Source organism: Beta vulgaris, chromosome 2 (assembly GCF_026745355.1).
Source record: "Beta vulgaris subsp. vulgaris cultivar EL10 chromosome 2, EL10.2, whole genome shotgun sequence".
Classification (NCBI taxonomy): domain Eukaryota; kingdom Viridiplantae; phylum Streptophyta; class Magnoliopsida; order Caryophyllales; family Amaranthaceae; genus Beta; species Beta vulgaris.
The window spans coordinates 46,329,215-46,401,303 of record NC_079203.1 but is presented as its reverse complement, the minus strand read 5'-3'; the positions used below and the strand labels follow the sequence as shown (position 1 = coordinate 46,401,303).

Here is a 72,089-nt window from a genome sequence, read left to right as displayed (position 1 = left end):
TATTAAAAGGTATTCTTAACCAAGGAACGGCGCCACGTGGTGCTCTCCTTAGGTGTTTTTTTTTTACTATACTTGATTCGTATACAAGACAAAAAATAGTATGCATTGTATAGGATTTTATCCCACGACTTAAAGTTTATATACTAAAGTCTTAACCATTAAACCAAATGATATTTGGTGATATCATTTTAAAGTAAATTAAATATGAATAATGAAAATTATAAATACCTGGGGCGTAGCCCGGGCCTACAAACTAGTTTAGATATTGAAATTTAAAAATAAAAAACACTTACCTTTATATTGTGCTATATTCAAATGTGTACTTAGTGGTTCATAACCTAAGTTAACTTAGGTTAAAGTAAATTCTAATCCATTTATTAAGTAGTTAATCCTTAAAAAAAAACAGTAGTTGAACTCATATTGCCCTAAGTTTCTTTCTGACAACTAATAGTCCAATAACAATTTCAATATTGATCTTTTCATGGTCTCCTTTTATTTAATATTAAAAGATTCAATTTATGTCATAGATCTTTTTTTAATGTACTTACGCTTATACTTCCTTTCATTCGAAATAAAAGAAACACTTCTCTCTTGGATGTGAGAGTTTTTTGATAAAAGATTTCATAAAATAAAAAAAATTGGCTGAGCCGGTAGACGATCTCCCCTTGCTAGTTGCTAGTAACAAACTAACACACTAACACCACGTAACCAAAAGCTTGTCACGCCACATACCGGTGGACCAGCTGCCACTGAACCACGCCAACCAAGTTGTCCTAGTCCAAGCCTCATAGTCGTAGGTGGGCACAGTGCACAACTGCACAAGAAAACACCGATGTAGCCCCCCTTTGTTTTTAAGAGTTGGGACTCTCTGCATTGACCTTCACTTTCAATAATCCAAATGAATGGATGCTCATGCACGTAGAGTACAACCCTGCGTTGTCAATACTATCACCTATCACATTCAAATACACATTGTACATCATTGCCTTGTCGATACTATCACCTATCACATTCAAATATTCAATACTCAATAGCATGCCAAGTATTGCCAACTTCAAAATATATACAGTTCTTTCACATTCTTTGGAGTTCGAACATTATGCTAAAGTGGAAACTGTTTATTTGTAAATTGTGGCATGATGGGCTGCCACAAAATCAAGCCTTTTTCGATTGAGGGATTGCTAGCTCCGACATTTGCCTCATTGGCTCGAACGATGCAGAAGATCTACAACAACTTTTTCGCTTTTGTGGTTTGGTCTCAGGAGCTTGGATTTCTAGTATTTTAGCCTTTTAGGTATCAACTCCGTCATAAACACACAAATCACATTCCGAGATTGGTTAATCACCTGGTTATTATAATTCTAGAAAAAGGATGGTCACACGGGAATAACATTCCAAATTTATAGCCACTCTATAGCATATATGGTGTACGGTGTACCCGCAATGCACATATATCTTTAGAGACCATATACAGATATACTATCAACCTTAGCTCTAGGAAGTGAGGCAACAAGTTATTAAAGTGGTGGACCATCATACTATACACCAACCACGCACCGCGATGAACGTGGTCCTAACAACTCATCCCCCATTCCCACCTAGATTTCTGGTGGCCAACCTAAGGCGCCGTCTACATGTACCCCCCCCCCCCTCCCCAACTCCCGATACAAATTGACGGCTCATGGGATCGGGATTACAAATATGAGGAGTTCAATATGGGTCGCTCACTATCCCCACCAACACGCCAGCAGACATGCAACCTACTTCCCCACTCATTCTACCTTCCTCACCAAAGCTAAAACTTACCTCCACGCCATTTGATGGGTGTATCAACACCACTACACTTGTGTCTCCATACACACTAATTTCGGGATCCTTCTCCACTCCCTACAGACATAACAGACATATGACATTGGTACACAATAGACTGTCTAGGACATCCACACAATCTCATGTAAGATGCATTGGTACATAATATTCCCTACTTCCTAGAAAGATCTGAACACTTGTTGGGAAACGTATTTTAAGGTAATAAGTTGTAGTATAGTTATTAAATGTAATTTTATTTAGAAAGTAGATGGGATAGGAGTTGGTGGGATATTCTTTATTAAAGGTGAGAGAGAAAGTTGGGTAACTTTTTATTGATAAAAGATAGAGTGTGGGTCAAAGGAGCGTAAAAGAAATAATATATTAATAGTGAGACCATGTAAAAAATGAAAGTGTTCAAACTAATTTGGATAAACATAAAAGGAAAGAATTCAGACTATTCTGGGATGGAGGGAGTTACCAAGGTTGATTGTGCACAAGTCAAGGCAGCCCACGAGCTAGTAGTGTGCACGGCTGTCTTGATCGAAGATTTCGGAGACCACATTCTAACATGAAAATTGGGCCCCTAAATTTATAGAAAACAAAGAGGGAAGGTTAGAGTTCTAAAGACGAAAAGTTGAAAATCTAAAGATAGGTCATTGACAATTTTTTTTAGGGGAAAGAGAAGTGCTCATTGACAAATTTATATGGGTGTGAAACAAGTGTGATTTCTTCAAATATATATTAAGATTTTCAAAATAAAATATTTTAAGGTCTTGTGTGGTTGGGCTCCTTACACACTCTCATCTACCCCTGTGTGTGCTGTCGTAGCCCGTAGGCATAAATATCCCTATCTCTAGGTTTTCTTTTGTACTTCCAGTCTTCCACTCGATGTAGAAAAATTCAATGTTTGCCTTTTACAATCAATAAAAATTATACTTTTCATGATCAATTATCTATTCATATCACTAATCAACTAAAAGTGGATCATCAAATAACAGTTAAGTATTAATAATTGAGGATGTATGATTTTGTCATATATTCCTAAATTAATTAAGGAGTATCATTTTACTTTTTTAGTAAATGTAGTGATCGTCAATTCTTAGGTTGTACACATCAAAAACAAATTTAAGAAACTATGCTATATTGAAATACGATATAATTATATACCCTAATTTATGAAATTCTTACACAATATTATCAAAAATGACAAATTTTTTTTTGAGCAAATATGAATTTTATTATTATATGTTAAATATTAATGGGATTGTTAAATGCTTACCTAAGTGGTTGGTCGTAACTCTAAAAAAAATGTTGATCGATATGTATATTTGTGTATTTTTTTAAAGGTAAGGAGAAGACGTCCTAATTGGACCGAAACCTTGCTCAGGTGAACCTGGTCCGAGTTTGCAGGCAAGGCTCTTTGAGAGTAGGGGGGAAATTCCCAATCCCAAAATAGTGAGATTTGATCCTATAATTTCAAAGTTATGAGATACAAACCAAATCACTAGACTAAGTATAATACTTGGTATGTCTACTTGTGTATATTCCTGAAAATTCTATTGTGCTCCCGGGAGCACGGTGCACACCATGCATCTAGTGAATTTGTTCCATTTTCGATAAGTAAATGTTCTATATATTTCAACAAATGTTCATTTTAAGCATATTTTTCAGCAAAAAAATATGTTCTAGTTTTTGTAAAAAATGTTCTATTTTCAATAAACAAATGTTCTATTTCAACAAATGTTCGTTTTAAGCTTATTTTTCAGCAAAAAATTATGTTCTAGTTTTCGTAAAAGATCTATTTTCAATAAACAAATGTTCTATTTCAACAAATGTTCGTTTTAAGCTTATTTTTCAGCAAAAAATTATGTTCTAGTTTTCGTAAAAGATGTTCTATATTCAATAAACAAATGTTCTATTCTAACAAATGTTCGTTTTAAGCTTATTTTTCAGCAAAAAATTATGTTCTAGTTTTCGTAAAAGATGTTCTATTTTCAATAAACAAATGTTCTATTTTCAATGAACAAATGTTCTATTTTCAATAAACAAATGTTCTATTTCAACAAATGTTCGTTTTAAGCTTATTTTTCAGCAAAAAATTATGTTCTATATTTTGTGAATCTGTTTTATTTTCGATAAGCAAATGTTCAATTTTAAAAAAAGTTCTTTTAAAACTTATTTTCCACCAAAAATTATGTTCTATTTTCACTAAAAATAAGTTCTATATTTGATAAGCATATGTTCTATTTAAGTAATTGAATTCTAGTAATGTTCCACTTCAACCAAAAATGTTCATTTTCGTATTTGGATTATGGTAATGTTCCACTTCAATAGTAAAATGTTCTTTTTTATAAATGAATTCTTGTAATGTTCCATTTCATCAATAAAATGTTCGAATTCGTTAATGAATTTTGTAATGTTCCACTTCCATAGTAAAATGTTCGTTTTCGTATTCATAAATGTTCGTTTTCGTATTCGTAAATGTTCTATTTTGTATTGTGGGAGCACAGTTCTCATTGTGCTCCAGGAGCACAATGCACGCATTAGTATATTCCCATCTATAAAATTGTCATTTTTCTCTTTATAAAAATACGGATACTTGTCCAATATTGCTATTGACAGCTTGATAAATACTTAGGAACATGAACATCTGAGATAGAAAATTTTAGAAAAGATATTTTTTTCTTAATAAGTGGGTGACAGTATTGATAATTAATTGATTGGTTTCCCTTAAATGACAATATACCTCAATCCCACGTGATCTTCATTTTAGAATTTCAATAAGAATTCTATTGGACTAGATATTTTGCAAAGGAAAAATTCAATGGCGAATCCAGGAATTCAATCATATGGGTTTAAAGCCACTCAAAAAAATTTAAACATCAATCATTTACTTTCCCATATTCAAAACGTTAACTCAAACATCAAATTACAATACCTCAATAAAAATAATTACAAAGCATTTTGTAAGTTTTTATAATTTGAAAACATTGTAATATATCATCATCACTAACTGGACAAAAAATCCCCTCAAAAAAAAAAAACTTGACAAAAAATCTCTCAACAAATGTGACTAAGATATCATTAAAAAATTGATCATCTATACTATTGTGCAACTTTCTTGCATGATCTTTCCAACAAAATTCTATAACCTTTATAATCACAAAACAACTCCACAAGCAAGAACAACAAATTGTTCACCCAAATAGACGAAAAACTAATACTAACTATTTATAATATAAACTCTGAAACAAATTTTAACAACTTAATACATATTGTAATATTTCAAATCCGAAATTTATATATTTAAATTGTAGAAATGCAAATTCTCGTTGCGGTTGGGTCTTAGGGTATAAAATTGGAGAAATGGGTAAAACCCATAAAAGTAAAACAAATGCAAAGAAATTGGAAAAAAAAAGAGATAACAAACTTCCTTCTGCATATTCGATGGGCTTTGCTAAATGACGTCCTAGATTTTCCCATTAACGTCCTAAATACAGTATTTTATACTATATTTTTATACTTTGTATTTTTTTTTCTCTCTCCTCCCCTTAACCCCTCCTCCACCTTGTCACTCTTTTTTAGATACAGGGAAGTGATGATTTTTTTTACTCTGCCTCACCACTCCCTCCACCTTGCCACACCACCACCACCACCACCTCATCCCGGCAGACCACCTTTTTCTCTCTACCTTCTCTCTGTTTTTTCTCCCTATTTTCTGAATTCTTTTTTTAAAAAAAGAAGGGGAGGCGTCCTTGGCAGACGCTCCACCACATGGTGAGGCGCCTGCCAAGGACGCCGCCACCAGTGGTGGGGCGTCCTTGGTGGACGCCTCCCCTTCATTTCTAAAAATAAATTCAGAAAATAAGGGGGCGCCCACCAAGGACGCCCCACCACCGGTGGAGGCGTCCTTTGCAGGCGCCTCACCATGTGGTGGAGCGCCTGCCAAGGACGCCTCCACCAGTGGTGGGGCGTCCTTGGTGGGCGCCCCCTTTATTTTTTGAATTTTTTTTTTAAACGAAAAAACCAGAGAAGTTTAAACGACGATTCACTGAGTGGAGTTGTGCTGGAGAAATATTGGACTTCTGAAATTCATAGTTAAATCATCATATAGACTGTTTCTCTATAGAACATTATATTGTGAATGGAAAGGGGGATGCAAATGATATCATGGACGAGAAATATTGACCACTTTCTTCCATTTGTGACTCAAATTATGATTGTTGAGCTGATAGCTCGGCAATATGCTAATGCCACAAATTTCTCAGCATTATAGCCATCGAGGTAGTGGTGTCAGAAACAGATCTGACCGTTGGGTCAACCTGATTCTGACCTGACTTGAACCTGGTTCGACCTGTGAGGGTCAATCCCCAGACCTGACCGAAACCTGACCTGGGATTACCCAGACATGGCCGGCACCTGACAAGATTATATCCTGACCTGTTCAGACAGACCTGCTTTCAAACCCGAACCCGACCGTAATCAACAAGATATTATTAAAATTCAATTATTTTTTTATATCTACAAAATCATTTAAATATGTTAATTTATAAATTTGCCTATATTTAATAATTAATTAAATAAAAAATTAAATTACATTTAATTTGACTATTTGAGGGTTACACTTTCAATATCATATATTGGTTTATATTTTTATTTTCATTTATTTATGAATTATTTATGTACATTACTCTCTTGTTTTAATTTGACATTTAAAATAAATGACAATAGCTAATCAAACCGACAACATTACTTAATATCTGGAGAATGGTGGGAGCAATATGGGCATTCTAACACCAGTATTGCAAAAAGTAGCCATAAGAATCTTAAGCTAAGTTTGCAATTCTTCAGCATTCGAGAAACAATGGAATACATTACATTAAATACATTCTGAGAAGAGGAATGAAGTTGACAAAGAATCAGGAACATCTCCCATGCTTCAAATTCAACAGCAACCATTAACAAAAAGTTACTCACAAAAAAAAAAAATTGATGTCTCTATTATACCAAATTGATTCATCATAAATACAACAATCTGAATCAAGTGAATGTAGTTAAAAGTAAGGAACAAAAAAATGTTCATAAATTGAAATAAATTAAGAATATATAAACTAATTCATCAAAGAGAAACATGACTGAAATGAGTAATTACAAAAATAATTCAAGGAAAAATTCACAGCATTATACATTTGATAGAGCTAACAAAAACAACTACAAAAATAAAAATCGAAAATCATTCAAGAATTATAATGAAATTAGAGAACTTGACAGGAGCTTCGACTTCGGAAAATCGTAGCTTAACGACGGCGAAGACGAGAGGGTGTTGGTGCTACTGACGACAACGAACTACGAACGAAGATCGAGGACCGACGACAACGAACGACGACGACGAGCGAAGAGCGTCGATTCAGCGAGGATCATGAGAGAGATGAGAGAGAAAGAGCATCGAAAAAGGGAGGAAGGGTGGTGCCGTGGTGGTGGCGTCCGAATTCCGGCAAGGACAGAGAAAGGAAGGAAGAAGCAGCGACTTTTTTTTTTTTTTTTTGAGGAGATGAAAGAGCAGCGGCTGAACATAGAGAAATAGGATTTTTAGGTTTGGAGGAGAGATGGGAGAAGGTAATTGGGTAGGAGACGATCTAACGGTTCATTTTGTTTCATGACATGTATCCAACGGTTAATATTCATGATCCGTGTGCTTTGTGTTATTTTCTTGAGTGCCCTTGATTATGATGATCTAACGGTTTAGATTTTGCCCATTAGATAATTTTGGATTTTGCCTTAAGAAAACAAATAATCCTACTAAATTATTATTTATAACAACTAATCTAACGGTTGTGATTTTATTATTATTATTATTATTATTATTATTATTATTATTATTATTATTATCATGTGATTTTATTATTATTATTTCAAATCGTAATGCGTACCATAATCGAGTCATTTATATTTTATATAAATCTAGTAATTGATCGTATATTTGTTGTTAATATATAATTCTCATTATGTTATCGGTAGTTAAGTTATTAGAGCATATTAAGAGTCGATGCTCCTCATACTCGTTAATAATCAAATAATCAATCATGTTCGCTATAATGGTTCCAATATTATAATCGTCCTAATACATTTAAGCCTACTGATAAAATAGTTTCTTTATAGTCACATATATATACAAAGTTAAGAGAATACCATAAATACTATATTTAGTAACTAGTAAGTACTTTTTAGCAATTAACTTATTGATGTTACTTTTAATAAGTTATAGTTAGCTTTTATATGGGGTAATGATATAGGGATATAATTTACTATTATTAGTATTGTGCAACATATGAACCCGCGTTATAATCACGTAGGCGGTAGACCTCATATAGTCATATGAACCGTCGTTGTAAATCTATGAATGTATGATTATCATTTGTTATTGTTATTGTTATTGTTATTATTCCTCTTCGTATTTGTATTACTATAATAATAAATCCTTTATATGAAATTTGGAACTGATCTTGTACTCGTTATTATTGTCGTTGGTTATGAATTATGATATATAATATTAAAACATATGAAGAGTCGTCTCTAGTCCTTTACTCATTAGGGTGGTTTTACGCAGTTGATTAGTCGAAATAAGAGTTGACTAAGATAGAGGATACACTAACATCACGATAATCAATATAGTGTTTTTATTGGTTTTTCGTTATTATCCACATATTAATCGCACACACACATATGTATATATATGTTGATCTTAATACTTTTATTAATACGATTCATTTACATATATACAAAGTTAAGAGAAGACCACAAATATTATACTAGTATTAAACTATAGTATAACATAAAAACAATTAACTTAAATAATATTATAGCTTATAAAGACAAGGGAGTGTTATTGTTGTTAATCTTATACTAGTATTAAATTATATTTTACTTGTTTAATAAGTTATGATTAACTATTTTACTTAACTTATGGTTGTTACTTGTTACATGTTCTTATGATTAACTATTATCATTTTCATTTGATGTTTATTTGTAGTATTGTTCTCATTACCATCATAGCTATTTACAAACTTATATATCAATCATAATGCTTATAATAATAAATCATTTATATAAAGTTTGGAATTGATCGTATACTCGTTATTATTGTCGTTGGTTATAATATATAATATTAAAACATATGAATAGTCGTTCTACTCCTTCACTCATTAGAGTCGTTTTACGCAGTTGATAAATAAGAGTTGACTAAAAGACTACATTAAACATCACAGAAATCAATATAGTGTTTTTATTGATTTTTCGTTGTCATCCTTATATTTATCGCGCACACACATATGTATATATATATTATATATAAATATATATATATCGATCTTAATACTTTTATTAATATGATTCATTAACAAAATCAAGATGACCCGATCAGGAATTACCCGAAGTTGAATTAGCGTTCAACAGCGAATGGACCCGATGTTTCACAATGATCGAACTAAGATGAGTAAGATCATTACTAATTCAACCCGAGTACATTTCACTTAACTCAACCGCACATGGAACCTAAATACGATCTTCGCAAACCCGACTAAAAAAATGTCAAAGGGCAATTATACCCGAGAATGGATCGACTTGTAAACGGAACGTTCAGACCTGTTCGGCACCCGGGAATCCAATGATTCAAATGTGTTCGACCCAGTTGAACAAAACCTGACCAGTCATGACCTGGGGCACTGACAATCAGAATCCTGACCTGTCCGGATATGACCTGGTTTGCCGTGGGTATACCCAGAACCTGTTTACTAACCTGTTTTGACACCACTACATCGAGGGATCGGAATAATTTTCCATTAAGTTACACTTATTCTGTACTTTTTCACTTACAACATTGAGATACAAGTTACAACACATGAATTTAGGAGAGGAGAGATAAGAAAAGGGGGGTGGGTCGGGTATGATGTTGTTTGGTGCTGTGGAGAAAAGGTGGTGGTGGTAGTGTAGCGGGGAGCGAACTTTTGAAATTGGAGGAGGTTTAGGAAAGTATATAAATACAGTATAAAAATACTGTATTTAGGGCGTTAGTAGGAAATTATAGGGCGTCGTTTAGCAAATGAGTATTCGATACCCCGACTACGGGCGAAAGCAGGAAGTCTCAGTTGGGACACACAACACCAACGCGCTACGCAAATTTTGATGCTTAATATGCGCGCAAATCCTATATAACCATTTCTTAGTTTTACTTTATTTTAAAAAAACAAAAAATTACAGTTTTTTTCGAATATTCACCGGGTTCATCTGAACCCAGTGAACCCATAGTAAATCCGTCCCTGGAAAAATTGATTTTAATTAGTCCCAACTATGGACGTCCTGATAAAAACCGTCCCAATTATGATTTTTTATTGTTCAGTCCTAATTTTGGAGGGTATTTTACAATAGCAGTCCTAGCAGGTTGAAAACCTGCTGTACCACGTAAACTTTGAAAAAATATTTTTTTTCTATCTTCTTTCATCCTTCCTCCCTCCTCCATTCACTGCTCCCTCCTCTTATCCCCTGCCACCCAATTCCCTCCCCTTCCACCCCACTGTCACCACTTGACCCTCTTTCTCGTCCCCAAATCCCATTTCCCTTCCCCTCAGCATAAACAGGGTTACTAAATCCTGTGAGCTAAATAATATGGTTGAGTTTATTCACGTCATTATTGTCCTTGTTAAATACCCCAGTTGCACGTTTAAGATCATCTTGAACCTCATCCTCCAATTCCAATTGGCTTATTCCTTGAAAAGTAACAAACATTATTAGATGCAAAGCAATTTTCAATATGGAATTTGAACCTCCTCCAATCTGAATACGAGCTTTGTCAAAGTGCAGGCAACAACAGTCGCAAGGAAAAAGTCACCAGATTGCAGTAGTGATCTCAGGTTTCCTTGAGTAGCCAACGAGTCAGGAACCAAGGTGGGGGGAGACATAGCAGTTTCCAGAGCTGTAGACGCTTAGGAACACTGAGTGTCAACAACCTCAACTCGGTCCAGAAACCTCCAACAAGAATCAAGGCCTTCATCTTCACTCTTTAAAGTTGTTTTCTCACTTACTGATACGAAATTGAAACCTAATCCACCATAAATCCAAAAGAACATCAAACTCCACAATCCACAAATAAACATTTGAAGCAATTCAGTTGTACATCCAAAAGAGATTCAGTAGGTTCACTTCAACAACCAAAATTTGAAAATTCACTTCCAGATTTTGACTAACTTTGACCCACTCCACCCCCCAAAAAAAATTCCAAAAACCTATATTACAGCTCCTAAAAATCTAGAATCCAACATCCAATCAAAGCTAAATTAGCATTTAAAAGAATTAAATCCCAAACCCACACCCATTACGATCCAACAATTTCTATATCCATTATTAGTCAATCACGTTGAAAGATTAAATTCTTTATTAAAACCCATAAGATCAAAGCAAGGAGATGTGTGGCAGGGAGGGGAGGTGGGCGAGGAGGGGGTTGTGGAGTGGCAGCCTCAAGAGAGGTGGGCGAGGAGGGGTGGCAGGAGAGGGGATGGATGGTAGGGGAGGTAGGAAGGAGGAGAGATAAAGAGGATGAAAAAAAAAGAAAAGAAATTAAAATAGCTAAAAAAAGGAAGAAAAAAAATGTTTTACCTCTTATACAGGTGACTGGTTAACCTAGACCACTATTGTAAAATACCTTTTAAAGTTGGTATTGAACAATAAAAAACCATAGTTGGGACTGTTTTCGTCAGGACGCCCATAGTTGGAACTGATTAAATCAATTTTTCCTTTTGCAAATCAATTCAACTTAACTTCAAGGTTAGGGTCAAGATTTTTGAAAGCGGAAAAAGAGACTAAGAAAGAGTAACGCTAATGATGAAATGACAAATTTGCCCTTATTTGCAATACTATGGCTCACAAAAAAGATAATATGTTTTTTTATTATTGCAATATTTTTCTTATTTAAAAGTTTATATTAAAGATTATCGAATTTGACTATGTTTTCTCTAATGCGCAACTCCTATATACATGTTGAACTTATTTAGAGCACCATTACTCATGAGTGAAAATAAATATCAAGTTGATGATTGAGAAAAAAGTGCTCTTAATCACAATTGAAAAAAAGATCATGAGGTGAATGAGAGTGATTGGGGAAAAAAAATGGGTTGGGGTGAGTGAAATGACGCTTAGCCACAACGCGTGTGTCAGATTTTCTGACAGGTGATAGAAATAATGTAATTATAAATATTAAAAATGCAATATCTTAAAAAATACAAAGCGAAAAAAATTAAAAAAAAAATACTAATGGCTCTATTTTTCAGAGATCTACAATAAGAGACCCATTTTGTAATATTTTGGATAAAAATTTTTTCTAGCTATTTACTAATTTTCTATAATTTTGCTTATTTTATATGAAATATGTTCCACTTTTACACTTTAAAAAAAAATAAACAATATTTTTGTACAATTAATTTAGTTAATGCTAAAAACGCTAATTATGTATTTATAAATTAATTTTTTTATCAATTAGTAATGAATATTTAATATTATTCAAAAGTAAATAATAAAAATATTATATGGTGATGGGGTGATGAGAGAGAAAAAGTAGTTGGGTGGGGTAAAAAAGTAGTTGGGTAGGTAAAAGTAGTTGGGATGATTGAAAAATGGTTCATGGTTAAGGAGATGAGTGAGAAAAGACTGTGGGATGTTATTTTTTTAGAGAGAGAAAGTTAGAAAGAGAGTAGGATGATTGAGTTTTTCACTCATGAGTAATGGCGCTCTTAATTAACGATGGAAATATATATCTATTGGTACTTGGTAGCACATGTGACTTCATGTGGATATAATAATATGTTAAATATATATATATATATATATATATATATATATAAATTATATTATATATATATATTATATATATATATATATATATATTATATATATAATATATATGGTTTAAGTTCATATGAGAACCACCCTTATGGTGAGAACCGTGAGAACCACTCATTTTTCCTCATTTTACGAAGATTTTGATCATTTCATAACATTTTTGCTCATTTTTTGTTTCACTTATTTTATGGTTTTGCTCATTTAACAATTTTGTACTCATTTATCAAGGTTTTTGCTCATTTTACGTTTTGCTCATTTTACGTTTTTTTCTCATTGAACTTTTTTATGCTCATTTTACGTTTTTCTTCTTTTACATTTTGGTACATTTTACGTTTTTGATAACTTAATGTTTTCTACTCATTTTATATTTCTTCTCATTTGTTATTTTTTTGCTCATTTTAGGAAGTTTTTGCTTATTTTAAGTGATTCTCACGGTTCTCACCATAAGAGGGTTCTCACTAGAACCCAACCCTATATATATATATATATATATATATATATAGGTTTAAGTTCATATGAGAACCACCCTTATGGTGAGAACCGTGAGAACCACTCATTTTTCCTCATTTTACGAAGATTTTGATCATTCCATAATCTTTTTTCTCATTTTTTGTTTCACTTATAATATGGTTTTGCTCATTTAACAATTTTGTGCTCATTTATCAACGTTTTTTCTCATTTTACATTTTGCTCATTTTATTTTTTTTCTCATTGAACTTTTTTATGCTCATTTTACGTTTTCCTTCTTTTACATTATTGTACATTTTACGTTTTGATAACTTAATGTTTTTTACTTATTTTATGTTTATGCTCATTTGTTACTTTTTTTTTGCTCATTTTAGGAAGTTCTTGCTCATTTTAAGTGGTTCTCACGGTTCTCACCATAAGACGGTTCTCACTAGAACCCAACCCTATATATATATATATAAAAGAGATGAACAATTGTATATTATAAATCTTACATCTGCACCAAATGTTTATTAATCCTTCTAAACCATTTTTAATACTTTGTTATTGGCTTTTTGCATTCATTTTGACACCAACGATACCAAATATTTTTGTAGACAATCAATAGTCAAACGCTTCATACAAATAATTGGTCTAATTTGAGCATTAGGTGGTAACTTAATGGTGTTGGCGTCTCATAATCTCATAGGTTTTGTGATTGAGTCTCACTTCTTACAAGAGAGATCTACATATTTACATAGCATTTATTATATACCCTAATGTACTATGAAATATGAATATGATACACCTAGGACTTTTTTTTTTTTTGCAATACTTATTTGCTCATTTGGAGTTCTCCCTATTATGTAAACTTTACTCATATGGAGATTTTAAATGAGCATTAAGCAAAGAACAAGTTTTGATGTACCATGTTCACGAAACACTCGATTGTATAATAAAAGTTGTATCAAATTCGTTTCTTTTACTCAGCTACGGACTTCAATTTACCAAAAAAATAAGTCAAACTGGCGAAAAATAAAGTCAATAATTAACTGCCAGTTACCAAACACCTCATCAATAAGTTTTTCGATTGATTGAAATCATCGAATACGGTCATCTTACCCTAACTACTTCAAATACCTCCACTTCAGTCTCACATGCCAGAGTCAACAGAGAGTGAGAGACACAAATAAAAATTAAAAAGACAGCCTTTTGGCCATTTTTAGGACAAAAAATGATGATAATCATGAAGATGAGTAAATTATCTGGAGGTTTGCTAAAATGGAAGATTTTGATATCCATTTCAATGGTTGCTTTGAGTTTCTTGTTGTTGGCTTCAGCTGAAAAAAGAACCCTAAATTCAGACAACAGCTCCATCACAACTTCAACTGCAGATGATCTTCTTGCTCAATTTGCCAACTTTTTTTGGAATTCTGATCAATCAGGCTACCACCATGTTTGGCCGGTAAAACCCATTAACAAAAATTGTTTCTTTTTTATGCTTAAATGAAGTATGCACTTTTTCAGATTTTTTTTGAGTACCCAGAATTTTGAACCATATGTTGATGCAATTTTTTACGACTTTTGGCAAATTAAATTGTACCCAGGAAAAAAAGGTGTTGTTTTTATTGGGTTGTTTGTTCTATCTGTATAAATAAATGATGTATGAATTATGAGGTACACTATGAATAGTATCTCTGTCTGTAAAGTGCAATTGTGCTAAGCTTTTCTTTAATAATTAATTTTGGGATTAAATGCTATGGAAGTTTGACTATGGTAGTTTAAAGTGCCATTGTGTTAAGCTATTTTAGTTATTTGTGGATGAAATGCTATTGAATTTTGACTTATATAAGTATAATGTTGTTACTTGTTAGTTACTACCATTATAATTTTTCTGGGTTTCATACTTCACAGGATATGAAATTTGGGTGGCAAATTGTTGTGGGATCATTAATTGGATTTTGTGGAGCTGCATTTGGAAGTGTTGGTGGTGTTGGAGGTGGTGGAATATTTGTGCCAATGCTTTGTCTCATAATTGGGTTTGATCCAAAATCCGCAACTGCTATATCGAAATGTAAGGGTTCAACCTTATTATATTGCTTTGGCAGTTGCTTGGCTGGTATTAGGATAATGCCAAAATGGATTGGATATTCACATCCTTTCCTAAGCAATAGTAAAGAACTGTGGACATGTTATATAGAATCTTGTCAAATTATTATAAACTTTGGTTCTTTGTGTAGGATGAAATATAACTAATTGACTATATAAGACCAGATTCTTATTACTGAAATCCCCTTTTTCTGTATTTCCAGTGTTTTCTGTTCGATGAAATATTCTTGTTCGATAATAAGGTACGCAGTATTGTGGCAGTCGAATATGATGTTAGAGTAATTTTGTTTCATCTTCAGGTATGATAATGGGTGCTGCAGCCTCAACCGTGTTCTATAATATGAAACTAAAGCACCCAACACTAGATATGCCGATCATCGATTATGATTTGGCGCTGCTTTTCCAGCCAATGCTCATGCTTGGAATTAGTATTGGTGTTACTTTTAATGTGATTTTTGCTGATTGGATGGTCACTGTTCTGCTGATCATTCTTTTCATAGGTAATATTTTGGTGTTGCTACCCGAGTTTATTATACATTTTTGCTCTGATAGCATGGCAGCCTGATATAAGCTGACTATTTGTAGGCACATCTATAAAGGCATTATTCAAGGGTATTGAGACTTGGAGAAAAGAAACATTGATCAAGCTGGTAAGTGGTAATTAGACCATCTAATATCTGCTAATTTCTCATGTGGCCAAGATAAATGTGAAGTTTTCATAAGTTCCGAGTCATTATCTTCTTTTGCTTAAATTCCTGTGACTTCCTTGCTAGAAATTGTGTTGAGGAAACATTTAGTCAAGCATATTAGATAACTAAAGATGAATTGTTATTTCTCGCTCCTTATATTTAGTTGCGTTTGGTTTCAGGAGGAGACTAGGCGTTTGGCATCAAATGGTAAGTTTTTCAACTTGTAAACTGAAGTCATTAAAGAACTTCTAGTATTCAATATTCTTAATCATCAACCGTTGTTATAAAGTTGAAAAATATCGTTATTCAGGTGCTGGTGGTGAAGGAATTGACTATAAGCCCCTTCCTGGTGGCCCAAACATGGAGACTAAAGAAACAGAAGTGAGTAACTTGTAAATATGACTGACCCTTATCGAGTTATGTCCTGACTCTTACCTTGTTGACCAAAGATGTGATTGATATAGGTTTCCTCCGGCGAGTATTATTACACAAAGGAACTTGGTCTCCTTATCTTTGTATGGGTGACATTTCTTGTCCTGCAGATTGTTAAGGTCCTTCCCTGCTCTCCCCCTCTGTCTGTAGAACGGTTTTTGTTTTTACTTGTTCTTTGTGGTCCTTTAGGGGATTGAAGGAAATACTTTTTTTGCTTGCTGGTCTTGAAGTCCTCCTGTGGGATCATAGATTCATTACTAACTTCCAGAATATAAATTGAGCAGGAGCAAACATCTTCTTGTTCAATAGCCTATTGGGTGCTAAACTTGTTGCAGGTATTTTCTACGCGTTTGATTAACGATTCTATTATTGTTACTAATTTAGTCTTTTGATATGTAAGGAAACAAGAAGTAAGCCTCCCTATCTCAGGGTCATTCTTGCTTACGACTAATGAGTTATAACAGTATCTCTTTTATTTTTCATGTCTTCCAGGTACCTGTTGCTGTTGGCGTGTCTTTGTATGAAGCAGTCGGCCTATACAAAGGACGGAGAATAATCTCATCCAAAGGAGATGTTTCCACTACTTGGGAAGTCCACCAGCTCGTCTTGTATTGTTGTTGTGGGATATTGGCTGGTATTGTTGGTGGTCTGCTTGGCCTTGGTGGTGGATTTATCTTGATCCCCTTGTTCTTGGAGCTTGGAGTTCCTCCTCAGGTGAGATCGATGCTTGTCCGAATTGATGAAGCATTGATGTGAATATTCACACTACGCTATTTAACTGAAGTGGAAAACCTAACCTTTGATAAGCTCTGCAGGTTTCAAGTGCTACAGCCACCTTTGCAATGGCCTTCTCTGCTTCTATGTCTGTTGTAGAGTACTACCTTCTGAAACGTTTTCCCATCACTTATGGTAACCAACCACCTTTAATTTATCTTCCTTGCATAGGTTTCAGACAAGTTAAATTTGTTTGGATTTACTTGCAGCTCTTTACTTCATGGCTGTGGCGATTGTTGCTGCCTTTGTCGGACAACATCTTGTCAGAAAGCTGATAATCTTATTGGGGAGGGCATCCTTGATTATCTTTATTTTGGCTTTCTCAATTTTTGTCAGTGCTGTCTCACTAGGTGAGTTCTCATTTCAGCTCAAGGTTCCATGTTAGATCCTCGACACGCCAACATGTATGTGTATGGCCTATGGGAACTTAGCACTACATTTTGGGCCCGAATCTTAAATATTTTCATAAGACTGCTGAATCTGAACTTGGATATGTGCTCATGTTGGACATGAGTACTTGAATCCTAGTATGCATGTTATGATCAGCAAACTCGAAGTGAGTTCATCATTGACATATGCTGCGTATATTTTTTAGGTGGAGTTGGCATATCGAACATGATCAAAATGTTTCATCGACATCATTACATGGGATTTGAGAACCTTTGCAAGTACAGGGCATAAGATTTGGTAATCTTGTTATAACTGTCATCTTCCCAGGGGTGTCAAGACCTTGTGCTGCTTATTACTAGTTACTCGAATTCTACAAGAGAAATGTGTTTTCTTCTATGGAGCATTGAGCAATGTTGCTGGTTCATCTAGGTATTTGCAGTTACATCCATTCTTTCTGTATAAAATTTATTATTTTTACTTTTTGGGTATAAAGAAAAAGATATGATAGTTGAGTTTATTCTGTTATGCCACAATCTTATTGTAATAACACCAGATCCACATTGGCAGATGAGTAGTTTTAGTCTTCAAGTTCAGCTAAATCATGTTTTCAGTTTCTTATAAAACTCCCGACGAGGCAAAATATAGTTCGTGTTTCTTTTTGCAGGGTTTCCAATATGTATCTTTGACCATCAATATCTTTTGTTACGTATTAATAAGAATTATAAAGCGTTGATATTATAAAACTACACATTAAGACGAATCTAACAAAATTCCACGTGAATATGTTTTTTTGTACATATCAATGAAAATTTATGGTCAAAGGTTTTAATTTGACCATGAAAAGTGAAATGGGAACTATATTTAACACTGCAATCTGTAGCTTTTCAGCAAACAAGATGGTGATTTCAAATGTTGACTTTGAGTTGTTTAAGGGTGTTGTTTGAAGTTTTTTTCTTAAAATATAATTTATTTAATAGGGGTAAAAATGTGATTTCAAATGGGGACATCATTATTCGCTCTTCCCTTTTAGCATAGATTATTAGTGTTTTGCTATGATAAGGAAATTCTTATGCTTCTAAACGGTAAGATTATTATACTAACTCTATTCGGACTAGAAATCACAAATATGTTTCGATTAGGATTTGGATTTTTTTATGTACAGGTTGTAATCAAGCCCGACCATGAGCATGTGCATCATGGGCTTTGGCACAGAGCCTCAGGAAAATGAAAGGCCTCCAAATTAAGTTTATACGTATTAATTGTTATAGTAAGTATGTGTAAAGTTATATTTATTTGAGTGGTTAAGGAATTAGTTTGCATTATTGCCATCTTTTTTGCTTTATCATTCATTATTAAAAGGTTAAAAATAGAACTCAAAATCATGATATTATGGATTATAACTTTAACAACATATCTATATCTATACTAATATATTTAAAAGGTGTTCCTAAGCAAGGATCTACGCCACGTGGCGCTATCTCTTAGTGTGTTTACTTTATATAAGCACGCATATAATAAATAATAGAAAATGCATCTTATAAAATTTGATCCCATAACCTCTAGCTTATACACTAATGCTTAACCACCAAATCAAGTAATACTCCTAAAAACTAGTTGTTATTAAATAGTAGTTCATGTTTACCGATTAAGGCCCCGTTAATGGTAGTCGCATAGGCTCTGTAACGCTTGGGATGACCTGGTTGGAATGTTTGTAAATGAGCACACATACATTTATTGTTTATTTAATTAACAAAACAAATGTTTGTAAATTTTTTTGAATCACAAAATAAAAAAAGAACAACGCCACCACCCAAGCACACCGGAAAACCACCGAAAACACCAACCCACCACAGAAACTCAACCCAAGCACACCGGAAAACCACTAAAAACACCAACCCACCACATAAACTCAACCCAAGCACACCGGAAAATCACCGAAAACACCAACCCACCACAGAAACTCAACCCAAACACACCGGAAAACCACCCAAAACAACAACCCACCACAGAAACTCCACCCTAGCACACCGAAAAACCACCCAAAACACCAACACATCACAAAAACTCCACCCTAGCACAGCGGAATTAATTCCTACCCTAACAGTGAATAATTCACGCGATATTTAGAAATAAAAAGGAAAAATCTTGCCATCTGCGACAATCACCGTCAAATTTAAAGTGATCCTAGTAGTAAAAAAAAAAAAAAGACGAGACAAAGAAATAAGTGAGACAACAGACAAAAGGCAAAGGTCAAATGAGCACATAATCATTTATCCTTTATTTTTTATTTCATTACTTGACTTTCCTCTCAAATGTCTTTCATTAGCTGGACCCTTTCGCCTCTCAGGTATTTTAAATTAATATTGATGCTAGCATTAGAAGTAATGGTAAAGTTGAGTTTGGGGTAGTAGTAAGGAATGACAAAGGTAAGTGTATAGTTGGACATTGTGGTAATTATATGGGAGAACCATTTGACAAGCATGTCGGTCCCACTCAAAAACAAATTGTCCAAGTTGAACTTAAGGCTATCCATATTGCATTGGTAGTAGCACAAGTTATTCATCATGATTACGTAATAATAGAATCAGACTCAAAACATGCATCGATTTGATTAATGATGATTGTAGAACAAACAGATGTCCTTGGTTATATATTGATATTGTCCTTATGGCTCTCAAATGTCAAAAATTAGCAAGCAAACTGAAGTATTGTATTTTTCAACCTTAGAAAAGAGAAGGTAATTTCTGTGTTGATAAATTAGCTGCAATTGGGGCTGATAGCAACTAGCCGTTGCAATGTTTTCAGATTGTTCCATACATCATTGCAGATGTGAGGGGACTTTCCTTCCAACGAGGTGCAAAGTTGGCAGAATTTGACATGTTAGAAATTTGTGATACCATTCCATGTTTTTAGGAGATTATATTATTAAGAAACATCAAGTTCCACCGAGATTACAACACCGGGAAAGTATGAAGTTCCGCCAAGGCGAATACACCTTGCGGGAAAGCACCAACAGATATTGATATGTTAGAGATTTGTAGAATTCCATTTATTCAAGCAATATATAGCTCATTTAGACTCATTAGTGTTATCATTTAATGTACTGGACTTCTGTATTTGGGTTCTAAATGTAGCTTATGAATCAAGCACTAATATTTTCTAATTAATATTTACTTTCATTGCCGGTATTCTTTAAAAGAAAATTAGACATATAAATATTTATGGTTTGCATTCAACAACTTCAACATAGTTACTAAAACGTTGCAATGGTCAATTACTCATTATCGCCTCCTACTTAGCTTCATTTAACAGTTGTTTGATCACTCAACCAGGTTAAGTGACAAACAAAGTTTGCGATTAACAACACAACAAAATATTTATACTGAATTCAAGAACTTCAAAGCCCTCTATTCTTTGAAAATAATCTCCAATTTTTTTATACAAATATTTAATATCGTTCTTTTTTAAAACCAATTATGACATGAATATTATGTCTAGCCCCAATCTTTCAACCATATTATGGTTTTGTCACATGAATAGTCTTTTGTGACATAGAGGAAACTTCTTCTTTGTCCATGAAAATCGAGGCAATGCTAGGGAGGGGTGTTCATGTGTGGTTAATCATCTTTTTTTGCGAACCGTAACCGTTTAGACCGGTTACCTCTTAAGTGGTTAACCGTTTTTTCAGTACGGTTTTTCGGTTAATAATTGTTATTTAATTTATACTATTATGTTTTACTCAATGTACAATATATTTTTCAATTTTTTTATGCATATATTGTAATATTATATATACTATAATATAAAATATATTATAAGGTAGATAATAAATCCATTGAAAAATATAACTAACACTAATAATTAACTTCATTTCCTAATAATAGTGTTTATATTAGTATTAGAACTTCCAACTAATTACATACTTTCCCTAATTGTTATAACTTTGGAACAAATATTAGAATTAATGTAATTGTTTGAAAATGTTTCACAACAATTAAATAGAGAAAAATAATATTTCGGTTAACCGTTTACTCAAAAATCATAACCGCAACGTTTAACCGTTAATTTTATTGGTTCGGTAACCGTACCTTTGAAACTTTTTTTTATCGTTAAGGTAACCACCCATTTAGACCGATTTTTCGGTAATGGTTTTTCGGTTTCGGTTTTTTATGAACACCCCTATTACTAACCACTATCATAGCTGGTTATGTGAAATTAAATTACTAGGAGAAGAATAATATATTATTGTTTTTAAACAATATGGAATTTAATTAGTATTGACTAAACAATCTTTAAATATATAAATAAAAAACCACTAGGTGAACAACCACATATTTTAATTTGTTCATGAATTATTTTTAGCCCTTGTATTTAAGTAAAAAGAAATAAAGAAATTATTATAGGAGGATTAAAGTATCAAAATAAAACTAGTGGATTTGCCGGAAGATGCGTCGAATTGTTCTTGTCCTACTTTTAGATAATGAGTCATTGTTTTGATATCATTGACTCATATTATACATTTAAATTGAACTGTTGCAATTTAAATCCTTTTATTTACGAGAACAAGTTCCAATGTAATTGATGGTGAATAAGTATCAGAATATTCTACCACTATAACGAAAAACTTGGTTAATTGTACTCTAACAAGACATTGTGGTAATTATATCGAGTAAACAAATTGTCCAGAAAAGGTGAACTTAAGGCTATGGCTATCCATATTACATTGTTAGTAGCCACGTCAGTGGTCATTGTTTCGTAATAATTGAGTCAGACTCTAAAACATCCGTCGATTTGATTAATTAGGATTATAGAACAAAATAGGTGCCCTTGATTAGATAATAATATTGTTAATTATGATCAAGTTACGCCAAGGCTAGGGCACCATGCGGAAAAGTATCAACAAATACTTGTTCCCCAAGTATCAAGAAATACTTGTTCCCCAAGTATCATTACAGTTATATACATAGCCTACGAATCCAGCACTATACTTTCATTTTCTTTTCTTTTTTTTACATTAGATCATTTAAGTGCACAAATTTTCAGTAAGTGTGTTCAACCTTTTCCTCTAGAGTCTGGAAAGGATTACCTATCTAATTCATCATCTCCATGGGAATCGCTTGTATAGAAACAACAAAAGTATATATGGAGAGCCAAAAAAATGTATGCCATATATATTATTCTCAATGAGATAATTACATCATTTTCAAAATATAAATTACAGCTAAAAACAACATATTTAACGAACAATTATGTACTATCTTTCATCTTCTATCCGAATGCAACACTGCTATCTGTAACTTTTCAGCAAACAAGATGGACTTGAAAAGCTTGGAGCAGCCACGCCTTGTCCCTTCTCCATTGGCTTAATTGGCGTCTCGCATTCACTGAAATCAAGAACACGCCGCTCCGGCTGCAAGTCCAAATGTCACAAACAAAAAAATTGATTAGCTTTCGTTTTCACGGATCTAAAAAGCCTCAAACTACTTAGCCAACAACTGACAAGAACTTAAGATGTTTTGAAGCACCAGTTTAATATGCCACCTACTTTTAGAACCTATGAAGCACAAAAACTGCTCGAATATGAGGTTTCTCCGTTCCAGAACCGTTTATATTCCCAAATCCTAAATCCTTTTCTGTGCTAGAACATATGAAGCACGGAAACAGCTAGGACCTGAGATTTCTCTGTTCCCAAACTGTTTCCATATCCAAAACACAAATCTATTTCAATGCTAATGAAGCCCGGAAATAACTGTAACCTAAGGTTTCCGCATTTCAAAGACAATTCTGTTCCTGAAACCTCAGCAATTTATGTGCTAAATAGCTTAGATTCAATAAGTTCACATCCTTTTTGTCTTCACATTATCAAATGTTCAGACATTTTAAATACTGAATGTCATTTCCTAAACTCATCATGCTTAATTATGCACACATCTTAATCAAACCAGTAAGTCATTTTTCTTTCCTCCTCACTTTTCTTTCTAGTGTATTCTTTCTAGTGTATTTGCAGACCATGCATAGAATTGTAATCTCAACGAGAGCCAAAAAATAACCGAGATATTTTAACAGTAGAAAAAGTAGACAAACCGAGACATTGGACGCCGAATGGAAGCGGCTGTCAAGTGGACTGTTGAAATATTTATTGCTGTCGCTCTCCAGATTTTGAAATCTAGAGCATCTCTGCCTCAGAATGCTTTCAGGAGTTTCACTTCCCAGAACTTCCCGTGCATCTGCATATGCATCTGCACTTTGCTCATTAATCTGCTTCATCAACCCTATTGCATCAAAGCTACGATCTCCTGGGCTCATGAAAATCCCTATATCCTGTGAAGTGTGAACATGATAACAAATAAGTTGGAGAAAATAAAACTTCGTAACGTGACTTTCCCATTTTATTCGTTTGCTTTGTAATGAGTGTAGAATAATTTTCCAATAATATAGCAAGAACTAAGCAAATAGCAGTACCTCAATTGTTATGTCTGCATCAAATTTCGGGCAATTTACTAGAGAGCTGAAGTACCAAGGTGACTTCCATGCTGAAGGCGATTCAATACTTCGTCTAAAAGGTGTTCCTCCAAAACTAAATTATTGAAAGCATCAGTGTAGGAAAATATAACTGCAGGACTAACAGTTAATCTCATACATCCAGCAAAAAAGAATCACAAATCTTCAATGACGACACCAGATTTAAGATAAATAAGAAGAGTCCAATAGACCAAAGCACAAGAATCTCACATGTTCAGATTCTCAGAACCAACTTCATTAACAAGGCTGTCAACCATCACCGAGTTAACAGCAGAGACTGATTGGCCACACAATAATGCAGAATCATTGTTTCGCTTCTTCAAACCAAGCAAGGGGGGGCTTACAACAGATTTAGCTTTAGCGACCATTGACTCTGACATGGCTGCTTGGTTGGAAGTATTCGGCAAGCTGTGAGCTTCTAAAGATCTGTCACCTGTCTCCGGCCTTGCTGGTTCAGCTCGATCCAGAGAAGAATGTTGTGTATCACGTAAGTGGCATTCAACGAGGACTCTACTAGGCTGTTGGAACCAATAACAGAAAGCATCAGCCAACTATCTCCTTGAACAAAAAAATTTCTGCCAAGTTGTAGTAAGGTACTAGGGTTAAATGACTCAATAACAATAGCCAATAGGTGTATGACGAGGATGATAAGCAATATGACTAGACAAGCCCTTAAAAATGTAGAGTTGGGAAAGCTTTGTTAAAAGAAAAGGACACAGATACTACAGAATACTCACTGTTTCTGAAGCACAATCGTCATGGACTGATTTCTCTACATCCTGTTCAAGATTTCCATCCCTATTAATATCCTTGTTTTCCTCTGAGGTTCTGTTTCCGGATTCTACACGGTTAAGTTTTGCCTCTTCATTTTGCCCTTCAAAAGCAGGACATATATTTTCTTTATCTTCTATTGAAGCACAACTATTCTGATCATTAGATGGAAGTGACAGAATCTTGCACTCATCAGTGTCATCGAACATTACATCCAAACGTGAAAACTCATTGGTCAACCTAGATGTCCATAGAAAACCTTGTTTAACATTGCTCCCAGTCCTTTTGTCACAACGCCTTTCGGAGAAAGGTGATAAAGGTGACAATAGGTCACGATGTCTCTTCTTCAAGATAGATGGCGTACAAGAAAACGTTTTTGCAGCACTTTTCAGCACTCTGTCTGGACTATCATCAGAAGATGGTGAATCCCACAATTTAAACGGAGTCAGACTATTCATAGAAGACATCATCAACTGCCGGATGCCTAGAGGACTAAATTCTTGGTGAGCATCATTAGCAGACTGAGCAAGATCACAACTAAAAAATGGTATGTCCAAAGATGGGAATCGAGGAGGTTCATAACACAGAGTTCCAGCTTCTCGTTCACTTGTAGCCTTCACTGGTCGTTCAACTATGTTAGAATGAGTTGGCTGGCTATCTGATCTTTCAGCACCAAATGTACCTACAGGGACTAATCTCGATGGTTTCTCCAATTCTGAATGCTCTGTCAAGCCTGCAATTATATGATCACTACATGGAGAACCAGAATTATGGTGTGCCCCGAACTCCTCATCCACCTTGGCAATATCCTGCGGTACAGCCAAATTGTCATTTACCTGATTATATTCCTGGGAGCTTAACATCAAACCATTTTCATCTGAAACATCAGTAGGTATGGAAGAAATATGTTCACAGTTTGAAGCTTCCACCAATGTATCCAAAGAATGATTTGGCTGCAAACCCACATTTCCACTTGTTTCAGAGAGCTGATAAAAGGTCTGGAAACTTATATAATCTCTGTATCTGTCCATATCAATAATCTCAGAGCAGTTGTTAAGATTTACAGGGAATCCATCACCCCCTTCCTGATGCAATACGAGCTGGGAACAGCCTTCTTCAGTTTTCTGTTTCTGTCCCGTTGCATCTGGCCTTGCAGCCACATTATTGACTGAAGCAAGTGCATCGTACTCAATAGAATGCTGAGAAGGACCAGGAACTGTTTCATTATTTGGATCAGCAAGAAAACAATTTCTAGATGATGAGTCTGCGCTTAAGTCCACTGAGGTAACATTGGGTAAGCTAAATGCTCCGAAGCTGCTACTCCCAGATGCACAAGCCCCAGGTTCTCTGGAATAATTGTCCTCAAGGTATCTTGATGAGCAGCTGAATTCATAAGGTATATCAGGGATGGTAAAGGTCATATCCTCAACAGATGTATAAAATTGCTCGGAACATGACGCTGTTGGACTAGCATTGTGCAACTTTCCAAGGTCTGATTCTTCAGACACCAGAAAATCCTCCTGTGTTTTAGAAATGTCACTGGCAGTTTGAGAACAGCCAACTTGACTACATTCAGAATTTTGCTCCACCTCCACTCCATCTTTAAAAACACTACCATCTCCACTACTCTGTTGTACTAGCAAGGAAGCTGCAGGCATGGATTGACTTTGATGGCTAACCACTGGTAGGCCTTGGAACTGAGCAAGGAGTCCTGAAGCAATATAAGAGTCTAGTTTCTTCTTTACAGAGCTGTTCCAATGATTTTTAATAGCATTGTCTGTCCTGATTCACCAAAAGGTTGTACACTTTAAAATGAAACGTATTCAAATCTAAAGTACAACAGCAATCATAGTGCAGGAAGTAAAATATCTAGAAAATAAGGCAGGGCAATAGGGAAGAGTTCATTAATTTTTAAATCTCAAAAATCGAGAGGAGAATGTTGATAAGACAATGTTAAAACACACCTTCCTGGCAGATATTTAGTTAACTCTGCCCATCTGTTTCCATGAATCTGATGAGCGCGAATAAGAATAAGTTCTTCTTCTTGAGTCCACGCCTCCTTGTTTATAGAGGGATTAAGATGGTTATGCCACCTATAGATTGGATTCAGCAGCAATGCAGCAAAAGTGTCAGAAACATTAGTTATTCCTCTGTCCCTTTCTTTTGTCGAACTGAGACTTTGAGAAAACAGCAGTTCATTTGTAGCATATCTTTCAAAATTAAAAATCCTCCGCACTGACAGAAAGCAGTAAATAGCCTCAAAAATGATATTAGAAAACTTAAAAGAAACCAGAAAAACATTAAGTTTCGACAATATTATAGAACAAAAGGAGTACTACTACAACTAAACAGTAAATATTTTTAGAAGTATAATATCAGCAGGAGAACATATTACAAACTATCAAATTGCTAGGATCACCTTCATATCTGTCAACTGATAATTTGTCAACTGCAATCCTATATTTACTATCAAATGTCACACTGAGAAGGTTATCAAATTTAAAATCATAGAAACTTATCCCAAGGAAATCCTTCTCATGTACATACAGTGTAAACTGCTAAAAGGCTGTAAAATATTTGGGCAGTGCAAGGCTCCTAGAGTATGTGAAGGCAAAATATGCAGTTTAAGCTTTATTGGAGAGAATCCATAACAGCAACAAGAAGAGGGAAAATATTGTGAAGAACTCCCAAACATTTTGCAATCCGGGATGGGTTCATATAAATGGTGACTCATTATTTCGATGAATCATACATGAAGACAAAGAAAATAACCGTTTGCTACTTAAGCAGTTTGAAATGCGACCATTAGCACCTAACTGGAGAGACTTCATAAGTAATTTTTCAAGATGTCAATCAACTACAGTAAGATACTAAGATCCTGCAACTGCAGTAAAATGAGGAATGATACATATGAAACCCCACGAGCATGCAGCCTGTGTGATGTTCCAGTCACCAGGAATAAAATACATAAAAAGTTGGAAGAGGGAAAGGAAAGATATTTGGTGAATACCTTTCTCGACATTGTTTTCCTATACGTCCTGGTAGATGTTGGGCAATTGTAGACCATTTCTTTGGTCCATATTTATTCACCAATTGAACAATAATTTCGTCCTCCTATATAAATTAGAAGGTTTACAAAATATGAATATAATTTAAGAAGAGAAGGATCTGACAAAAAAGTCATTGTAGTACTTGATTCTAGAGCACAAAACAAAAAATGCAGCAGTTCATATACCTCCTTAGACCAAGGGCCCTTGATAAGCTCTGGATTGAGGACCTTTTGCCACCTGTGCAGGCACTGAACATCAGTTCTGTCCTTGAAACATTCAGCTGCAAATTACTTATCGTGATTAATAACTTCAATATTAAAGTTTAACCAACAAAAGATCAAAAGGGCCCATCAGGAATAGAGTGCACAGGAAAATCAACAGAGCATAGAGATTTGTCAATTCTGAAAGAAACAACAAAGACAATAACCAAATGGATTTCAAATAAACAAACTCTGGGGTGGTTCATAAATCCTATCTATAGTGGCTGAACCCTAAACCATATAATTGAACTCATATATCTCTATTAATGATAATTGAAAATCCAATGCGACATTGAAAATAAAAATCGAGGCAACTGATAGATTTCGTGTTTCCCTTTCTTTTACCTGCTTCACCTTCAAGGAATGGTAATAAGAGAACACATACAGAAGCAATTCTAAATTTACCAGCAAGAAGACAGTCTACATTCCACTGTGAAGTCACGTAAAGCATTAAAGACATAGTATATGTATACCAAGTTCACTTTTTATCTAGTCATGAGTCCACATCTTTCTCATTGCTATCATATATGTAAACACAAACATAAATACATCATTAAGTGTAAAAAGAATAGAGAATCAGAATATGCCAACATAAAAAATGGTAATATAAACCATTGGAAGAAACTTACCTATCTTCTTCCAGTTTTTCCCTTTGAAGCGCTGAACAGCCTTGCACAAAATCTCATCCTAAAAGAAGAAAAATAAGACACACTATCATTACGGAAACACTTTCCAAAGAAAATGATGGTGAAGTAATGAAGGGGAGACGTTTATGCCATAGATATCAAAACAAATATCAATTTGCCATTTCACCATTTCACCAGATCTACTCATTGATAACCTCAAACCCACCCTACTTATTCTCAAATTATGCATAGCCTCTCCCAATCTTAGGGCTCTAAATAAAAGATGAGAATTGTAGTAGGTACTGCGTAGCAAACCTATCACACAATTTATTGGATCTTTGTTCAAGGTATACCACATTCAAACTCCAAATAGAAGTGAGATATGTGAAATGAATTTACCAATCCATCACATAATATTAATAAATCATCAAAAGTGTAGTACATAAACCATTAAAAGTGGCATGCTGCAAAATCACCACAAAATCACAGTTCAAAACAATTGTGTGAGGATTTAGATCATGATAATCATTTCTCTATTAAAAGGGGACACAAATTGCTTGAAGAAACAATATCATGCAAGAAGCAAACACCCACAAATCTAAGAAGCATAAAAGAGAAACTCAATCAAGCAATATACAGCAGATGAAGATATATGACTGATTTGAACTAACCTCTTCAGGAGTCCATTGTCCCCTTGTCGACCGCCTCGTAGGCCCACTAGTCCTCCTAGAACAAAACAAGTCGATTCAATTTAGCTTTTGCCATAAAGGATGAAAAGAGAACAGCAACATAAACTAAAGCCTTAGTACATCATCAAATCTCTAGCAAGAGATCAAAACTCTATCTAAAATAATAAGATGCAATAGTAGTCATCTGAAGAAATTCAAAGAGGAATCATGGCATTGTTCTTATTCAATGTTTCGGCTGGGCTTTCTTAACAACAAATGATGAATATCAACCATAAATGAAGAACTTAAAACGACAAGGTTACTGTGATTAGCAATAATTCCTAAACTCGGCGGATAGATGTCTCCTTAGAGATGTAACATGACATAGAAAGAAGAAAGAGGAACCATGGCATTGTTCTTATTCAAAGTTTCATCTGGGCTTTCTTAACAACAAATGATGAATATCAACTACAAATGAAGAACATAAAACCACAAGGTTACTGTGATTAGCAATAATTCCTAAACTCGGTGGATGGATGTCTCCTTAGAGATGTAACATGACATAGAAAGAAGATAAGCTCAGTAGCTATGAATTGTGATGTACTAAAAGGAGCACAAATGTAGACTGTCAAATCAGTAAAAGTCAGGGTCATTTTAAGGAGCAAATGATTGGTGAGACGACATGTCAAAGCAACTAAGTGGTTAAGAAAGTAAAGGACGTAAATAAGCAAACAAAGAATCTATATGCCCTGTGTTTAATATCTATGATATCAGGTCGGTAATATATTGCTACTGTAATTAAAATGCCCAGGTGTTCTTCACTGCTAATGCAGAATCCTGTGGCTGTGTTTGCATTGTCATGCTGGTGCACCTGCCAAGGCCGATGTTGATGTTGGTTTCTAATGTGGTGGACGGTAGAACATGACTTCCTTTGGTCTATGGTCTATCGCGGTATAAGGATATGTTGTTCTGGCTTCTTGTGTTAAGTGGAGTTAATTCCAGCAGATGTATAGGACAGGTTGTTACAATTACAGTGTTCTATGTTACTTCATAAAACACAAAAGTAGATAAAGAGTTCGCTCAACCCTTCCTAGAACGTGGGGCATGAAAAAACTGAAGCTTATTTGCATGGGGTTTGAGTTTAAAGATCCAATAGATATATTCAACTAATTTGATTAAAAAGATCCTTGAATAATTAATATACAGTTTCGTTTTCATTGCCAATAAATTGCAAGCAGATCGCGACACATGAAAACTAAGTATGCATATTCTTACTTGCAGACACCTCTCACTCTACATAGATTTCATAGAGCTGTACGATGATAGCACAAATGAATAAGAGTATACACACTGAATAAAGTATATACCCATGCATAGGTCTGACTCGAGGAAACGCATTGTTGGCCCCGTTCAGAGAAGTGGGAGGAGCAGACGAGGGCTGAGGCGGAAGTGATACAGCTAATTTCCTGTCACTTTCCATGGTTCTTTAACAAACAGGCACAATTGGACACCCCAATTCCCACTCGATGACGATGCTCTCCACAGAGTGTTCCCCAAGGCATTATCAGTCTTCCTAGCCAATGGCAAGAGCTTCCTTTATGCAAAACAAACAGAAGGGCTAAAAGGGAAAAACAAACAAACAATATCAGTATTTAATACGCAATCACAACTATTACAAATTGCTAGACATAAGCAACTAAAACCATGTAATTGGCACCAACACCTTTGTATAATAAAAAAAAAAAAAAGCTTGTTCTCTCACCATATTCAGTTGCAAGTTTTTTGTATCACTTCAAATACTAAAAGCTCAGTCGCCAGAGAGCCGCAATTCGATCAAGCAAGCCGAGACAAATGAACAACAACAAAAACTCAAATTTTGATACCAACTTATCCAGATTATGCTCCCAGCAACGCCAAAACCTCTAATCAAGTACTCCCTCCTTTCCCTAAAACTTGTCAAACATTTAAAACCATAAAAATCAAGAACAAAATCATTGAATATAATAATTAATATCACTACACCAAATCATTAAATGGAATTATCACTTAAACAAGACCTACTACATTACATACAAAAATATTAAAACTCATCAGAATTTGCAAGTACATTCAAATATTAACAAATTCGATGCAATTTGAGGGTCTTCCCCTAAAATCAAAATCTGGGTGAGATTAAGTGTTTCTTAACCTCTCAAATTATCCAACCAAAAATCAGGGTTTTCTTCCGAAAAACTAAAAGATACATTCATCGCAATATAACTTCACAACCCAGATAAAGCTTCATTCAAAATTTATTCGATCACAAAAACCCTAATTCCTAAACCCCAGAAAAAAAATTCAAAACACTAAGATCTCAAATACCCAATCCAAATTCAAACTTTCACACCACCAAACATTCAAAAATCACATAAAATCAATCCCTAAACAACAATACAAAGAACAAACAAGTTCACATTCCCCAAAAAAAAGGGTCAAAAAATCGCAAAAACTCAAAAAGATGGAAATACCGGAGTGAGCTTGAGCTTGCGATTGTGAAACAAATTAAATGATCGAAAAGAGGATGAAGAAATCAATGGAAGAAGCATTTGCCCAGAAATCCTAATGAAGAAAAAACGAGAGATCTGCAAATTTTCACATGTGATTTAGTGATTCAGTAGGAGTAGTACTTTTATTTTTGAATGAGATATAAACGTTGTTTTTGGTGTTGAATGATGTTGTTTTTTCAGAGGAGAGAGAAAGAGAGAGGAGATATCAAACGGTCTGAAATTGTAAATTGCAAAATTCAAATTGGAAGGGGCGGACTAACGTCAATTTGACTAAAGTTTCAAATCTAAACCCTATTTCTATGGTTGGATCTATATTCAATGCTTGTATTTCTATTTGTATCCAACGGTTCATATTCATGTTGTAATGTTTGCTTTATTTGGGGGGGTTTCTTTACTTTAATGATTTTTGGGGTAGAAATTTTTGAAATGTGGAGTTATTGATCATGATTTGGGTTGGTTGGACTTTGGTGTGTATTTTGTTTTTTTGGAATTTTTCAGGATTTTGGAGGCTTTTTTTAAAAGTATTCACACTGGATACTGCTATGTAATAAATTTTTCGTAAATTTGGAGGCTTTTTGGATATATGCAGCTTTTAGGATTGCAAATTAGTTATTAAGTTTGGGTTATGCCCCGAGTAAGAAAATATTTCATTTATCAATATAATACTTTATGATAATAACACTAAATACAATTTAGCCTAGTGGTTAGAGTTTTAGTATATGTACTTGAGATCTCGGGATCAAACCCTATACTATGCAATTTCTTAATTTTTTATTGTGTATGGATTACATGAACTAAAACTCCCTAGGGAGAGCGCCACGTGGCACAATTTCTTGTTTTCGCACGTCTTTTAATATATTTGTATAGATAAACATTAAATAAATTTTTAGATATATTATTATTTGAGAAATTAATGATACCATAATGTGTCAACTGTTATGCTTAATATTTTTATTTTTAGCTTTTTATATGCAGTCTTAAGAATTACGTATATTATTTTCCTATTCTTATTTCAAAAACTATTCCATTAAAAAGTAAAGAAGATACAAATTAAAAAGATAGATAATTTTTTTAAGGTTTATGATATATTTGATAAAAATGGAAAATTAAAGAACATGAAGAAAAAAATATCAATCTTGATACATAAATTTTGTAAGGTCTATGGTAGAATTTTACCATCAAAGTTATAAATTCTACTTCGAGCTTTGAGAGTCTTGAAATTCCGAGAAGGTCTGAAGGGCCGAGAAGAGGTCTCCGACGATCCTGCGAAATACAATAAAAAACTGGCCCGGGGTTGTTCCCGGGAAAGCCCCTCCGATCCGACGCTCAGGTCAGTTGTTATTGAGGTAGAGAGATAAAGTGTTTAAATGTAGAGAGAGATGCTCTGGTTTTGTTAGGTGATAATTTCATACCTTTGTTTGATCTTACAACCCCTATTTATAGAGGATGATACCTGTAATAAATGAGGGCATTTTAAGCAGCTCCAGTTGGTGGAGGCTTATGTTCCCTAGAGGTATGAGTGTTTTACTAACTTCGTCATAGGTGGGCCAGTCTAGAAAATGGGCCCAAACAATATATACATTTTCAAAATTGTTATTTAATTAAATTAAGGCCATCATTTGTGTAACTCCGCCAAAATTTTTAATCATGCTCTAATATGAAATAATAGCATTAAACTAAATACTCCATATTTCTAATTTAAGGTATTACTATGTCAATTGGTTCCACATTTTAATTTGTGGGATGGAATCAAAGATGTTCAAGGTCATTTATTTTCATAGATAATCAAATAAGAAAACTCCTTATACATATTACATTGAATATAAAAGAAAATTGGGGAACATAACAAAATTACTTGCATGGAATATTATATTAATTAATAATTAGATATTGTGAAATAATTTATATATATAAGTTTAGTACGCAAAATATTACATATAACGCTTCATCACACAGGCTTAAATCTAGTTCATCATAATTTGTCATTTCAATACGTTCATCCTTTCCTTTTTTGTGTAATTTTAAAAAAAAAAAAAAATTGAAATCATCTTTTATCCAAGAAATGTAGCGGAGTAATAGAGGCTTATCCTATTAAGGCTATTATAAATAGAACTAAATTAAGGATCTATATTAAGTACTTTCTTCTAAGCACTATGGTTGTGGTGGCTTCAAATGAGCTGAGGGATTTGCCACGGATCTTTCCAAGCTCGCTAATGGACGCCTTTGTGCAATGGTCTCATCCCTTTCCAGGATTCTTTTTTAAGAAAGTATAGAAAGCCTCATTTTTCATAATTACATGGTCAATCTGGAAGGAGAAGAATGCAAGATGTTTCGCTCAATCACCCAGTAAAATCGAAAGCATTCAAGAATTGATAATCCTCAGGCTGTGTTGGTGGTTAAAAGGATGGGGAGATGATTTCCCTTATAGCCCGGATGAAGTTTCAAGGAATCCTCACTGCCTCAAATGGTCGAACAAACCACCCAGCTCCACTTCATCTCCTCTGGGCGAGGCGGTTATCTAATACGGAAGTTCTCGCTATTCACCGAGCTTTAACAACCCTGCTTGCTTCTAGTCATTTGAATCATGATCATATCATCATTGAATCGGACTCCGCAAATGCAGTCCGTTGGTGCTCAGGTGAAAACAATGGCCCCTGGAATATGTCATTTCATATCAACTTCATCTGAAACCTCCTAAAAGCAAAATCAGGAATCTCATTGGTTCACAAGGGTAGAGAATTGAATGTTGTTGTTGATGCTCTTGCCAAACAAGGGTTGAGAAGAATTGATAATTTTGTAGCTTGGTTATAAGCCATGTCATGAGAATGATGTACTGATATGTAGTGTTGGATTATTTAGCGCCAATCTATTGTAATCATATCAATTCCAGCAATAAAATCAAAACCCAACTTATAAAAAAAAAAGTACTTTCTTCTTAGCGATCGTGATAAATTAAATGACACAAGACACAACATATGCAAGATAAGATGTTGTGGTTTGTGTTGTTTATGTATGACTTTGTATTGAGCTAACGTAATTGTAGTGATTTCGCAAAAATCAGGATCTTGAGAGTTTAGGCTAATGCAGAACAAAAGAGGAGTTCATTCATGATACACCTGGATGTAATATGTGCATGGTACACCCAACTACTAATTTGCTTATTTGATACTCTCCTTTTTAGTATATTATGCTTATTAAGATGATTTCAAATGAGCATAAAAATAGACTTGGGTGTACCATGTTCACGGTACACCCGAGAAAAAAATTTGTAACAAAAGAGCATATGGACAATTGTAGTAATGAAAAGCAGTTATTAGAGGACTAGAAACATAGGATGAAAATGAGTTGTCCATTAATGAGTATCTTATATACCTTGGTCAGTTGGTCCTAGACCTGGCAAAGTTGGTCCTGATCCGAAAATCCGGTCCGAAATATCCGATCCGTGGTCCGAACGAGACGGTCCGAACCTTGATCCGAATCTGAAACGGTCCCGATCTGGTCCGAATCCCGATCCGAAATAATCTTGGCCCGAAACTCATCCGAAATCCGAATGATCCGCTATAATCTTACCCGACCCGAAACATACCCGTCCGATCTAAAACTGATTCGACCCGAAGGAGAACCGATCCGAAATTATTGGTTTCGATTAGGCTTTGATCCGAAATACCCGAAACTTACCCGTTTTTGTATATATAAAAAAAATATCATTGGCATAAGTATTCAATTCATTCCACCATAGTCCGATTCCGATCCGAAATAATAGTCCGAACGATAACCCAATCCGAAACGATCCGATCCCGGTCCGAATGTAACTTGATCCGAAAACGGTCCGATCTGAATTGGTCCGGTCCGATTCCGATCCGAAATAATAGTCCGAACGATGACCCAATCCGAAACGGTTTGATCCGGTCTGATCCCAGTCCGAATGTAACTTGATCCGAAAACGGTCCGATCTGAATTGGTCCGGTCCGAATCCGATCCGATTGGTCCGATTGCCAGGTCTAGTTGGTCCTTGGGTTGCTCGTAGACCGTATTGGAGAAATTTGACAGAGAACTTGTAGATATTAACGTGGGATAGAAGGAGTATTCCCTCCGTTCCTTTTAGTTTTTTATATTTGGAATCTTTTTCAAAGACAAAAAAGTCAAAATAAGAACAACAAATTCAAATAGATGGAGTAATTCATAAGCAAAGTTTGAGAAAAGACATGAACCAAGATCATGAGAATCAAATCATAGTCATACCTTGTTAGGGTTACACCTTCTATGATGATGGAGGATGGATGGCCAATACCTAATCTCATATTTGTCATTCAAAGAACTCTAATAAAGCTTCCTAAGTTGTTTTCTATGACTGTTATTTTCCATGCACTTAATTTACGTGCTTCTTCTATTTTTAAATTTACATTATCTTGCGCACTTGAATTTAGTGGAGATTATGAGTTATGAAAAGATTAAAAAGAGTTCTACTTAGATAAAGAGAGAGAAAATGATTGTCTCCAACTTAGAGAAAAGAAAATCAAATAAGAAAGTGTGAATATAATAAAGAGCATTATTTGTGTTTGGATCCTCTAGAGTTGTAAAATAACTCTACAAGGTAGAGTTTGAGCAATATCAACCATTGAATAAAAATTCAATGGCTCATATATTTTCTTTCCAAAATCCCCCTATTTTATCTCATCAAAACCATCCCTAAATCTTTCCTTTCCATCAATATGAGCCCTTGATTTTAAAATGTATGGGTTAGATACAACTCTACCTTGTAGAGTTTCACTAAAACTCTAGAGGATCCGGACTCAGAGCATTTAGGGTAATGAAGTAGAAAAGTACCATGAAGCATGTTTTGTATGTTGCATTGTGATAACAATAATAAAAATGAGTTTGACAAAAAAAATAGAATCAATATTTTTAATAATATTATATGAAAAATCATATAAAATCGTTAGATTGAAAGAAAGAAGAAAATCAACAGATAGGATTAGAAGTCAAATGAAAATGTTATGTCGTAAATGCAAAGGTCTAAAGTATAAACCAGCAAACTATGTCTAAATGCAAGTGCAAAGTAGATCACATAGTAAAATAGAGATTAATTTGAACAAGCAATAAATCCTACAAAAATTATTAAAAGAAACGGTCTAATTTTAACATAAAAGTAGACCTAGTCACTAAATGGATGAAACTAGTCACTGAAAGAAATTAACTTGGTCACTATTGGACTAATTCTCTTTTTAATATTGGATTTACCATTGCCTAATTTTAATTTAAAAGTAAGCAGTAATTTCTTAAAAGACACACTCTAAATCCTAAACTAGGTGATTGAACGGACAAGTACGTCCTTAACAACTAAATATTCGCAAATTAAGGTTGCTTATTAAATTTATTAAGAAAGATAATTGGTTCGAAGACAAACTCTTATTAGGCTACTAGTATGTATGGTACAAGGTTAAACAACCCATTAGTAAATGTCCCAACATATTATTAGGTTGAGAATTCGAACCCTTTGCAATTCCCTAAAATTCGGGTTAATACTCCACTGAGTTACCACCTCTCTTACAAATCAGGGTTGCTTATGAATATATGATGCATAACCTCAAATTCAAATAATTCCAAAAAAAATTGAACACGTTGTCTACTTTTTATACGAACATATACCTAAATTTAGTCATGAATAATTTCTATTATTATCTTCTAATTAAAAAGAAATAAGTAAACCACCCATAATTCTTTAGCATCTTTTATTATAGAAAAAATTACATCATTTTATCTAAATATTTGAAAAGATAATAGAGTTAATCAACATACATGAACAGGATACAAATGATATACAATTCTTGCTTTCTTTTTAAATACTTCCTCTGTTTTTATTTAGTTGCAACATTTACCTTTTTGCACAAACTTTAAGAAATGAGAAAAGAGAGTATAATTGACTCACTTGCCCTTGTACTAGTAATGTAATTAAATGGGGAGAGTAGGTGAACTAAGAGTAATATAGTCAAACTATCCCAAAAGCTTTCCTAAAAAGGAAAATGTTGCAACTAATAAAAAACACCTAAAAGTAGAAATTGTTGCAACTAAATAAAAACAGAGGTAATATAATATTTGCTTTTTAGTAAATGGATCAAAACAATCAAATATTGGATAAAACAACAAAAATAATACTAGGTCAATCTGATTTGTGTGGACCCGGTTCACGTTAATATTAGTGTGCACCAGGCAAAACAACATATCATTACTAAACAATCCACAATATTATGCGAAAAACCCACTATATTATGAGAAATCCACTATATCATTCAGACCCACGCTATATCATGCAGAAACTCACTATATTATTCAGACACACTTACTATATCATTCAAACACACACACTATATCATACAGAAACGCACTTTATCATTCAGACACACACTATATCATACGTAACCTCACTATATCATTCAGAAACACACTATATCATGCAGAAACTCACTATATCATTAAAAAACACACTATATCATGCAGAAACTCACTATATCATTCAGACACTCATTATATCATGGAAAAACTAAATCATTCCATATGTTAGAACACGTGTCATGATATATACTAGGCAACTTAGATCTTCCTTTATGTTAAAACATTTTAATTAATTCCTCTATTATATTGCATATAATTTCACATTATGTTTTTCGTTAATAAAATATACTACATTGTATATAAGTTCACTATATCTCTGTAAAATTCATTATATGAAGTCAATATCTTACTAACCCGATATACGTATCGGATTCATTTAAGTTTTTTTAATACTAGGTTGTTTAATAGAGTAAGGTACTAGTAAAATAGGTCATTTTCTAGGGAAACACTGAAAATTTCAGAACTCACCTCAGTTTGTTTCCCATGTGACTCACACGGGTCGTTTATGATTTATCACTTTCTTCCTCTCCCTTCTTTCTCTATCTCGTCTGTCCTTATTATTTGTTCTGACTTCTGAATCACAAAATCTCTTTCTTTTTAGCTTTGCTTGATTCTGACTCCACTTCCTCTTTTTTTCTTGCCTTTCATTTTTCTCTGTCTCTAATTCTTCACCCCTTCCCAAACATGAAACATTAATCCCCAAACCAGCTATAAATTTCATACAACTGAGTGTATTGTGAGTAAAATTTATTTTTCTACTCATTACTCAAGTAAAATCATCCAAATGATTAAATGAGTAAATGTACAAAAATAAAAGAGTTCCAAATAAACAAAAATTCATCTTGGGTATACCATGCATCCGAGTGTTTGTGAATAAAATATTACTTTAAATGTCAAGAAAAAGATACATAGTAATAAAATTCACCAATAAAAATTTAATTAACAAAAATGTACAAATAATAAACAAATATTGATATATTATTGTTATTGTTATTATTTATTTCTTGATATTATCATAGTTATTGTTGATTGTTTTGTGCTTAATGTATAAATTAAATCCATTTGTTAAATTATACTCCCTCTGTCCCAAAATATAATTCTTGTTTTTATTTTGGGAGTCAAACTTTAAAAAATTTGACCAAACATTCTTGCTAATGTATAAAAAAACATATTCATGAGGAATTTTATTAAATTCGTCTCAATGTGTAAATTCACAAAATCAACTTTTTATATTTTTTACTAATAAGAAATAGAAGATATCTTAAGTCAAAGATACATCTTGAAAACTGTGTAAAATGAAATAAAAACTATATTTTGGAACGGAGGCAGTAAGCCAGTAATGTATAAATTATTTTTTTTTTTGGTAAGAAGAAATGACCCGAACCCCGCTCGAATCTTAATGGGCAGCCGCCAGCCAGTAATGTATAAATAAAGGAGACAAATGTAATGAGTATTGGGTATCATGAAAAAAGCACGTATTTTTCAGTGAAGTGAGAAAAATTTTGTTATTTTGGTCGTTACCCATGACCAAAATGACGTGGACTAGCAAGATAGAGCAATGCCCAAACGTTTTACCTGTCATGATCGAAATGCTAAGAGATTATGAGAATTTAGAAAAAATTTAGGATGTTCACTTTACTACAAATGTGAACTGTCATTACATAATATCATAAGACAGCAGATAACTTCAAAATGTTGAACCAAAATTGAGATCAAGACTGCTAAAATACTGTCCAGGTCTTTTTTTTTAAGATTATGGTATCAAAAATCTTATGTTGCTACTTTCTGAACTTTGTTCGCACGGCCAGCAGGTTGATCTCTGTCCCGGGATCGCCCATGCCTTCCGCCTCTGTTGTGGTGTCTTCCTCCTCTGATAACAAAGCCACAACTTCAGATTCTCACTGTAACATCAGTATAAATTTTAAGAACCAACAAAGGGAAAATTATAAACAGACCTTCCTTTGTGTCCTCCCCTGTTGTCACGGATTCTACCTTGACTTCCTAGAATTTGGCTCCAATATTCCTTCTCCTCATTACCTGTGAGCAAGTAATAATTCTCAAGTTACAACTACAAGAAGTACCTCATGTCAAACTCTAATAGTAACATAGACTATATTAGATGTTGGAAACAATTGTCATATTTTTTATAAAAGTAATGATTTATGATTGGATTTGCTAATATGCAACTTAATGTTCATCATCCTTTTATGTTCTCATATTTCAGTTTTTTCAAAAATAAATAAATAGATGTATCCACTTTTCTAGTGTCAGATTTCAAATTAAATGTGCAAGTACCACTAATTTTGAAGTTCATTATACAATTATCATATGGCATCGCGGCCTCAAAACCAAAAATCATAAATCGATGATTGAAATTCAAAAGTGAGAACCATTCTAGAAAATGTTTCCGCAAACTCATGCCATATCCATAGTTACAAGTTACAAGGGGTTAGAGCAACATGACTATTAATTAACTTCTGAGGGAGTATTTAACACATTATAGATAGCTAAAGTGCTAAACACACAAGAAATATTCAAACTGAAAGAGAGTTGTTTTCCGCCTACCAGACACAGGTTCTAGAGTAGCGATATAGTTCTTAACAACTAAACCACCTTCCTCAGCGAGCACTGCAGCAGCACGAGCTTTTTGGGTTCCCTCTGGTTCCTCAAACCGTACGTAACCTGAAGTTTCTCCCATCTTGAAGTCTATGTACTTCAGACCAAAATCAGAAGGGACAGAACAAAAATATTAGTGCTACGAATTTATTGTCTAGTTAACAGTAATACATGCTTAAAATTGCCAAGTATACATGCATTATTTGAGATGTTTTATCCTATGTTAGCCAAACTCTTCATTTTACCCAAACTACCAATGCTGGATCGTTGACATTGAAATATGGGTATGGACACTTTAACACTTCAACATGGGCCAAAAATCATGGAAAATATTCATATAATAGCCGAATTGATAAGTGTCCACACGAATACCAGAGTCTGAGTATCATAGGTCATAGCCATTTACCCAGTCATGTAATCATAGGAAATCCCTTGTAATCTGCAGAAGCTACAAGAGCTCAACAAGGGACATGGCAGATTGAGGGCATCAGGAATATGCCAAGAAACATATAGGAACAATGCTTTGGAAATTAATGTGTAAAATAATGGTAAATAGATTCATAAATGATCTGATATGAATAACAAGGTTCAGGAATAGTATCAAAACACTAGTACCTTGACAGTGCCAAACTTTCCAAACACAGCCTTCAGATCCTCACGAATAACAACATCCATGTTATTCTTGTAGGATTCAATTGCAGATTTGCCCCCTGGTGCTGCTTTGTCTCCATCCTTTTTGTCAGCACTTTCAGAGGACTTCTTGTCACCCTCAGTTTCCTTCTCTTCCTTCTCAATACTTTCAGGACTTACTTCTTCCATAGTTTCCTCCACATTTTCAACAGCACCATTTTTATCATTTACTGATGCCTTATCTGCCTCTTCTGACCCATTTGCCACAGATTCTCCGCCATTTGTCTTGGACACCTCAGCCTCACTAGCATGCTCATCTGATCCATTCTGCTTGGAGTCCTCTTCCAATAACTTGCTCTTTAACGTGAATGCAAGAATCAAGCCTTTAGGATATCTGTAACCATAGTGATGAAGACATCAACATTCCTTGAAAGAAGCCATAAGCCTTTTTTTTTCTGATTTTATTGCCCCTTCTAAGATCATATAAATTCAGATATATACCTGGACTTTTCAGAGTCTTTGCCATTTATCTCTTCAAATTCCTTTACATCCTTTTCTCTTTCCAAGTCAAAGTCTTTCCTATTTGACACAGATAAGAAAGTATAAAAAAAGGTTTAATCAACTGATGCTAGTGAACTCATGCTAGCCAACATCTTCAATAATTCAATCAGCAAAGTTGAAAGAAGGCACTGGAAGCAAAGATATAGTTTTACTTTGGCTTGAGCTCCAGATCAGCACCAGCATATGACAAAGTTTGCTTCAAAACCTTCTCTGCATCTTCCTCTGTGGAAAACTCGACCAGAGCAGTCCCACAAATATAAAATTTGTGCGAAATATGACGAGGAAGCCTGCAACTGTTGACCTGAAAGAAGTGAATACACAAACATGTAAACGAAAGGAGATACAGATTCTGCCTGCATTGATCTGAATTAATATATCAATCCAATGTAATGCTACTTTTGTTTCACTGTTAGCTACATTAAGGTGCTACACTTTCATGCAAAACTTGCCTAAAATGAACCAACCTGACTTGGCAGCAAAAAACCAAAATGATTCTCCACTAAGAATTAAGGTACACTATCGAAGTAATTGTTGTAAAATACTTTATGTAGCCCTCCACACAAACTAATCATTTCATGTAACTGGTTTCATAAAAAGTGCTCTTCAACTTGCTCACTTAACACAATCGTCAAAGCACATCAAAATAATAAATACATCTTTGTGCATTAAAATTTCAAATTATCAATGTCATGCTAGAATAGAAACCAGAAATCAAACAGAAGTATCCTCTGATCTTTGATATTTCTTCAATTTCGTAGGGAAATTTGTAAGGATTAGAAAGTACTATAGTTAAAGTGCAACAAACACCTAAACAGGTTGACTATTAGACATAATTCGGAATTCATTACCGAAGTAGCTGCAGACTATGATTCTTTACACAACGGACTCGTGGACCTATTTCTGAATTTCATGGCTAACCAACAGAAAACAAAACATCGTGGAAACAAATAAAGACGATAGAAACTAACCCGCACAATGTTAAAAAAGGCTTCATCTATGCTTAAAACACTTGCACAAAGCTAAATGAAGATATATATACACATAGAGAAAGACTATGCAGGGATGATAGTATCATAGTGTGACTTTGATCATACTCAAGCCTCGAAGAAAAAACTAGTTACCTTTGCATATTGAGCAAAGAAGGATTTTATTTCATCAATGTTCGCATCATATGGTACGGGAGAAGCAGCTATTGTCCTGCCATCAACCTGTTCTATCACCTCCTCTGGCTTATTAAGTTGAACGCTCCTGCCCACCCTCCTTCCTGGGATAGATCAATTATTAAATTAGAAAGGATAGAAACATACCTCAAATACCATATTCACATGTATAAGCTCACATAAGACAGGTAAAAAAAAACAAGAGATCAAAACATGCAGAAAAATTCAATAAGCACGTCGTGTTGAACATTTAGCAGTCAGTCTCATAAGTCAACCACAGCAAAACAAAGCATCTTCTATTCATAGAGTAGAAGTACGACCAAATTATACTTACAGCTCAAACAATCTATAATCAAAGTTAAGGTTTCAAGCAGAGTAGTTCTTGTTCTTGTCAGATCAGCATTACCTAATTCGCATACAAGAACAGTACAGGAACCGGTACACAACGCTAATATGAAACTTTTTATACTTTAATCATGATCCTTCATATTCAAAAAGTTCCTACAGCTCTCAAACTATTTACTCATCCAAATTTTTCTCATCACACAACAATCATTAAAAGTGATATAACTAAGAACAAAAGGGGAAAACACGAACCGTCCTCGGAAAGTTTGAGGAAACCAGAACTCCTCAAAGTTTCAGACACAGCATCAACAGTTGCTAGAGGAATTTGATCAGCTTTCATATTGCCCAAATCCAGATGAGTTCTCATCCTCGTAAATGAACAAATCAATGCCAAATCCACCACTAAAAGTTTAAAATTTCAAGTTAAGTTCAACAAACAAAATCACCCATAAATTAATTAAGCTTCATAAAATTAAATAAAAAAAACAAAAAAATTATATATACATAAAAAAAAGGATACTTCCATCTTCACAATCATTGAGAGTATTCATCAAGAAGTTGTCTCTTGGGAGATTACTGTCACCGAAATAAAACTCAACCTATAGAAAATCAAAAATAATAACATTAGGAAATAAAATCAGTGAATAAAAGATGTTATATTTTATGAATTGAATAAAATGTGAGAAGGAAATAAAAGTTTATGGATGAAAGTTATATACCTGGCGTAGGACCTTACTGGCTGTTTCTTCATCTAACCCAGTTGTATTCACCATTGTTAGAGATTTGTGTTGAGTTTGAAGGTTTTGCTGGTACGAGGTTAAAGAGAGTGTTAAACCAAGGGTTTGAGGAAGAAGAACTGAAGAAGGGAAGTTAGGGTTTTGGGAGTGTACACTTGTAGAGCGTGTTGTTTATGCACTGAGCCTATTCTCGTACTTTGCCTATTTTTATTTTTTTGTTCATATTTAGAATTTTTTCGTAAAAACAAATTGATCGAAGTATAAAGAACTTTGGAGAAAGATCATAAAAATAAAAGATGAAGAGAGAGAAAGTTAGAGAGAGAAAGAGAAAGAGAAAGAGAAAGAGTAAGCGAAAAAGGCGAAAAAAAAAGCCCCTTAGGTTTTCTCCAGAAACCCTAGATTTTCAGCCAAATTCTCTGCAAATTGTGTCCTTTAAAGTTAATTTTTGCAATTCCAGCACAATTTCTCAAAGTAAATCCTTCTCTTGTCGAATCAATTGTACTAAGAAGGAGGCGTGTGGTTTATCTTGTCTAATGATTCAGTTTAGGGCTTCTAAAGTAAGCAAGATTAATTTCGATAATTCATTTCTTCCCTATATCCATAGGGCTAGTTCTCAATTAAAGCTATGGTTTCTAGCTACTAATGATGTTATCCAGGCTGGAATCTTGATTGCTTTTCTGAGTTGGCTTAATTTAGGGTTTCTCTTTAGAATTGGGGCTTTTTATTGGGTGTGGTTTTTCAGTGCATTTATTGTTTGGCAGAGGTGTGGAGAGTTTAGTGAGATTAGGGTGTCCTTTAAGGTGTTGTCATTCATTGCAATTGGTGGTGTTCTCATAAATCTTCTCGGTTTTTGGCGTGCTGTTCATCAAGATATCAGAAGTTCACTTCAGTGTGGCAATTTCGCATTTATGGTGATGGTAAGTGACTTAAGTTCGTTTGTTGAGAGGCTGTTAACTAATGATGCATCCGATATTTACTACTATATAAACTCTTCGATGGTAAGTAAATTATTCGTATCTCTCCCTCATATCTTTCCTTCTTGCTGGTTTTATTGGTTTCTTTTCATTTGGTGTTACAAAGTTCACTTCAATTTTTTTACTTTTGCAATGGCTTTGAACTTTAAGGCAGCAATGCTTGAGCCTGGGGACTTGAAGGTAACTGAGACTCAGTCTCAGGAGTCATTTCGAGGCCCTGAGTCTTTTCCTACTGCTAAAGATGGTATTAATTCTAGTCTGATGGATGATGCTGCTCCTGATCCCCCCTTTGATGCTGCCTATCCTGAGTCAGTTGTAGTTGATGAACTGGCTCAGGTACAGGAAGATATCAAAGAACTGTCTAAGTCTTGTCTAATAGGTAAGATGTTGGGTGAGCCATTAGATGTGCGCACTATTATTTCTCGTTCTAAGTCTGAGTGGAAGTTTGTTAAAGGTGACATTGATTTCTTAGAAATGGGTAATCATTGGATCTTGTTAAAATTTGCTAACCCTAATGATTTGGCTATGGTATGGTCTGAGAGACCTTGGCATGTCCAAGGTGATCTCTTTGTGCTTCAGGCTTGGAGGCCTAATATTGATCCTTTCCTTGAAGAGATCAAATGGGTTGATTTGTGGGTCCGTATTCCTAGGTTTCCTACGGAATTGCTTAACTATGAATCTTTAGCTAATCTGTTTGCTTCTAACAATGTGGGTGTGTTAGTGAAGTTGGATTCTAATTCTTTGTTAAGGAACAAGATACGATTTGCTAGAGCTTGTATTAGAGTAGATATTACTGAACCTTTGCTTGAGTTTGCTGAATTAACTCGTGCTGGTGGAAAAAAATGTGGCTATGTTATTTGGTATGAGGATTTCAGTGCTGGCTGTTCATTTTGTGGTTTAGAAGATCATTCTATAGATGTTTGTTCTTTGTTGCATGCCCCAAAGAAAGAGGTTACTGTTTCTCTATTGAAAAGCCCTAAACAAAAGAATCTTGTTGAAGTCCTTTCTCTGGCAAATAGGCAAGTTCATCTTGCTACCAGGGCTGTGGAAGCCAATGTGGTACAAGCTAAGCCTAAGTCAGTGCATAGGCATTCTAGAGCTTCTGCTTATGTTAAGTCTGGTGGTTTCAGTTCTTCTGGTCATAATTTTGTTAAGAAAAAGGAAGTTGGAGTTGTCTTTAAAGAATCTGTTACTATGAATGTTGCTTCTGCTACTCCTCTATGCATGGGAAAGGGAAAGGTAAGGCTTTAGTGTTTGCCTCTGCTCCTCAGTATGGTTGCTTGAGTGATTCTGATGATGATACTGATCATGAGGTTCTCCCTCCTATATTATCTTCTTCTGACGATTTTCAAGCAGCTTTAATGAATGTCTCCTCTAAGGATGCTGGTGAGGGTGTAGGATGTGGCTTTGCTCCATCTTTGGGCACTGATATTGAGCTGTCTCCTGTCCCTCTCCAAACTGTATACCCAGGTGAGTTCTTTCATGGTAACCAATTTGGTCCTCTGGTCCACTTGGCTGAACATCAATATGGGGGTTATTCCATTTTTGAATCTGATGTGGAAAATGATACCATGATCCTTCATGATGATGACAAGGCTGGTGAAGCATTTACTGTTAATCATGAGTCTTCATTTCATTCTATTGACTCAGCTAGCTCTATAGTGAGGCATATCAGTGCCTTGGGTGTCGAGCAGGACCCTCCTATGGAACCCACCTCTCTTTCTAGTGCTGCTAAGAGAAGGAAAGGTAATAGTGAGGACGACTCAGCCTCTTCAGGTCTGAAGAGATCCAAAGCATGATTGTTTTATGATAAATGTTAAAATGTTTTTTGGGATGTCAGTAAGTAGAAAGGGTTGTTTTTGCTTGAATGTTTGGCTTAGAAGGGGGACTGTTATTCAAAAAGAATTAGACTTGGTCACTTTTTTGTGGATTGTAAATATTTTTGCTGTTATAATGCTCTGGGAAACTGTTTCTCTTGATTCTTCCCGATGTTTGTGGAGATGGAGGTTCAGTTTCTCTCATTTTGTTTCTCTCCCCAGTGTAGTGAAGGCTACTGTCATCCAGTTTGTTAGTTTTTCCACCTGGTGTAATTGGTATTGGGCCAGGACTGTTATAAAATTTCTGTTTATTGCCTATGGGCTGATTGTAGTAGTTAATTTTACAAGTCTTTTTTTTGTATTGCAGCTGGTTGATTTAATGATCTATAGTTCTTATGATGAAGATAAATTATGTTATGGTTTTGTTTTGAAGTGGTTCTGCTTTGAGCCCGGTCAATTAGCTCCTTCTTTCCTTGTTGAAATTCTTGTAACTGGTACTGTTGCCTACTTTAGTTTTGGTTTCTCACTTTGCATGAATTATTCTAAGAGTTTCTGTATTTGGCTCAGCACGAGCTTGGTACTTCGTTTTTTTTTGAGGAATGTCTCTTCAGTAACTTTTGTTAGGACATGGTTTGTGAATGTTAGAAGTGTTTATAAATGAATATAAGTTTTTGGAATATTAGGGGCTGTAGAAGACACCTTGCCATGGAAGAAGTAAAAGATTTTAGTATTAATAACAAAGTACAAGTAATGATGCTATGTGAAACAAAAGCACAATTACCTCCGGGGGAGGGATGTATTAGAAGAAGTGGGTTTCAACATTTCGATTATATCCCTTCTTTGGGTTTGGCGGGTGGTATTTGGCTTTTTTGGAAAGATAATGCCAGTAACCCATTTACGTTGTCTGTAATCCATAAGAGTGATAGGTTTTTAGCTTGTAATATAAATCTATTGTCCATGGATAGTAAGTTTATGGTGATCTTTATTTATGCCCCAACCAAATCATGCTCTTAAACTCGATTTCTGGAACGAATTAATCGTTTATATTAAGACGTTATCTGATCCCTTTCTTATTTTGGGAGATTTCAACGAGCTTAGTTCACAGTATGATAAACAAGGAGGTGCGGTTTTTCAATTCTCACGATTATCGTTTATGAATCTGTTATTTGATTCCATAGAATGTACTGAGCTACCTTTTACAGGCAGTAAATTTACATGGAGGAAAAAATTAAATGGGCCTAATAATATTCTAGAAAGATTGGATAAAGGGGTAGTTAGTATTGATTTTCTCGCTTTGTTCCCGGATGCAAAATTATTTAATCATAATTTCTCGTCTTCTGATCATTGCCCAGTTTCGCTTTCCTTCAAAGTAAGACAATGTAGAAAGGCTCCCCCTTTTAAGTTCAATAAATTATGGACTACTCGTAAAGATTTGACTGTTTAGTTAAAAAAACTTGGAGTACCCATTTTCAAGGCTCTTTCATGTATTGCTTAACAAAGAAGTGTAAATTACTTAAAGAACGTGCAAAAAACTGGTCTACTACCAGATTTGGAAATATCTTTAGACAACTTAGGACGGTGGAAGCTAGGCTGAAGACTATTCAGAGTGAACTATTCATAGGGAGAATTCCCCATCTAATTGCGCTCCAGAGTAAATTTCTTTTGAAACAAGCTAAGTTACTACATTTTCAGGATATTCATTGGAAGGTCAATGCAAAGTCTAATCATATTAAGCTAAGCGATGCTAATACTAAGTATTACCATGCTTGCGCGACTATTAGGCGAAATAGGAATCTTCTTAATTCTGTTAGGGACCCTCAAGGTGTAGAGGTTACTCATCCTTCAAGGATTGAAGAGTGTTTTACTGAGGCTTTTAAATTACGTTTTACTTCTAATGCTCAGTGTGGGTTTGATGCCACTACAGATTTTGAGCTCCTAACATCAGTAATTTCTGAGGAAGATAATGTGTTTTTGTGTAGTGATGTTACTTTCGAAGAGGTCAAAGCAGCTACTTTTGATTTGGCTCCTGATAAGGCGCCAGGGCCTGATGGTTTCCCACCTTTCTTTTTTCAAAAATATTGGTCCCTTGTCGGGAACTCGGTTTTAGAGCAGTTAAAGCTTTCTTTCATTCAGGAAAAATCCTTAAAGAAATTAATCATACATTTATTACTTTGATCCCAAAAGTGGATAATCCCTCTAATCCTAATCATTTTAGACCTATTAGTCTGTGTTCGACTATTTATAAGATCATTGCAAAAATTTTAGCTAATCGCTTGAAAGTTGTTTTAGGTAAAATAATCCATCCTCTTCAAGGAGCATTTGTTCCTGAGAGACTGATCCAAGATAATGTCCTGTTAGCACATGAAGTTTTTCATTCCTTTAAAAATAAGAAAGGAACTTCAGGATGGTTAGCCATTAAACTTGATATGGAAAAAGCCTATGATAGGTTAGAGTGGAATTATATATTCACCACTCTAGAGAAACTCGGTTTCTGTGATCGTTGGATAGAATGGTTGAGACAGTGTATATCAACGGTTCTTTTCGGTCCTGGTTAACGGTATCCCAGGTGAAACTTTTGTTCCTCAAAGAGGAATTCGTCAAGGGACCCTTTGTCTCCATATATTTTCATCTTGTGTGCGGAAATGTTGGCTAGGCAGTTGCAGAATGCTAGTTTGGCTGGAACAAGATCGTTAGGAGTTACGTTAGGACATTCAAGAGTTAAAATTCCTTTTCTAACTTTTGCTGATGATACTATGATTTTCGCTAAAGCGTCGGAGGAAAGTTGTTATACCATAAAATCAATTCTAGATAAGTATTGTACAATGTCAGGGCAATTAATAAATTTTCATAAGTCAGCTTTCCAATGTACGCAAAATGTGGATGAGAGTGTTTCCGCAAGTTTTGCGGATATTCTTCAGATGGATAAATCTTTCTCGCTGGGAATGTATCTGGGTTGTCCCATTATTGATTCAAAAGTTACCAATGCTACTTTTGCTGATCTACAGGAGAAAGTTTCGTCCCAGCTTACTAAATGGAAGGCTAATTCTCTTTCTCAAGCAGGACGGACTATTCTAGTCCAATCTAATTTAGCTACAAAAGCTAATTACCAAATGCAAAGTTTCTCTCTGCCACCCTCTATCCTCTCTTCTCTGGATAAAAGTTATAGGAATTTCTTTTGGAATAAAGCAAATGAAGCTAAATCCCCTAATCTTATAGGGTGGGATAAGATCTGTAGTCCGAAAAAATTTGGCGGCTTAGGCCTTCGGAAAGCTAAAACTACTAACAATGCTCTGCAGTTTAAACTTTTGTGGAAAATATTGGAATCTCCGGATAATCTTTGGGTCCAGTTAGTCAAACGAAAGTATCTGAAGAATAGTGATTTATTCTCTTATAAAGTTAAAGCTAATGTCTCTTGGCAGTGGAGAAGGTTGATGAGTCTTCGCAGTCCTTTTAAGAAGGGTCTACGTTGGATTGTGGGGAATGGAGAGCAAATTTCTTTTTGGTTTGATAATTGGGTTTTTAAGACTGCGTTGGTAGATTTTTGCCCTATTCCTAGGGGTTCGGAGGACCTAAAAGTTAGCCATTTCATTAATCAGGATGGTCAGTGGAATGTTTCGTTGTTAAGGCAGTGTGTACCAGAGGCAATTTCTATTAAAATTGCGAGATATTATCTTCCGAGTAATGCGTGTGATGACAAAAGGGTGTGGGGCCTGGCTGCTGATGGTAAGTACTCAGTTAAGTCAGGTGTGGAGTTGCTTCAAGGGTTCAGTCATCAGCAGTTTGTTCCTTCCTCATTTGTATGGATTTGGAAGCTGTCTATTCCCCCAAAGATAAAGTTTTTTTTATGGAAATTATGTCATAATGGGCTCCCTACCAAGAAAAGATTGGAGATCAGTCATGTTTTTCTCCCCTTGGATGTGTTTTTTGTAACCATCACTCGGAGGATACAGATCATTTGTTTTCTAAGTGCCCGTTCACAAGGGACGTTTTTGAGGATCTCTACTCATCTTTAAATTGGGTTTCTCCGCCAGAGATTGAAAATGGTGCTTCTTTTAATAGTTTTCTGTTAAAACTTAAATCTTCGTTTTCGGTGTGCCAGGTGGAGTGTATGGTCATTGTGTGGTGGCTTGTGTGGTATGCGCGGAATGCGATTATTTTTCGTCAAGAGTCGTCTTCTCCGTTAAAGGTTAGTTCGATGGTCAAAGCCTTTGTGATAAAGCTTAATATTTCAGGGGCTGTTAGTGTCGGCATGGATCCTTCGATTCCACCTTTGGTCAGAAGGAGGTCTAAGGTGGCAGCTCGGGTTAATGTTTCGTGGCTTCCCCCTCCGAGGGACTATCTTAAAATCAATTTTGATGGGTCTAAGTTAGAAAATGGTCAAGCTGCTTTTGGGTTTGTTATTCGCGATGCAGAAGGTAGTGTTAAGTTGTGTGGAGCGGGGTCTTTAGATAATTCTGTTTCTATTTTGGAGGCTGAGGCCAGGGGTCTTCGGGAAGGCATCAGAGGGGCGATCTCTATTGGGGCTGATAAGATTATTGTGGAAGGTGACAATTTGGCGGTTATTAATGCTATTAAGCAAAATTGGAAAATTCCGTGGATCATCCAATCTAGTATTCTAGATACTACTAGTGATTTGAGTCAGTTTATGGATGTCCAAATTCGTCATGTCTTTAGGGAAGCTAATGCGGCAGCTGATTGGATGGCTCACCGTGGTCACTCTACGGAAACCACCACTTACTGGTTTGATGTTCCTGATTTACCGTTTGCTGTAATCATCCGTAAGGATGCTTTAGGGTGGCCCATCTCCTGGGATCCCCCCTAGTTCTTTCTTTCCTTATTAAAAAAAAATAAAAAATAAAAAAAAAATAAAGAACTTTGGAGAATAGGAGTAATACTTTGAGTTTTGACGAAATTTTTGTTACACTATTTTCTTTGAGTATATATAATGACGACATTTTGATATTTGCACTAAAATTAATAATTACTCCTAATCTAGATTAGTTTCAACCAATAAAATTACTTTCTTCAACAAAACATAGTTTTTATTTGTTAGATAAGTTTGGTATTTTTATCGGTTTAAGGCTGGTTGAACCCCCAAAAGAAGCACCAATCGCTGCTTTGTTATTCCCATCATCCGTGCAGGAGAGGCGGGGGATATTTGAACAGTGTCGCGTGAAGAGTCTTATTTTGAGGGAAGGAAAGCGTGGTTGACAAAGCAATCATCGGAGGCGACAGGAGTGCTTTCATCAAATGATGCATGTGGGCTGAGCCATTCCCAGCCCAATTCGGCTGGTCGAGAAGAGATTCACATAGAGACTACTGCTATCCGGGAATATATTTCTATGTTAGCTCGCGGGGGCGGGCTTTCCTATGGTAGTCCCGCTGCGGCCTCTAACCGTCCGCCCTGTTTCATCTTGATTTGGCTATACTTGTATGTAGCCAGCCATGTTAGCTCCACATGAGAGTTTAGCCTTTTTCGAAAGGCTAATCACTCATCAGTCAGCTCGGCCCCTTTTCTATTCCGCTTTGCCGCCTATTAAGAGAATAGGCGTCCCCTTCAAGCGGCCCGCCTTTCTTCATCTATACCAGCTGCCGCGCACGATCCAATAGGAACGATTTCAGCGCCCCTCTCTAGGATAAGAAGCAGAATGCGCTATCACCTACAGCCCTTTCCTCTGCCGGGGACTTCCACGAAATGAAAACGGGCGGCATCGTCGTATGCTCGACATTTGTTGCCCTGGTTTTCCCGGAGTACTCCTATGGCCGATCTGTCACCCAACTTACTTAAACAACCTAAAGGCTTGGCCCTGTCCCGTTTGGAGAATGACCTCTTATGGCACGCACGGCTTAGTCAGTTATTCTCGCAATTCAGATAAGAATCGCCATTGTATGTTTTACACTTTTTAAGTTGATAGTCACTACCTTTTTGTTCCTTAATTAAATTGTGTAATTTGAGTGTGTCATGCTGGCTAAAGCGTGTATTATAAATTGATTTCTCTTTTTTTTTTCTTTGCGAAAGAGGCATACAATTCCAAAAAAGAAAAACTAAATGATAAACAATTGAAGAGGAATGGAACATGGCATGGTTGTGCCTCTAATATCCTCATCTTAAATATGACGAAGAAATAATGGAGATTCCTCTAAGGTCTAAGAATAAAAGTCACTCCACAGCACAATTGCATTCTCGAAAGACATGAGCCACTTCCACCTTCCAACTTGCATCATTAATCATGGAACGACAACATTGTATTATAAATAGATACTTTTTTTTTTTGACGGGAAACGCACACACCAAACCATTTCATTAAAGAGATCAAATCAGAGTTTACATCAGCCAGAGCCTCATATGGAACTTCTTCAAGCCACACCCGCATTTCATTAAAATTCTTGCTTAGATGAGCAAGTCTATGCGCTACTCTATTCCCTCCCTACATACATGAGAAAAAGAAATAGACAAACAAGACATGCTAAGCCATAATATATCTGAAATGATAAAACCAAAACTGGTATTCTCTTCTTTCCCAGAGATGAGGTGAGAGATAAGCTTCAAATTATCACTTTCCAAGATCACACATCGGAATCCGGCATCCAGCGCTACTTGTAATGAATGGCGGGATGCAAGACCTTCAGCTATGTCCACCTCCACTCCTCCTTCCATAACCACACATGTAGCCATCAGAACATCACCTTCAGCATCACGGACCACTCCACCAATCCCCACTTTTCCATCATCGAACATAGCCGCATCTGAATTTATTTTTAGACTCCCCACTGCAGGAGCTTCCCACACCTTTGCACCAGCTGCTACTCCCGAAAGAATTGGCTTGTGAACCTCCATCGCCAACTCATATTCACAGGTCAATCTAACTGCTTTGTCAACCACCCCTGCGAGCTCTACTCTGCGATTTTCAAAAACCCACACATTCCGTCGAAACCATACACCCCAGGCCACACACCAGAACAGCGCCCACCACCTCTCATCCTTTACTTTCGTCAATAGCTCAGCGACCCACTCAGTGAAAGACCCCTCCCCATCAGCATTAGGGATTAATCTCAGCGGCGACAGCCGCCATATTGTTTGTATCATAAATACATATTAGAATGTAAGATATTAGTATTTAAGATATTACTATTTGTTAGATGAGGAAACAAATTAGGGTCCTTGTTATTTGGCTTTAAATCGATACAAATTCGTATTTTATGAGTTTAGATGAATATGGAGTGTATTAGTGCATATATTAGCTAGTCAATGTGAAATATCTTGAATTTTGCTAGTTTTGTTTAAGCGACCACATTTAGGTTGGCGAACGTTTATGTTATATTGTGTTCAGGTTCGTGTCATATGTAAAGAGGTTAGAAAACACATAACATTGACACGACCCATTTAATAAGACATGTCGTGCTGATCCATTTTGTTAAGCATGTCAAGATATTCATGCACTGACTCACTTTTTTCGTGATTGATTTATGTCATGTTTTATATCAACTTTCTTTTTTGAGATTTTAAGTCTGTTTTGTACATCAAAATCATAAATTCATTTAACAGTTGTGTTAAATATGTTGTATCATATTCATATTGGAAACCTCAACAATAACCGTAGTAACTAGTAAGACATTGCGTCATATTAACATGTTTAATTGAAGGAGTAGTCAACCCTATAATGATGATTTTTGTTAACACAAGTTTCTCTTGAGCCTGTAAACGGTTAATGGATGATTAGTGACAATTGTTAATTTTTTTTATTAGGAAATTAAGTCAGCCCAAAGACTACCCCTACAAGGCTACTAGCCTGTAGGAAACACCAACACATTGGTTGGTAACGCATGCATATTATGCTAAGGAAATACCCCAACATGATGCTGGGGGTAAGGATCGAACCCTGACCTCAGGAGCCAGGGGGAGCACTCTACCCACTTGATCTAACTCATATCCTTATTGACAATTGTTAATGAGAGTACGTAGATTGATGCTGCTTTGGAAGTTCAAATCAAGGGTTGACAAAATCTTCTTTCTACATGCATGAATTTGGCTCTTATGAAACTGCAAGTCTGCAACATTGTCACATTCTCCCATAAAAGTTGTTTATTGCTACAGGCTATCTACTCCCTCCGTTTCTTAAATATCTTCCCTCTTTTCGTTTAAGTGTGTTTCCAAAAGATATTCCTTCTTTTACTTTATTTCTTATTTGGATTTTTTTTCTCTTTTTACCCTCTCATGTCCCTATCATATGGTCGACCATTACATTATTAATTCAATTTTATTCCTTTTTTCTCTCCTACTCTTTATTTGTATTTATATTAACCCCTTTCTCTCTCCTACTTTACCCACCCCACACCCCACACAAATAGATCCTCCTTGATATCTGTAGGAACAGTAACAAGGAAAATCTTTAGAAAATGGAGGGAGTAAGTATCACGAATTTGAAGTTGAGATCAACACGACAATTTTCTCATTTTTGGATAAGGGGAAAGGGGAGGGAATTGAAAGGCTTCATTATCAAAGTTCAACGAATAAGATAGCACAACTTTTAGAACTAGCACTTCTTTATGTCACAAACTATTAACCAATATCAATCTTTATTCTTTCATCTTCGTATTTGCTTGTACTCTATGTATGAAAGAAAAAAAATTATAAAAATGAAGTATTTAAGTTTGAAAATCAACATTGACACCTTATAAGGAAAGTAACTAGTTTTTAATCCCCGAGCTACGCCCTGAGTAATTATACCTTTTATTTATTAATATTTTACTTATAAGTAATAACATCAAGTATTATTTGGTTTAATAGTTAACACACTCCTAATGCATTTTCTATTTTTGTAGTGTATGTGTGGAATACATGGCATAAAAACTCTAAACAAAGACACCAGGTGGCATCTTTTTTTTTTTTTTTTTTTTTTTTTTTGCGTAGGAACACCTTTTAATATATTAGTACTAGTCTTCTTTGCACGCGATGCATGCGTGGACTATTTTGACGATTATTATTAAATTTTACTTAAATGTAATTTTAAGGGGTGTAATTTATAATCATCCTGAGTTCTAATTAAATATCAGGATGTATAAATACAAAATATAAAAATTACTTCATGAATAAGTTAATTCTCGTTATTATGTTGACTTGTTAATAGATGTTGGTATTGTTTTTGCATTTCAAAATTTAGGTAGAATTAAAATTCTTATGTCTTTGATTTTGTAATTGCTTTAGTTATGTTAATTTATTCTTCAATCATAAATTTTTTCTCTCACTATACATATTTTTATGACAGTTTATTTTAACTATTTTAAACTTACTTTGACATACATATTTTAAATTAGAAAAGATTATGATTGAAGAAAATCTCAATATCTAAATAGGTAATAATTTATATTGAATTAAAGGTTAAAAAGTCTTTTCAAAGGGGACACCATAGCTCACCCCTTGGCTTATATAATAGAGATAGATGTAAAGAATTTCACAAAAAAAAACACATCAAAACATTAACACATCATAAAAATGGGCAATTTTCATCATACACCCAACTGTACGTACCATGAACATGATACACCTAAGGCCAATTTTTGCTCAATACTCATTTGCAACCTCCAAATGAGCACATTTTACATAATAGGGAAAGTTCCAAATAAGCAAATGAGTAAGAAATAGTCTTAGATGTATCATGCACACTCGAATGCATGATGAATGAACTCATAAAAATGACACAGTTGTTAAAATACATCAAAGTTTTTAAAACGACATTCATGCCATATAACACAAATTGCTCAAAAAAATCATTGCATTTTGCTCGAAAAAAGACGTTCACCCATCATAAAAATGACATCGAAATTTAATACACTTGGAAAGAGGCAAAGAATGCTTGAAAATCACTCCTATATGAAACAAAATCCTTGAAAAAATGACACTCAAATCTGTGCTTTTTTTCAAACGTAGCACCAAAACAAGGAGACGCAGTGAACTTACCTATGTAGACTGTTTTTAAAGGTACACACTAGAGGCCCTACTGGCTAAAACTGAAAACTCAAAGTTGAACGAGGTTTATTGCCCCGAGGCTAAAGAAAAATGGGCCATATACACAAATTGTACTGTAAGAAACAAACCTTACCAATTACCACTAAAAAAAACTTTGTTTGGTACATCTAACCTAGTTCTCACCACTGCTATGCCTAATAGCATAAATAAACCCAATTATGGCCTAACTAGCTCCTGGAAAGTTCACCAAAAATAACTTCCACAGCTAATAACACAAACCTAAACAGTCAGATGGTGCAAAATGGAGCTTGACTATATAATTTGAATAAGCTTAAGAAAACATCTAAAAGACCGATGCTATCAATTAAGGCTCAAAAAAATCCCCAACCCTATTAAATCCAACTCAAGTCTTAAAGCTACTAGGCCACAAAATAACCCTCGTTCATGCTTAATAAAGCAATTTCATATAATCCGCAAACAAAAATCATAATCTTTTCACACCAGATTTTTGCTGTCATGAACAAAGGGTGAGACTCTCAACGTACAATTACCACATTGATCTCTCTATCCACCCTATACAACGCAGCCCTTTTCTTGATCATCATCATAGAGTTACATGATTCGGAGTCTTCAACGGACAGATTAGATAATGGTGGTTGTGATTAAACCAACCCACATCATCAAGTAACAGCACGCCCGTGACAATTGTGTACAAGCTTGCAATTAGATGGAAATCACATTCTCATAGAAGAAAAAAGAAATCGGATTCACTTCACATGAAATCCTCTTCTAGCTCTTGCAGGGATTTCTCAGCTGAAGCTATCTGTTTGTTAGATGTCATCTTGTCAGATACCATCAAATTCTTGTAGCTGCGCGTTTCTGCTTGCCTCTCTTTCTCAAGCCTATCCATTTCCTCTCGACGTTTCTGCAATGCAAAAACTCAGTGTTAATTGCATTAAGAAAAAAATAATACATGACAAGAGTTTTGCTTTTGCATATAATAATAAGCTACTATGTTCTAATTTGTAGTCAGTTCTATAGTTTGGAGTTTGGACTGCATCGTTTCAAGAGGCTGTGGTCGACCTTTTATGATTGGTCCAGATTTGGCACTCCCTCTGTTTCAAAAGAAATGGAACACTTGGTTTGGGCATACTTTTCAAGGAAGAGGAGAGAGATGCAAGAGAAGGGAATCTTTGCCTCTTGGATTAGGACTTGGGAGGGAGATAGAGAGGATCCACGTGCCAAAGAAAATATATCGATTTATTTTGAAACAGCCCAAGATAAAAAGTATTAAATTTACTTTGAATCAAAGAGCAGGAGTAGCAAACAGGGGAGAGAGCACAAGATGGTTGGTGGTAATGGTCGAGTATGCAATCTAACTAGAGGCAATTGGCCGAAAAGCCATCTGTCGATGCCTACCTACAATGCGTAGATTATATACTGAGAGCATGATGTGCAATATGCTCTCGATTAAAGTTCTTTTCATTATACCTCCATGTTCTTTTATCATATTACCATGTTTTTTCTTATGTGAGTTCTTTATAATGAATTGTATTCTCTTTTGTTAATGTACCTGACAAGTTTTGGTTCTAAATTGTAACTTTAATTACTTTGAACTGCATGTGCTTTCAGGAGCATCATACACCCCCCCCCCAGAGTGTAGAATCTAATTTGTGTGCCTACCTACTAATATGAGAGGCAAATATTCAAAGCCCCCCCCCCCCACAAGTGCAGATTTTTCAGGACAGCACTTTATAAAAAGCCAAACCTTGAGCATCCATCAAAGACTGAAGCAAGAATATTAGTAGCTTTAGGCGATATAGGGCCTTAAAGCCAAACGAATAACAACAAGCTGTTGGCAGTTGACCTATCCATATCACATCATCCTCAAATCATCAGTGCGGGTGAAGTTGATCACTTAAGGAATAGTGAAGGATTAATCAAGGGACTACAAACAGAAAAAAGAAAAAAAAAACTCAGTCAAAACTTTCCCCAGATAGACGACACGCGAGGTCCGGGAAGCTTGTCTGAAATTATGGGATCAGGGAAGTGTCAAACAATTAACTTATGTTTCTTAACCCTAATATGATTCCTTTCAAGTCACCCTTCACTCGTTCTGAAAACAGCTAGCTTGGTGGTCCATGCAGTGCACGAGGTGCAGATTTTACTTGAATCATGTAGCTTGGGAACAAAATTTAGGAGTCCATGAGAAGTGGAGAGATATAGGGAGAGATGAAAAGGAAAATCCATGTGATAAGAGAGAGATAGAGAGAACTCATTGCCAAATTAAGTAATGATGCAAGTATGATGCAACTTCCATAAAAGGGAAATTATGCAAGTACCAAAAATAGAGGAAGTATATAATGGCAAGTAAAAAGGGATACATATATCTAGCTTTAAATAGATAATAAGATAGGCATATATTATGCTCTGTATGTATGTTGATAAAAGTCTGTGTTGTTACATGCATGATTATGGTCAAACAATGTACTGATACCATCTTACTTTATACAAAACATATTAATTCACCAAAATTTAATCATGCATGATTGAAGACTCGAAAATAAGCCACAAACTACATGCCAATACATATACTAAAGTATGGCTCTTACCTTTTCCCTCAGATGAGCTTTTCTTTCTGCCTTTTCGGCAGCACTATATGCTTCACGCTCAGCTGCATGCAGAAAATTCATACTTGATTACACTACTATCCAACAGAGATTTGGAAGAGAAAAAAGAGGATGAAAAGAGGGGAGGGAGGAGGATGGAGGGCTGAAAGAAGGCAATATGACCATAATCAGGCACTGTTACTATTTAAAAAAGAAGGCAATAGGGTTACCTTTAAAATCTGGTGTCCTTTCCACCTTTGTCCGATTCAGCCTATTAACAATCTCGTTTATTCTCTTTTCTACTCGAACAGTGCGGACCTTAATCATTGACAATAATCAGATCACCATATATTATAGGATAATTCAAATAAAGAACCACCCATAAGTTGACCCTTTATTTCCAAAACCACCTCTAGCTAATAGCTACAGAATTATACGAAACCATCTCTAAGTCTCATTCCATCTACTGAACAACATCCTTCAAGTGAAATCATTCACAACCATTCTTTTAAAGGTTAAATTGGCAAACAAAAAAGGACACTAAAACCTACTCCCTCTGTATCTTTATGTTGTTCCCACTTTCCTCTTGGGATATCTTTTTTGCTGTTTCGACTTCTACAATTTCTCTCACAAAAAAGATTCATGTAATTCCAAGGATTGTGCCACTAACTCACGCTCCTTGCTAAGTCGCGAAAAGCAATGTAGGAAGGAACAATAAAAAGAAACCATGGGAGTATAGTTTATCTTAATTATACTAGAAAATCCTTAAGCTGTCTATACTTTGATCAAAAAAGAACATCCTCCCCCCCTCTCTCCTAATGCCATGGGGATACACTCCATCACCACAAAACCCTACTCTTCTCTCTCCCTGTTCAACAACATAACCACCAAGCATCCCGTCTCTCTCCCTTCAACACTTCCCTTCCCCTACCCACTTCACTGCTGCCCCTATTCCCAAGACCACCATCCCTGCGACAGGCAAGAGGAAAGATGACAATGGTGCAGCGATGTAGAGGCGGGTTTATGGTAGACAAGCTGTGTTGAGATGGAAGAGAGAGAGAGAATCAACATGAAGAGAGGAAGGGGCAGTGGACTAGTGGTTGGGGGTTAAGTTGGGAGTGGGGATTGGATGGAGGGGGGATAGTGGCATGATTAGGTTGTCGCCTATCCCCTTTACCTTCAGCGCCAGACCACTAACCCCCCACTACCTTGACTCATGATGGAGGACCATCCACCACTACCAAATCTTCCCTTATTCTTCTCTTTCTCTTCCCTTCTCCTTTTCCACTACCTCCAAGCTCCACCCAAAAAAGAACCACGATATCTTTCTCATCATCCAACCATAGTAGACCTAGTTAATGGACAGGGGTAGCCACAAGAGTGTAAAGGTTAGGTCAAGTTAAAAAAAGGATTTTCTTGGACACAACCTCTAAGGACCGGGTCCATAATTGTAGCCAATAATTTTCTATAAGAAAAACAAAAAAGAACATATACTTAAGTTTTTAGGTGTGGTCCTATCCTCTAGCTCCCATAGTCCTTACTCCTCTATTGGCACTAGTGAGCTATTGACCCCAACACGTAATCATGCATGGCTAGCCTGCTTTGACCCATTAACAAGGTGACTCACTACTAACCCGCCCATCCCCGCAATTCAATAACTAGGTCTAATCCCCACCATCCATAGTTAAGAAAGAATGAAAGGCTAAGAGGTAAAAAATGGCAAAGAGGTAGGTCTTCATTGTCACCACTCATCATAAAAGGATAAACATTAATCGGTTCTTTTGTGTTCCGGTGAGCTGAGAGTTCGATCAAAATTTTACTCATGAATAAACAGTTCATCAAAGGAATTGTTACTTGGGCGACTATGAACAGGCAACATAAGACTTATGGGTGGCTTTGTATAATTTTCCTTAGTTACGGGTGATACTGGCAATAAAGGGGGCACTTAGGGGTGGCTTCCGAAAATTTATGACATCCATACACCAATACCATGAAAGGGCAAAGACCAAAAAGAGCAACTTGGAAGCATTACAGTTCACAAAGAGATCATACAGAGTGAGATGAGAAGTTACCATTTTTGAATTGTGGAAACCAACTTGACCAACATCCATGGAAGCAGTTTTCTTCAAATTGGCCCAAGGAGTGTACACAACATCAATGTTATTCACTTTATTGCCTGTTGCATTATCATTGAAACCAATGTCAAGAAACAGACGCTCGAACAGCATGTATATTTCACTATTTGAACAAATACATATTACCTCATCAAAGCAATAGTTAAAGTGCCAGAGTCAATGGTTGCTTAGAGTGTGAAGTGCACATATAACGTTAGAGGCCTCAAGAAAACAGCTTCGACACAACTTGCTGTTAGATGTACCAATAATATCTTGGGGGACTAGACTGGCCAGTAAACTCTTCACTTTGCTATTATAGGTTCAAGACTCAAGCAAACTGGGAATAACTGTCCTCAGGGAAACAACCTTGATAAAAGGCTTGCTGTAATCTAAGATAGTAATTTAAGATACTGTTTACTACTTTTAAACCAAAATGGTCGGTAAGATCTAGTAAACTGTTCACCTGACTATGATAAAGGTTAAGGCTAAAGGCAACTGGAAATCTGGTAGTGTTGAACTATGCCTTTAATTATTTATCTGGCGCTAGGAATATACATCTATCTTTTGCTTTTGCACCCCAACATCTTGCTCAGAAGGATTATATGTCTCGAGTCTCATATGCTAGTGCAGTTGGAAGTGTGATGTATGCTATGATCAGATCTTGCACATGATGTTAATGTTGTTAGTAGGTTCATGGGGCAACCTCAGGGCAAGCTGTGAAGAGGATTTTTCGTTACCTTAGATATACGTCTAATGTTGGTCTCATTTATTGGAATGATACTCAGTGTTTAGGGCTCGTTCGTTATCGTTTTTTGTTTCTAGTTTTTAGTTTTTTTTAAAACCAAAAACAAAAATATGGAAACTAGAAAAAGTAGTTTCCAGTTTTTAGTTTTCAGTTTTCAAAATTGACATGTTTCGTATAAGTATGACTAATTTTACGTTTATTATCCCCCTTATATCATATGACTTTTATATTCATAAAAGCAAAAACTGAAAACTTACAATGATACGATTAGGCTGGAGGTGTTGACCAGGGTTACCTAATTCGCGGATCGCTTTGGATCGCGGAACGGGAACGGGAACGCAATTCGCTAGTCGAAAGAATTTGGAACGCGATGGAATTTTTTTTCGGAACGAATTTTAGGAACATAATTCGATGGAACATAATTCGACGCAATAATAATGATAAAAAATAAAATCAATAAAAAAAAAACATAATAGTAAACAAAATGAAACTCTCTTAATTTAATAACATAAAATCAAAATATCCTTAATTCTCAATTAAAAAGAAAAATTAAAACATAAAGTTCTAAACTCTTGTAATGCTGCTTCGTAACCCTCCTACATCATCCTTGCCCTTTTATTTTGTAGCATCCCATCATCATTAACATCCTCCTCATCCGAATCTAATCCCGTCCACCTCATCTCCTCTAGCTCTAGAGGTGAATCCTCCAAACAAGCGTTTTCGGGATCAATATCCCATTTACGATGGGGCCCTATTTTGTAGCCATCGCTAAATTTGGATATAAGGCGGAGATTAGAGTGGATGTATACTAGCTTGTCGGCCCTAGAACAGTTGAGTCTATTCCGTTTTAAAGAAAGAATATTTCCATAAGTACTCCAAGCTCTCTCGGCCGAAGAGCTAGTAATAGGTTGTGCTAACACCCTCTTGGCTACCTCTGCCAAGTTAGGTGTTTGAGACCCATAAACACACCACCAATCAATGGCATCCATTGTGACAGCATCAATCTGAGCCTGAGGCATAGAATATATCCCCTTTTTTAACTGAAATTCAGCAAACTCATCTCGTAACTTCTTCTCTTCGTCAGCATCTTCGGCTATTCTCCAAAAGCTTCCATGCAAACCCAATACAACTTCTTTGTCAAGATTAGGAGCCTTTCTAGTATAACCCCCAGGAGCCAGAGTCTCAAGATATATTTTATCATAAAAGCGTGGTGTAAGAGCGAAACCCAAACAGTGAAGAGGTATGGTCATCTTATCCCACCTTGTCACCACAATTGTTTCCATTTTAGGAAAATCAGTTTTGTATTTGCTAGTGCTCATGATATCTTTTAATTGACCCAGCATGTTATCCATTCTTTCATAAATTTCTCCCATCATAGGTCCATCACCATCACAAAATTTCATTAACTTGTAAACTGGTTTCATGATTCTTACTACCTCCTGGACTTCATCCCAAAAATCATCATCATTAATTTTTTGAACAACCAATCCCCCCATTGTTTTAGTTGCTCCATCTTGTTTCATGAGCCACTCCTTATAAGCCCTTAGAACAACAGTTGTTGCAAGAGACTCTCTACATTGAAGCAACCTCTTTAGCACTATGTAATGTGAGCCAAATCTGGTTTTTGCTACTTTCAACAGAATCCTAGTTGAATTTTCCTTAAATAATGCTAACAGGTAGTTGTGGCCTCTGAAAAACTTAACTATCTGTTTCCCACACTTGTAAGTGTCGTTTATCCAATGCAAAGATTCAGCAAAATCTTTAAAGACTAAGTTCAATGTGTGACATACACAAGGAGACCAAAAGATATGTTTATGTACCTTTTCAATTTCTCTTCCGGCAGCGATACAATTCTTTGCATTGTCTGTCACCACTGATAGAACGTTGGAGGGACCGATTTCTTCTATAGCACTGAGCAAAAAACCAGCAATAAGTTTCCCTGTTTTCTCGACCCCATTAAAGACCCCAGAATACATAAACATGGCACCGCAAAAATTCGTTGCAATTACATTGATCAACTGATCTTGTTTACAGTTAGCCCAGCCATCGGAAACAATAGATACTCCATGTGTATACCATGTATCTTTAACTGGAGCCATTTCCTTCTCTACGAGACTCTTGCATTCATCAAGCCCGGAAGTTCTCGCCTTTTCATAGGAGAGAGATTTGTAACCCTTTGGTGCATTGTTAATGGCATACACCATTTCATGCCATTGAGGGCTTCTCAAAACATTGAAAGCAATTGCATTAGCACAAAGAAACCTCATGACTTTCATGTTAACCACTTCTCTCTCCATAGTTCCAAAAGCAACTTCAAGTGGGGATTTGTTTGGCATGACAATTTGTTTCTTGTTGATGGTCGAGTGCTTCAATCTTTGGGATACTACCCCCGTACCTTCTGCATTTTGAACTTTCTTCCTCAATCTCTGGTAAGTTTCTCGATCGCTCATAAGTGTTTTACATCGCTGTATATTAGCTTTCTTCCCAGGCTCAGACCCAAAAAAATGATTGTGGATCCTAGTATACGTGCTTGTAAATTGTAATTTGCAATGGTTGCAACGCCAAGACTTTGCTCCTCCTCCATTTTGACATTGTGCAGCACCCAATACTGTAACTTCTTCAAGCAAGGGCTTGTCTTTTGATGGTCTGTTGGATATTGGAGTGGATTTTGTGGGGGTTTCATTTTCAGTAGTTTCTGCTTCAACTTCTTCATTATCTTCGTCAGATGAGATATGTTGCTGAATAGTTACATTTTTAGGTTGTTGAATAGTTACATTTTCAGTTACTCTTTGTTGTACTTTCTTCTTCCCAAAAGCCATATACTGATATTTGGAAAGATTAGGAGGATGAATGTAGAAGAAATTGGTAATGGTGGATGAAAAACGTGATTTGGGATAGTCCTTATATAGGAGTGAGGCCATCTTTTCATCTTCTAAATTGTGTTGGAATATTAAACTAGATTAGCTGTACAAGACTTGGAGAGTTGGAGTAAATTATTGTAGAAGAATCTAGATTCTAGTAAGTAGTGTATATTGTATACGTGTACTTTCCTAGTTAAGTAGTGTATACTATATACGTGTACTACTATTAAACTTTAGTTGTTTTCTTTGTTTTTTTTATCAACATTAAAGTTTAATAGTAATGTAATTGATCGATCGATATATGCTAATCACGTGTAATTTTTTGCGTTCAATTCTTTTAAAATGGAATTATATTGTTATGTAGGTAGTATAAAACTATATATAGCAATGACTCGTACAAATCTCTAATTGTCTTAATCGATTGATATATGTTAATCACGTGTCATTATATGTGTTTAGGTATTCTAAGTTCGAAATCCGTTGTTCTATAGATATTATGGCAATGAGTCGTTCAAATCACTAATTGTTTTGAGCAACCGATATATACTAATCACGTGTAATTTTTTGCGTTCAATTCTTTTAAAATGGAATTATATTGTTATGTAGGTAGTAAAAACATATATAGCAATGACTCGTACAAATCTCTAATTGTCTTAATCGATTGATATATGTTAATCACGTGTCATTATATGTGTTTAGGTCTTCTAAGTTCGAAATCCATTGTTCTATAGATATTATGGCAATGAGTCGTTCAAATCTCTAATTCTTTTGATCAACCGATACATGCTAATCACGTGTCACTTTATGCGTTCAGTTCTTTTAGAATGGAATTATGTTGTTATATAGGTAGTATAAAGCTATAATACTATATATGGCAATAACTCGTTCAAATATCTAATTGTCTTGGTCGATTGATATATGTTAATCACGTGTCATTATACGTGTTTAGGTCTTCTAAGTTCGAAATCCGTTGTTTTATAGATATTATGGCAATGAGTCGTTCAAATCTCTAATTGTTTTGATCAACCGATATATGCTAATCACGTGTAATTTTTTGCGTTCAGTTCTTTTAAAATGGAATTATATTGTTATATAGGTAGTATAAAACTTAGAATATTTTTTTGCGTTCAATTCTTTTAATTTCTTCCCCAAGCTATGATATGACACTATTTAAATTTAAAATATTTTATTTTTGGGTAGAATAGTTGGTATAGATTTTCAATATTTTGTTAAAGAAATAATTTCATAATTTTATTGTACTATAATATACATTAAAAAAAAAAATATAATAGAAGTTCTTTTTTTAAAATTAAATATTTGTTTTTTTAGATAGATACTCTTTTTGCTATAAATTTAAGACACATGTGCTTTATTAAAAAGTAGGTTTAAGTTTTAACCATGTATTTTTCTATGATATTGTACGCTAGGTAGTACGGATACGGATACGGGAACGGGTATGGATACGGGTACCGGGACGGAAAACGGCAAATTCAAAATTTTAAAAAATGGGTACGGCTAGGATTCGGTATATATTTAAAAAAAATTATTTTTCAATCATCCTTAAAAAAAAATTCGAGTCATAATTAAAAGTAAATATTAAATAATAATATTTCTTATTTATGAAGTAGTGCATTGATAACTTTTCATCTTCTTCCGAAAAAATATCATTATTAGAAGAGTTGGAAAGTCAAAGATTAAATAAAGAGTTGATAAGTTTTCATCTTCTTCCAAAAAAATGACTAATCTTCACCCTTCATATTCATCATCATCACTCATACATTCCCACTTTACGCTAATATCAAAGAACCAGTAAAGTAGTGAACCTCCAAGTCTCTATCATCCAAAAGTCCAAAACTCTTTCGTTCAAAAAAAAAAAAAAGTCCAAAACACTCGCATAATAGAAGTTCATGAAGATGAACATTCATCTTCAACCTCTTGCCTACCCGTAAAAAAAAAAAAACACCTCAACTCACCCACAACCACCGCAAACACGAGAAGACAACCGGAGAAGACAAGCGGAGAAGACAACCGGAGAAGACAACCGGAGGATCCGCGAATTAGGTAAACCTGCCATAAACACTTCAATCAACTTGATTTTAAATTCCTATCAAAAGCCCCATAATTAAAGCACAAATTTTTTTACTTTTCCCCTTCAATCAACAAAATTAGGATTTATTCAAACCCTAAATCTCGAAAACTCTACCCACCATTTGGAACGCCAATTTAAACGATCTAACTCGCGTTCCCTACCGATTTGGTGCGCGAACGAATTGCGTTTCGGAACGGACGAATCGAAACATGATTCGTGGGGGGTAGGGGCGAATTAGGTAACCCTGGTGTTGACAGTAGAAGGTTCATGACTGGTTATGTATTTACTCTTGGTGGCTCTCTTGTTAGTTGGAAGGCAACTTTGCGGGCTACATAATTGTTTTGTCTAAGACTGAAGTAGAATATATGGCATTCTGCTAGAGAGGGAATATGGTTAAAAGGGCTAGTTAGTGATCTTGGTCTACATCATGATAAGGCTATTGTGTATTGTGACAGTTTGAGTGCAATATGCCTAGCCAAGGATCAAGTCCATCATGAGAGGACTAAGCACATTGATGTAAGATATCATTTTCTTAGAAGTGAGAAGAGGATTAAGGTGATGAAAGTAGGTACTCCTAATAATCCTGCTCACATGTTCACCACTTCCTCATGGCAAGTTCCAAGTTCCAACATTGCTTGGACTTCCTAAATATTCTTAGCTGTTAATCTGGGCCCTTAGGGGCATTCTGAGGCACGGAGAGTCTGGTTGGCTATTTTTGTGGCATATGGTACCATCTGTATCTGTTCTGTGGGAGAGACTTCAAATCAAGGTGGAGATTTGTTGAAGTATGTCTTGAATTATTTATGTGACGCTAGGAATAACCTAGGGGTCCACGGGGTGAAAACACCGTGGTGGGGGTTAGAAAGCAACGCCCCCGAACTTTTTCGGTATATGTTATTTAATATACCGGGTCTGTTTCAGTTTCGCGTTTAGGCCCATCTGTTTAGGTTAATTAGTAGGGTGCTATATAAACCCTATTATTAACTTGTGCCTCATACTATTTTGTAATTTGTACTCTCTTCTAGACCTAATAAAACGGTTTCTCCACTGTCTATGGACGTAGCTAACATATTGTTAGTGAACCATGTTAATTCTTGTGTCGACTGTTCATTATTTTTGCTATCGTTAATTGCATCTGTCACAACAAGTAGACTATTAAAAGGGATATATAGCAATGCATGCATTTATCCATTCCACTCTTTAGAACTTCACACCACTTAGGGGGTGTTTGGTTCACTAGTTTTAGGTATGAGGTATGGGTTTGGAATGAATAAAACCCATACCTAGTGTTTGTTTAACTTATTTCTAAATTTTAAACCCATACCTCAAACCCATAAGGTATGGGGTTTAGAAACCCATGGGGGAGGTGGGTATGGCTCATACCTTACCTCTAGGTATTAAATAAAAGAAGATTTTTCATTCCGAAATGAAACCAAACACAAGGTATTAAGTATCAAGTTCCAAACCCATACCACCTTGGTTTCATTCCTAATTCCAAACCCATACCATAATATGAACCAAACGCCCCCTTAAAGGGTTGGAATAATACTAGGCAGCGGACAATTTTTGTTATTATAAATAACGGTAAAATAATATACTGTCTCCAGTTCTTATGCTCTCCTAGAATGGAATGTCTCCAATATAGAGCCAAAACTTGACCATAAATTCTCACTAATATCTATTTTTGAAAAAACATTATCATGTCTGATCTTGATAGGTTTGATCCTATGTGCAATTTCAAATTAGCAACATTTAGTAATTTTTACAAATATGTAATGAAAGATATCAATGGAAAATTTTTGCATTGAAATCGCAAAGAAGCAACCAAGAAGAATAAAACAGAACTAAGGGAGTAATTATTACAAAGCAAGTAAATAACTAACCTCAAACCCATGTTACTTGAGCTAAAAAATATATCACGATTCACAAGCTTCAGCTATTTCTAGGTGTGCCCTTACTTTTGTTTTTTCATTGTCATTTTCGAACTCTTTTTCTTTTTACTCAGATATTTCTTCTTTATAATCAGATAGTTGAAATTCTGGATTTTTCCAATTACTGAAGATTGGTTTTCATCTATTATGTCCAAAGGAGGGGAATATATTTGCTAGAAAAATTTTCAGATAGCAATTTTACATTTGGATACACATGGAACCGTAGATTTATTTGTATCCTTGGTATTAGGATAAGTTTGAAAAATCAGTTATTGGTCAAAACAACAATGATACTAGACTACTAGTAACATATTTAAAAGGATTGTGGACTTGCCTTGGATGGAATTTGCTTTCACTAACTGTGCACAATCCTCCAACAAAGCTTCAGATATGTCATCCAAAGATTGACCTTTATGCAATCTTACATAGACATGGGCCGAAGACATTTTGTCCACATGGAACCTGAGAAACAACACTATCAGCATGCAGCAACAGTGTATAAGCATCAGATTATCAATTTGGCTACAAAGAACAGGACTGTGGGTGAAGTCCTTAGCACTCGGTTGACCAATCATAAGATGCACACTTGCTTCAAATTTGTCATCGGAGATAAGTGTTTCAACACATTGACAGTGGTGCACACAAGTAAATGCTCATGCTAATTCCGCAACAAACCAAATTCAGTTCAATAGTTAAATCAAATTTTGCTACACTAGTTTAGATTTTCAGTGACTATTTTCACTTTCACGCCTAATTCTTTTGTCCTATGTCTGCTGAGTAGCTTGGACAATCTTGCAGGTAATGTTTCCTTGGAGTCTTGACTGGGAGAAATAAAAATAGTGCTCAAACAGGAGTTTAGCTAATACCATTCTATAACTCCATCATTCTTTTACATTAAGGCGTCGTTGGAACGGAAAGGAAATTGACAAAAAAAAAAAAAAAAAGAGAGGAGAAGAATGGTATAAAACATGGTTAACTTTATTGAGCGTTTGGTTCAAGGCAAGGAATGAAAATGAATGGTAACTCTTAACACCAACAAATGGATTTTGTTACTTGAGGGGGAGAGGGGAGGTAACTCTTACCATCAAATAATGGTAATGGATTGATAACGGGTTGAATCAAACAAGAAGAAAGGGAATCGGTAATTGATTCCATTTCTTGACGCCCAAAAATAGTGAACCAAACAACCCCTAACACAGGAGTAGCACTAAGCTCAATTCCGCCAATATCACCAATCAAATTCCACTTGATATCAATTTATCACTGATCATTTGCAATACTAAATCAACAAAAGGTTGCAAAAACTATTCAAGCATAATTTTAGCAGACAAGTGCAGAAAATATATAAAACCCTAAATTGACAAAATTTTAACAAATCGTTCAAACCCACAAATTAAATTAAAACAAAATATTCAATTTCAACAAACCCAAAAAAAAAAAATTTTGAAAAATCGAATCCTATAATCAATTTCCAAACAAACCCACCAATTATACACCATAAAATTAAAAGGGAACCCAGAAAATACAGAAATAAAATGAACCCATAAATTAAAATGTAAAAAAGGTATACCAAATGTCTTCAGGAAAGCCGTATTTGATGAGTTCTTCATTTTCGTATTTATCAAGACCCATGAAAATAGTGAAATCCCCAGCTTCGGGTCGAGCCTTGAAGTAAAACACCATCTTCTTCTTCTGTTTGAAGTTGTCTCTCTCTCCTCGCGAATATGGTACAAATATACAGAGAAAAAGAGAGAGAGACAGAGTCGAAATTTCAGAAATACCAGGGCCAAAATAGAGGACCGCAGGAATCAGTTTAGCTTGCGTAATTGCGTTTCTTCCTCCTCAATATTTTTCTTTTTCCTTTATATCTTTATCAATCTAGTTGCGCCTACGGGTGCTTATCTGTCGAGCCGAGCCCGATTTAAGTTTGTTCGAACTTGAGCCGACCTCAAAACTTTACAGATCTAGCTATGATCAAATTGAGTTTTGACCGAGCCGTTATCCAGTGGTCCACAAACAAGTTTGACGTATTATTATCTTTGGGGTGCGTTTTATTCAACTTATTGACCCTGAACTTATTGGACCTTATCTGAACTGAACTTATTGAACCTGAACTGAACTTATTGGAACTTATTAAACCTGATTGGACCTGATTCAACTTATTGGACATGATTGAACCTGATTGGAACTTATTAGACTTTATTGGAACTTATTGACCTTATTGAAACTTATTAGACCTTATTGGCCCTGATTGAAACTTATTAGACCTTATTGGCCCTGATTGAAACTTATTAGACCTTATTGGCCCTGATTGAAACTTATTAGACCTTATTGGACCTGATTGAAACTTATTTGCCCTTATTAGACAAAAACATTGACCATGAATAACATAAATATTACCACTAACGTAAATACTACCCCTCAATTTTTTTTTATGGAGTAATAATAATTATAATTCGTCCTTTAAAAAATAATGATTATTAATTATCTTTTATGATAATTAGTTTAACAAAAAAATTTACTATTTATATATTTGCCTATACATAACTTTCACCACTAA

General features: G+C 35.2%; 5 protein-coding genes across 6 annotated transcripts; 1 reads left to right on the top strand and 4 right to left on the bottom strand.

The window, feature by feature from the left end:
* The first annotated feature begins 14,197 nt into the window (after positions 1–14,197).
* LOC104884897 (hypothetical protein) lies at positions 14,198–18,108 on the top strand. The gene is made up of 12 exons (XM_010669602.4): positions 14,198–14,608; positions 15,058–15,217; positions 15,552–15,752; positions 15,838–15,902; positions 16,121–16,148; positions 16,252–16,322; positions 16,406–16,492; positions 16,658–16,708; positions 16,866–17,087; positions 17,189–17,282; positions 17,357–17,497; positions 17,743–18,108. The coding sequence occupies exons 1-12, from the start codon at positions 14,378–14,380 to the stop codon at positions 17,826–17,828; spliced, it is 1,437 nt and encodes a 478-aa protein (XP_010667904.2). The 5' UTR covers positions 14,198–14,377; the 3' UTR covers positions 17,829–18,108.
* Positions 18,109–22,678: 4,570 nt separating this feature from the next.
* On the bottom strand, positions 22,679–32,226 carry LOC104884912 (transcription factor MYB3R-1). Of its 2 annotated transcripts, none has more exons than XM_010669623.4 (13): positions 31,942–32,226; positions 31,197–31,386; positions 30,802–31,052; positions 29,438–29,492; positions 28,770–28,827; positions 28,066–28,160; positions 27,841–27,944; positions 26,795–26,923; positions 24,797–26,612; positions 24,270–24,577; positions 24,000–24,114; positions 23,622–23,858; positions 22,679–22,947 (listed from the first exon to the last, which is right to left on the bottom strand). In XM_010669623.4, exons 3-13 carry the CDS (start codon positions 30,912–30,914, stop codon positions 22,825–22,827), a joined length of 3,153 nt encoding a protein of 1,050 aa, XP_010667925.2. In that variant the 5' UTR covers positions 30,915–31,052; positions 31,197–31,386; positions 31,942–32,226; the 3' UTR covers positions 22,679–22,824. The 2 variants fall into 2 exon arrangements, with proteins under 2 accessions (XP_010667925.2, XP_010667918.2); XM_010669616.4 differs by having other exon boundaries at positions 31,197–31,380.
* A 7,756-nt stretch (positions 32,227–39,982) lies between these two features.
* Positions 39,983–44,615, bottom strand: LOC104884926 (la protein 1). The gene is made up of 10 exons (XM_010669630.3): positions 44,405–44,615; positions 44,206–44,284; positions 43,938–44,087; positions 43,302–43,444; positions 42,333–42,481; positions 42,121–42,198; positions 41,605–42,013; positions 40,939–41,086; positions 40,329–40,410; positions 39,983–40,243 (listed from the first exon to the last, which is right to left on the bottom strand). Exons 1-10 carry the CDS (start codon positions 44,456–44,458, stop codon positions 40,144–40,146), a joined length of 1,392 nt encoding a protein of 463 aa, XP_010667932.2. The 5' UTR covers positions 44,459–44,615; the 3' UTR covers positions 39,983–40,143.
* Positions 44,616–53,625: 9,010 nt separating this feature from the next.
* Positions 53,626–54,300, bottom strand: LOC125494911 (uncharacterized). The gene has a single exon (XM_048638800.1). The coding sequence runs from the start codon at positions 54,298–54,300 to the stop codon at positions 53,626–53,628; it is 675 nt and encodes a 224-aa protein (XP_048494757.1).
* Positions 54,301–57,625: 3,325 nt separating this feature from the next.
* LOC104884932 (uncharacterized) lies at positions 57,626–71,375 on the bottom strand. The gene is made up of 6 exons (XM_010669639.2): positions 71,100–71,375; positions 69,864–69,991; positions 61,862–61,965; positions 60,020–60,107; positions 59,793–59,854; positions 57,626–58,105 (listed from the first exon to the last, which is right to left on the bottom strand). Exons 1-6 carry the CDS (start codon positions 71,210–71,212, stop codon positions 57,953–57,955), a joined length of 648 nt encoding a protein of 215 aa, XP_010667941.1. The 5' UTR covers positions 71,213–71,375; the 3' UTR covers positions 57,626–57,952.
* Between the last annotated feature and the right edge of the window lie 714 nt (positions 71,376–72,089).

What these genes read in the sequence shown, in the direction of transcription:
- LOC104884932 (XM_010669639.2), bottom strand. Translation starts at nt 71,212, where the DNA reads ATGGTGTTTTACTTCAAGGCTCGACCCGAAGCTGGGGATTTCACTATT. An exon ending in GGCTTTCCTGAAGACATTTG is followed by an intron (nt 69,992 to 71,099) that starts GTATACCTTTTT and finishes GTTGTTTCTCAG; the next exon opens with GTTCCATGTGGACAAAATGT. An exon ending in GAAAGCAAATTCCATCCAAG is followed by an intron (nt 61,966 to 69,863) that starts GCAAGTCCACAA and finishes ATAATGCAACAG; the next exon opens with GCAATAAAGTGAATAACATT.
- LOC125494911 (XM_048638800.1), bottom strand. Translation starts at nt 54,300, where the DNA reads ATGATACAAACAATATGGCGGCTGTCGCCGCTGAGATTAATCCCTAAT.
- LOC104884897 (XM_010669602.4), top strand. Translation starts at nt 14,378, where the DNA reads ATGATGATAATCATGAAGATGAGTAAATTATCTGGAGGTTTGCTAAAA. An exon ending in CGCAACTGCTATATCGAAAT is followed by an intron (nt 15,218 to 15,551) that starts GTAAGGGTTCAA and finishes TTTCATCTTCAG; the next exon opens with GTATGATAATGGGTGCTGCA. An exon ending in TGTCAGTGCTGTCTCACTAG is followed by an intron (nt 17,498 to 17,742) that starts GTGAGTTCTCAT and finishes TATATTTTTTAG; the next exon opens with GTGGAGTTGGCATATCGAAC.
- LOC104884926 (XM_010669630.3), bottom strand. Translation starts at nt 44,458, where the DNA reads ATGGTGAATACAACTGGGTTAGATGAAGAAACAGCCAGTAAGGTCCTA. An exon ending in TCTTTGCTCAATATGCAAAG is followed by an intron (nt 42,482 to 43,301) that starts GTAACTAGTTTT and finishes CACTTCTTTCAG; the next exon opens with GTCAACAGTTGCAGGCTTCC. An exon ending in AAAGACTCTGAAAAGTCCAG is followed by an intron (nt 42,014 to 42,120) that starts GTATATATCTGA and finishes CTATGGTTACAG; the next exon opens with ATATCCTAAAGGCTTGATTC.
- LOC104884912 (XM_010669623.4), bottom strand. Translation starts at nt 30,914, where the DNA reads ATGGAAAGTGACAGGAAATTAGCTGTATCACTTCCGCCTCAGCCCTCG. An exon ending in ACTAAATATCTGCCAGGAAG is followed by an intron (nt 26,613 to 26,794) that starts GTGTGTTTTAAC and finishes TTGGTGAATCAG; the next exon opens with GACAGACAATGCTATTAAAA. An exon ending in ATTCGGCGTCCAATGTCTCG is followed by an intron (nt 22,948 to 23,621) that starts GTTTGTCTACTT and finishes TTGGACTTGCAG; the next exon opens with CCGGAGCGGCGTGTTCTTGA.